This window comes from Ailuropoda melanoleuca, chromosome 3 (assembly GCF_002007445.2).
Source record: "Ailuropoda melanoleuca isolate Jingjing chromosome 3, ASM200744v2, whole genome shotgun sequence".
Taxonomy (NCBI): domain Eukaryota; kingdom Metazoa; phylum Chordata; class Mammalia; order Carnivora; family Ursidae; genus Ailuropoda; species Ailuropoda melanoleuca.
In genome coordinates, this window is record NC_048220.1 from 104,844,235 (window position 1) to 104,915,316 (window position 71,082).

The 71,082-nt window shown below is 47.5% G+C and overlaps 1 protein-coding gene across 1 annotated transcript; it reads left to right on the forward strand.

Annotated features, from left to right (window-relative positions):
• Positions 1–30,383: 30,383 nt before the first annotated feature.
• SPARC (secreted protein acidic and cysteine rich) lies at positions 30,384–53,292 on the forward strand. The gene is made up of 10 exons (XM_019801278.2): positions 30,384–30,528; positions 40,361–40,430; positions 41,708–41,770; positions 42,326–42,413; positions 44,111–44,232; positions 46,196–46,316; positions 48,177–48,310; positions 48,999–49,147; positions 51,475–51,623; positions 52,087–53,292. The coding sequence occupies exons 2-10, from the start codon at positions 40,374–40,376 to the stop codon at positions 52,113–52,115; spliced, it is 912 nt and encodes a 303-aa protein (XP_019656837.2). The 5' UTR covers positions 30,384–30,528; positions 40,361–40,373; the 3' UTR covers positions 52,116–53,292.
• The last annotated feature ends 17,790 nt before the right edge of the window (positions 53,293–71,082 follow it).

Sequence of the window (71,082 nt, forward strand, 5' to 3'; positions counted from 1 at the left end):
TAAGTGTAGGGTGATCAACTCATCTTTTCGCCTGGGATTTTTCTCAAAAATTTTTTTAAAAGATTTTATTTATTTATTTGACGGAGAGACAGCCAGTGAGAGAGAGAACACAGGGAGTGGGAGAGGAAGAAGCAAGCTCCCAGCGGAGGAGCCCGATGCAGGGCTCGATCTGAGGACCCTGGGATCCTGCCCTGAGCAGAAGGCAGACGCTTAACGATTAAGCCACCCAGGCGCCCCAAGGGATTTTTCTTAATTTTATAATTTAAAGTCCTGTGTCCTGGAAGCCCCTCTTCACTTTTGTCCTAAAATTTAATCATTAACCAAATATTATCCATCTAGAATATGGATTTTCCTAGACTTTTGCTAGTGTTGGGGGTTGCCTCATGCTTTTAGGTGGCTGCGTAGTATTCCAGGGTATGACTTTATCATAATTGTATTAAGCCTGCTTGCTACTAATGACATTTTGTTTCTTTCTAGAGTTTTGCTGGAACAAACAAGTCTTCCATAAATGTCCTTGCCTATTTTTTCTATAAACTGGTAAATTCCACATGATAATTTATTTTGAAAATAAGACTTTCCTACTAAACAAAACTCAAAAAGCCCCAAGATTAAAGACTCTTTCATCTTGGGCTCTCTGTGAGTCTCTTTTTCTTCAGGTGACTGACTGGGCTAAGGATGAGTTTAAAATGGGTTGACAGCCAAGGTCTGGGAAAAAAGCCCAGGCACAGGAGAGGCTTCCTGGGGTGCACGAGGGAGAAAAACAGCCCAGTGCTGTGCTTCCTAGCGTGGAGGGGGTGTTTATCAAGGCCAGTGGGAGAGGAGTTGGCCAGACTTCGAGGGGTCCAGTGTTGGCCAGGAGTAGGGCTGAGAGACTGGAGCCATTCAGCTGTGTTCCAAAAAGAGCAGGGATAAGAAGGAAAAACAAGCCCAGACACACACTGGGTGGCTGCCGGCTGGCCAGGGCTCTTGGTACAACAAGGCCAGTGCCAGGCGGTGAGGCCCAGCCAGCCGTCCCCCGGGATCCCACCCCAGACTGGGCAGGGTTAGGTCAGTTCCGCAATTGCTTCTTGGGGCTATAAGGAATGGAGTATTATGGAGTAGGGGATAATTCAGTACTTTTCCAGAGAGATGGGCTACCTGGGCCCGAAAGGTGATTTTCTAGTAAAGGGGTGTGTGTGATACATGAGTATCAATGCATCCTTTATCCTTCAAAGGGGCTGTAGCATCACTTGCCAAAATGTTCTATGCAGGATGCTATTAGCGAAACACCAGATCCAAAAGTCAAAAAAGTTCTGGAAATGGCAAGTCAGTCAAAATCAAGCAAAATTCTTCACTATGCAAATTCTCAGAACCTTCACTATGCTAACACTGTACTTCCTGACTCTTCAAAAGGAGATAAAGTATACATTGTTTCCTAAACGTTGAGTCCTTGGAACATCCCCTGCCCCCTCAGGGAACACATAACATCTTTACTAAATGGTGTTTGCTAACTCTAGTCCATAGGTAAAGGCAGGAGACAACAGGCCCACTTGTAAACCATCCAAGAATCCGGGACAGAGGGGGCCATGGAATCTGGCCAGTGAGAGCTATTGGGTTCTGCAGTGCCCTACAAAGAAGTGTGATGGGCATCTTTCACAGTGTAAAATAATCGACTTTCAGGAGCATGAGGGATCCCCTGGAATCCAGTTAGGAGCGGCCCCATGCTGGTGAGAACAGTTGAGTGGATATGGCAGAAGAGCCCAGGCTTGCTCCCGCCTGCATCTCTGCCCCTCACTTCTGGTCCCAGAGACTCAGCATCATTTCACCACAGTGATCTCTGGGGCTTCTGTGTGTCAAGCTCAGCACACACAGCGCCATGGGAGAGATGCCCCACTTCATCCAATTATCATCTCCACTGCATGGCCTCTGTCTGTGACTCCTCTGTGACCTCTGCTGGTGTATTTGTCTAGGTTAAAAGGCAAAGCCAACTGGAAAGAACCATTGCCAAGGTCCTTCATGGCCTCTCTGCCCTGAGATCTATGTGGAAAGAGCCGGTTTTGGTGTTGGAGAATGGAATGTCCTGTAGTAGAGGCTTTGCTGGCAATTCTTTCCCATCTTTGAGTCACTGGATAAGGCCAGTACCTTGTATCTAGGGTCCTTTGTCCTGGAAAGAACTAGAAAATGAAATGCTAAAGAGTTAGAGAGAACCTGAGTCCTAGTTCACTCTGCCACTAATTTGCTGATTGATACTAGAACGTTTTTCCTCTTCCCAAGCCTTACATTCTTCCTCTGTAAGATGAGGTGGTCAGACTATTTCAATCATTTTCTAACTTTCTGATCAGAGGAAGACTTCTGTCAAACAAAGTCTTAAGAGTCATCTAAAGCAGATAAAAGTGCTCTTTAACCGAAGTGTTTAAGGTAATACTACATCATCATATCATGAAAGTATTTACTATAAAAATCTGGATAGAGGTGCTTTTAGGAGCAAGTAGGTAGTTGTGATTGGGTCAAGGCACAAAGAGGGCATCTGAGTGGCTGCAAATTTCTTGACCTGAGTGGGAGTTACAAGTGGTGTTTTCCTTAGAATCTTTCAGTAAACTATAAAAATATGACTAAGACGTTATAAAGTCGATCACTGAGACCAGAACCGTGTCAATTAGGTTTAGCTGCAAAAGGCAAAAACTCCAAAGTAAAAGTGGCTTAACAAGATAGATGTTTATGTTTCCTTCACGTAAATGAAGTCTGGGGTGAGCCATCCAAGGCACTCAATGTGAAGAGGGAAGAGCTCAATGATCACCAAGGACTCTTTCTCTCTTTGTCCACCATATTCAACACAAAACTTCCAATCCAGAGTCCAAGATGGCTGACTGACCTTCACCATCATGTCCACATTAAATCCATCAAGAAGAGGGATGAGAAGAAGGGCATGCCTTCTCACTTTAACCCCCAGAAATAGCACTCACAACCTCTGCTTAACCCCATTGACCAAACCTTAATTACAAAGCCTTACCTAGCTGCAAGGGAGGCTGGGGAATGCAGTCTTTGGTCTGCATGGCCAGGAACCCACCCAACTGTAGTTTCCACAGCAAACGTAAAAAAAGAAAGAGTAGATTTAGGGGACAACCAGCAGAATCCGCCACAACATATTAATAATGGATTAGGGTTTCTGATGGGTTGAAATTAATGGGTTACTAATGTGGGTGTCTTTGCTGTTTCTCAGTCACACCTGTAAATATACCTTGAGGTATACAAAATGAGATGAATATTAGTAGTTTATGGCACTGAAGAAGCACTCACAGAACGCAGCTTCAAACCCCCTGAACTAGAAACTCCCTAAGAGCTTTTCCAGCTTTGACATTCTAGAGTTCTATGAAAGCCCTGCCCCCTTCCATAAGCTTATAAAGGGTTTTCTCTCTGGGGACTGGCAGGGGACTTCTCCGTTACCTTCAGGACTGAGAACTGCGCTCATTGTTTCTCCTGAGTCAGCACTCCCTGGCCAAGTATCTCAAAAAGCGCTCTGTCATTCAGCAGAGCTCCCCAGAGGGGGTGTAGTTTACCGAGGCATTGAAAACTCAGCATTTCAAAGCCTGGCCTGTGTCTTAGCTCTGAGTGGCTCAGACTTCCCCTCCAGATTTTCAGAGATCGTTACAGTAGAAGGGCCTAGCTTTGGTTCAACTCTCATTATTTTCAGAGGAAGAGGCACAGATCCACAGAGGTTGAGAAGATTATCTGAAGTCACCAGCAATTTAGAGCAGGGTGGGGCCGTGTACTGACTTGTCCCGATGCTTCCCATCACCACTAATTACAATAGCTTGAATTTCATGTACATGTCCTATGTGCCAGGCTGTGGGCTAAGCACGTCACAGGCAAGATCTCATTTAATCCTCATGAAAGCCCTGAGAGATGGGTACAATTTTTTCTCTTTTTTGGTCATTTTACAGACCAGGAAACTGCAACCTCGATTTGCCTGAGGCCTCACTGTTACTTGGTGTTGGATCAGAATTTGAACCTAGACCAGCGGAGCCTGCTCTTTGACCTTTATGCTAAGAATGACTGCCTTCCACTGATGCTCTTGGAGTGAGGAGGACAGATTACTATGGAACAGGAGCACTTCATCACCTGGATGAAGGCACTTGGGTATCACATCCATTCAGACCCCCTTTGCCCCAAATTTCTGCTCCATCATCAGCAGCCTGATGTCTAATTCAAGATGTCTCGGCACAGGGAATAACATGCCCTGAGGTGTGGATACCAAACTTTCCACCAGTCCAAGAGCCTGTCCCTCAGATTTATCACAAGCACCTGTCCTATCTGTCCTATGCTGTCTGTGGGAGGCCATCCTCCAACACTGCAAAGATGACCAAATAGAGCATCAGGACCTGCAAATGTCCTGACCCTAGATGTGGGGACACATCTCATGACCTCCCCCATCTCCAGACTGTCTCTGGACCTTGCCTGAGCACCTGCAGCTGGTCTACCTTTGTGACAGCTTTCTGTGTGTACACAGGGGCACCACAGCCCCAGGGCCTTCCTGCCTGCTATCACTCCCTTTTCCCCTGGGCAAAGGAGCTGCGGAATTGTCTGGCCTAATGGACAATAGGAAGCTCTCAGGATGAGGAGCGCCATGGAGCTGCTGCGGAGACCTGAGCTGTTTAGCTCACCCCGGCTCTTCAGGTTTCTCCTCGTCCTCCAGCACAGGAAACTTTAAATCCATTCCAGAGGCCAAGGAAGGATGATGGGATGAGGTAATGGGCCTGAGAGACTTTATCTTAGAGAAGGTTCAACAAAGGCCCAGGGGCCTAATGTATTGTTTTTGTTCTTATGCTGACCATCTTTCTGAGAGGAATGCTGGTGGGGGTTGGGCATGCTGGGCAGCCCGTTCAGAGGACAGCAGGGTTGTGACAGTGAAAGACTATCAGCATCACTGACCTGCCTCTGTCAAGAGCATAACCCTGGAAAATCCCAGAGCTTCACAAGGCCCAGTCTGTGCAGAGTCCCAATGGAAGAAAACAAAGTCCTACTGTCACAAGTCATTTAGAAGCTCTATAATCTTTACTTCTATATTTCTAAGAGCATTAAAAGGGATCTAATTAATAATCCATACAAAACTCCATTTCTGTTCCATGAAATTCCTTCATCTCCTCATTCCTATTGCCTAACTGCCAGGAAACTGCAAAACCCCATACCTAGGACTTGTGGATTTTTATCTCTTCCTTCCTTCCTATTAAGTAAAAAAAAACATCTCTTTAGAACTTCTTATTTTGAACTAGCCATAGATTCATAAGTAGTTGAAAAGACAGTAGTACTCAGAGGTCCCATGTATCCTTTCCCCAGTTTCCCACAATGGTTACATCTCACATAATTCTTTCCTATTAAATTTTAATAGCTCATCTAATCCTTGCAACAACACCATGAGATCACTATTCTCATGACCATTGTACATAAGAAGGAACTGAGTCCCAGAAAAATTAAATACATTGCTCAAGATCCCCAGAAATTTGGTGCAGAATTAGGACTTAGAGTCAGATTTCTTGACTCCAAAGTTTGTCCGTGCTTACATTAATTCTTTTGTTTTCTTCTCCTTCTTTTTTTTTTTTTTTAGAGAGAGAGAGCACGCACATCAGTGGAGGAAGAAGAGAGGGAGAGAGAGAGGAAGAGAGAGAGAGTCTTAAGCAGGCTCCACACTTAGCACAGAGTCCGGGGCTGGATCTCATGACCCTGAGATCATGACCTGAGCTGAAATCAAGAGCTGGACACTTAACCGACTGAGCCACCCTGGTGCCTCTACAATAATTCTTATTCTTCCCCCATCCTCTCCCTCCTGAGTCTCTGCAGGAAAGGAACAATTCTAGAGGCCCAGCCCCCGAAGGAATGCAGCTCTTCACATGCCTCAGAAGAGTAAGGGCCAGAGTTTGCTAAAAGTTGAAGGAGCCTCCCCCACATAGCTTGACTGTAGAGTCATCAGAATTATGCCTGTGACCCAGACAGCTGCACCAGACACTGCTTCAGCCCCTTTCCAAAGCTGTAACAAATTTTCTCCTCCCCTGAAGGCTGCTCTTTGCCTGGTGTCTTTCTTCCTCTCTCCCCTGCTTGCTTTGATGTTTCTCTGAAGCTGGAGGGTGAGTCTCCTCTGCCACGTAATGTCATGTCCTTTCTCTTAAAGGGCTGACTGTGGCTCACCATGGCTCATAGACATGAGAAATATGCCTGCTGAATAATGTGGGACCTCCTGAGAGCCAGAAATCTGGTTTCTTCTCTTGAAAGCGACAGAAAACCCAACCCAAAAGAGCAGAACCAAAAAGGGATTTGTTGGCTCCTGTTAGCAAGAAGTTGAGGAACGGGGCTGTCTACCACATAAGTATTGCCCTCAGCTGTGTGTCACAGAAACTTGATTCCAAAAGCTTTTATGTCACTTTGTGAAGCACTCTGGCCATCTTGGGATGCGCAGAGTAGGAGCAGTCCACGGCGCTGCTGCAGTTCCTTCTGTCAGCCGGTCCTGGTGGCTGGCATGCTTCCGTCGGCAACCCCAGGAGGAAGGGGACTGCGGACGAAGTTTCCCTCCGTCCACATGCTTTCCCAGAAGACTCAGGCACTGACTTCTGCTGCAAGTCATTGGCCAGAAGCAGGTCACAGCACTGCCACGGAGTCTAGGAAGCGGAGTATTTGGGGCTGGACATGGAGCTCCCTGAGCAAAACCGAAGGCCCATTGATGAGTCAAAGGAGCAGACAAGTAGCAGTGTCTGCCCCAGGCTGGTTTAGGGGCTCAGGCCACTGTCCCAGGGCAGTCTCTGTCTCTGTCTCTCTCCACTTTGTTCTCCTTCATGTGGGCTTCCCGCTCACGCAGGCCTCCGTGTGCTCTCAGGAAGGGTGCTACTACTTTGGGTCTGACATGCACTCCTAGTCCAGCCCAGAAGGCAAAGGCCAGATTCTGTGCTGCATTCCACCTCGTGTTCCTTCCTGAAACAGTTCCTGTGGCCGTGGAGAATGGGATGGCTTAGCCTCGTCTCATGCTCTTTTTCTAAGCTGGACTAAGAGTGCAGGAGAAGGTATTCCTCGAGAAGGAAATCAAGGTGTAGTTCCCAAAGAAGGAGAAATGGATGCTGTTGGCTCCAAATCAAACCCAACAAATCATATTGTCCTGAAAAACCTCAGGCGTCCTTATGTTCAGAGATTGTTAAATCATGAAGATGTGGGAGAACTTCCTAAACATTTGATTAAATTTTCATGTTTTAGATCAGTGGTTCTCAAGGTGTGTGGTCTGAGGTACCTGGGGGTCCCTTTGAAGGTCCAAACTATTTTCATAATAACTACTAAGATGTCTTTTGCCTTCTTCACTCCCATTCTCTCACAAGTGTCCAGAGGAGTTTTCCAGAGGTTACAGGACATGCAGCTCTGACACCTGATGTGTTTGTATATTCTTGTGTTTTAAAAAGATCTTTTAACTAATTTCTAGTACAGTAAATATTGATGTTTATAGCTCACTAAATGGAAGTTCTTTAAGGGCCACAATAATTTTTAAGAAAATAAAGTGGTCCTGAGACCAAAGGTTTGAGAACCATTGTGAAGGGTAGCAGAACACACCACCCCACGTCACTGTGGCCTGTTTTGAAGTAGCATATTTCTGCCACCCTTTAGCTGTTTTAGATCTAAAGTTCACTTGAAAATCTCAAATAAGACACTCTTAAATCTTAAGTAATGTTACATAACAAGTTTTCTTTTTCGTTTGGTTTTTTTTTTTTTTTTTTAAGATTTTATTTATTTATTCAACAGAGATAGAGACAGCCAGTGAGAGAGGGAACACAAGCAGGGGGAGTGGGAGAGGAAGAAGCAGGCTCCTAGCGGAGGAGCCTGATGTGGGGCTCGATCCCAGAATGCCGGGATCACGCCCTGAGCTGAAGGCAGACGCATAACTGCTGCGCCACCCAGGTGCCCCTGTTTGTTTGGTTTTTTTTTTTAAGTAATTTATTTATTTATAGGACAGAGAGAGCATAAGCACGGGGAGCGGCAGGCAGAGGGAGAAGCAGGCTCCCTGCTGAGCAAGAAGCCTGATGTGAGACTCGATCCCAGGATCCTGGGACCATGACCTGAGCCAAAGGCAGACGCCCAACCAACTGAACCACCCAGGCGCCCCTCCATAACAAGTTGTAGCACATTCTAGGCCCTCATCGATTTAACTTTTCCTATTAGGTTTAGCTGTGACAGAAAACCAAAAGTGGCAATGTCTTATGTAAAAATTGGTCTTGCTCTCATACGAACAAAATGTGGAAGCAAGCGATCAAGGGCTGGGACTGTGGCTGAGACCTAGATTTACTCTATTTTGTTGCTCTGCCACACTCAGCTTGGGGGTTAAACCTCATGTCTATATAGCTGCTGAAGCTCCCTCCACCCCAATTACATTCTGTCAGCAAGACATTTCCAGAAATTGCATATAGCACCACCACTTATACTCTTCTGGCTAGAACTTAGTCGTGCTGCCTACCTGCGGAAGAGTCTGAGAAATTTGGTTTTTTCAAATTCTGTTTGTCACTCACTCAGTTAAAATCGGAGTTTTTATTCCCAAGAAAGAAAAGTATATAAAATATCAGGGGTCAGCTATGAGGTTAACTTGTTTGTGCAGACCTTGGAATACAATTTCTCCTTTATTCTCTGCTTAATTGCAAAATATCCTCCATTTCCAAGCCAGCTGTTTAAAAACAGTGACCATATACAACTATATCTCTTTAAGTTGGTATTTTTCTCAATATCAGGCAATAAATTACTATTCAATGAATTGGTTGCTGAGGCTGATTCAAGTCTGCAATTATCATCCAAAACCTAGCTTCAGTTTGAAGTTTTTGTGATCATCAATGTCTATTCTTGCCTTTGGCTGGTTTTAAAACAAAAATAAAGCAATATGTTTAAAATCATAAAATAAACTTACTTTGAAAAAAACCCAACTACTTTTATTTATTTTTTTATAATGGGAACCTGTGTCTAATTTCATTTGGAATTGTGGCATATTATTAAAGAGTTTGATAACAACGATCTTCTGAAGATGCCAGGGCAGGAGATGTATTTTGCCTGGCTATCACTGTATTCTTAATCATTTTACACTTGATCTTAGCCAAAAGGCCAAGAAGTGATGTATTCTTCAACATTTTGAATTTGGATGGCTTGAGAAAGGCCAGGTACTCTCCGCTTCACCACAGGCTCCATCCCACCCCTCGTGAGTTAAACTTCCTACTTCACCAAAATCTTAACGTTTGCCTGATTTCAGAGGCAAATGAAATGCCTATCAGATTATAACACAGAAGGAGAGGACTTGCCTAAAGTTCAAAAAGGAGAGGCAACTGGCTGGCTCAGTGGGTAGAGCATGTGACTCTGGACCTCAGGGTCATGAGGTAGGCATGGAGCCTACTAAAAAAAAAAAAAAAAAGGAAAGAAAGGAATAAAAAAGAAATATTAAGAAAGAAAGAAAGAAAGAAAGTTAAAGTCCAGCAATGATTTGTTGAACTTGGGAGAGACCAAGAAGTGGGGAACCGTTCTTACAAAAAATAATCACGAAAGTATGAATCAGGCACAGGTCACATAAAAAGATAATGGTGGAGGTTGAAGTCAGGTGAGGTGTTGGAGAGTTTTAGAGAGAGCTGAGAATACTGGCCTTGACCACGTGGGTGATGGAAAACCACTGATGTTGAATTTTAAAGAGTTTAGAATTGTTAGGGAGGTTCTGGGGCGGGCCTTTTTAAATCCAAGGGTGAAATAATCTGTTCTGGGCATGAGAATAGAGCACTTTAAAACAGGGCAGATAGGACTAGCCTCGGGTTAGTACTAAAGGAGAGAAGAGCTGGGTGTGTCTGCCAAGGGACGAGGAAACTCTTCAAGAAAAACAATGGGGCAGATCTACCGGGATGGCCATTAGTATTTCAATGAACACACATAAACAAGAATTTGATTGGTTTCTTGAGAGTTCTAAGCAAAGCTGCTTGGGCATTCAACCCAGAGAATGACTCAGGAACCATAAATTGAATGAGCAAAGGCACTGTTGGGTTTGCTGGGTCTTCTAGGGAGGCTGGGAGCAGGGGTCACAGATAATCAACAAGAAGGTCACCCTCCAGGGCAAGCCGGGGAGTTGCTTTCTGGGTCCCTTGAGCTGGACTGGGCGGACAAGAGATACTGAAACAATTGACATTTATTGAACCTTTTTCATATACCAGGCATTGTGCTAAGCCTTTTACGTGAGTTATCTCCCTGAATCTTCTTAATTGCTATACGGGGGGGGGGGGGGGGGGGGGAAGCATTATCCCTTTCTACAGAGGAGAAAACAAATAGAGAGGCCAACACAGCGTTTTTGGACTGATTCCTATTAATGGGGTTAGTTAAAAAGCGTAACTGAAATTCTTTATGTTGTCTCTTCTCAGAGGAAATAGGAAAGTTCCATATGTTTATTCTAGTACTGGCAGTGAGATAGGCAAGGCAGCGGGGCTGCTGCATCTTGTCTTTCAGCATCCACTGACCGCTTCTCCAGTTACAGCACCCGAGAGTTTCCCCCTGCGGGACCCCTCCTCCCACTCCTAGCACCTGTGCGGGGTGGGAAGGCCCTCCGCCAGCTGCAGGATGCCCCTCAGGGTGGCCAATCAGAGCACTGCATGCCCTGGTTGCACAAGTGGAGGCAACAGCTTCTCCCTCAGCTGTTCTGAAGTGCGGGGCGGTCTGCGGAGGTCAGGACACTGAGAAAGCAGGAACCCTGGGAGAAACGGCCTCATATTCCTTCCAAAATGTACCGCTAGGCCAGTGTCTATTTTCCGAAGAGCTAACATGCTCTTGGAAATGGCGAATTACAGCTAGACCGTAAGCACGAAGCACAGCCCCCGTAGGTGTTTAGGAGATGACTGCTCATCGCTGGGATGAGCTGTTACTTACGTTGATCACTTACTGAATCACAGCTTGACCTGATGGGAGGGATCCCAGAGCTCTTGTAGACGGATGCTCTCATCTCGCGAAGAAGAAACCAAGGCAAGGGAATTCCCGGTGAGACCAGCACCGAGTGAGAATTGGGTCCAGGTCTGACTTTATAACACCAGAGCTTCTCAAGGTCGGGGTTTGCTGCATTTTGTTCCCAAAGAGTATTTTAGCATGAAATTGCACTAAATCCACAGATAAGTAAATTATCTCCTTTAAATATCTTTTCCAAGCCTTCCAATCACATCTAGGAGAAAGTCTTAGTTGGAGCTATTGAATTGCTACCGCCTCTCTAGCATCTGCTAATCTTAACAGCAAGGGAGACAAACGAGCTCAGAGCCTTCAGAAGTAACAGAATTAATTTAATTTAATTGTTATCTTAAAGTTTCATGAAAATGTTCAAGGATGCTTCAAAGCAAAGGAGAATAATCTCTAGCCTCCCACGTGCCCATCACCTGGCTTCAGTGACTCTCAACATTTTATCAGGCTTATTTTACGTACCAATCCCATCACACACTGTTTTTCAGGAGTATTTCAAAACAAATCTCGTACATGATATCTTACACCCATAAATAGTTCAGTATGTGTCAGTAGCAGATAAGGACTTTCTTTTCAAATTCGCTACAATTCCTCAGCTCACCAAACACTGTTGTTGAAAGTAACTTCTTAATATCACCCAATACCCAGCCTATGTTCAAATTTTCCAGATTATCTCAAAAATGTTTATTTATATTTGGTTGATGTGATCAAGGTACAAAGAAACCCACACACTTCACTTTATTCTTTTTTTTAGAAGATTTTATTTATTTTATTTAGAGAGAGAGCATGCAAGCGGGGGGGGGGGGGGGGGGGGGGGGGGGNGGGGGGGGGGGGGGGGGGGGGGAGGGGCAGAAGGACAGGGAGAGAGAGAATCCCAAGCAGATTCCCCACTGAGCACAGAGCCGGACTTGGGGCTCCATCCCACAACCCCAAGATCATGACCTGAGCCGAAATCAAAAGTTGGACCCTCAACCAACTGAGCCACCCAGGCGCCCCTACACTTCATTCTTATGTCTCATTTAATCTGTTGGAGTTCCTCCTGGCCACACATTGCCCCCCCCTTTCATGCCATTTATTTAATAAAGAAACTATGTTATTTATCCTGTAGAATTTCCCACATTCTTGATTTGCCTGGTCAGATACTAGTGGTGGTTGGATCTCGTGGTGATTTTATTTTATTATCTTTTTTTTTTTTTAAAGATTTTATTTATTTATTAGACAGAGATAGAGACAGCCAGTGAGAGAGGGAACACAAGCAGGGGGAGTGGGAGAGGAAGAAGCAGGCTCATAGCAGAGGAGCCTGATGTGGGGCTTGATCCCATAACGCCGGGATCACGCCCTGAGCCGAAGGCAGATGCTTAACTGCTGTGCCACCCAGGCGCCCCTATTTTATTATCTTTTTTTAAAGATTTTATTTGTAAATGATCTCCACACCCAACATGGGGCTTAAACTCACAATCCTGAGATTAAGGGTTGCAGGCTTTACTGACTGAGCCAGCAGGTGCCCCTTGTGGTGATTTTAAATATGTTCCTCTATCCCTTTCTATTTCCTGTACAGTCAGATTCAGATTGGTACTGAAAGTGGCTCCTGAGGAACAGAATCTTAGAGATGGGTTTTCTGAGTTGATTATCTGGTCAGCTAAGATTTAGAGGCACTCATTACCTTGTTTCCAGTGCTAAAGGGGACACCCGTGGTCCCTGGCATGTGGTGGCACAACAGTTACTCAAACTACTAGCTACAGATTCCTGTAATCAAGTACCTATAGAAGGCAAGGCTCTGAGTGACTGAACATTTGCTGTCTTAGAATGTCTTGGTGAGAATAAAGAGAGTAATGGAGTGGATTGGTTGCTCTAAGTGTGCTGGAGAAGGGAGGGAAAGAAAATCCTGAGCTCAGGGCTGCTAATTTCCCAGCTCAGATGACTGGAGCCTTTCATTTAGTTTTTTTTTTTTTTTTTAAAGTTTTTATTTATTTATTCAACAGAGATAGAGACAGCCAGTGAGAGAGGGAACACAAGCAGGGGGAGTGGGAGAGGAAGAAGCAGGCTCATAGCAGAGGAGCCTGATGTGGGGCTTGATCCCATAACGCCGGGATCACGCCCTGAGCCGAAGGCAGATGCTTAACTGCTGTGCCACCCAGGCGCCCCTATTTTATTATCTTTTTTTAAAGATTTTATTTGTAAATGATCTCCACACCCAACATGGGGCTTAAACTCACAATCCTGAGATTAAGGGTTGCAGGCTTTACTGACTGAGCCAGCAGGTGCCCCTTGTGGTGATTTTAAATATGTTCCTCTATCCCTTTCTATTTCCTGTACAGTCAGATTCAGATTGGTACTGAAAGTGGCTCCTGAGGAACAGAATCTTAGAGATGGGTTTTCTGAGTTGATTATCTGGTCAGCTAAGATTTAGAGGCACTCATTACCTTGTTTCCAGTGCTAAAGGGGACACCCGTGGTCCCTGGCATGTGGTGGCACAACAGTTACTCAAACTACTAGCTACAGATTCCTGTAATCAAGTACCTATAGAAGGCAAGGCTCTGAGTGACTGAACATTTGCTGTCTTAGAATGTCTTGGTGAGAATAAAGAGAGTAATGGAGTGGATTGGTTGCTCTAAGTGTGCTGGAGAAGGGAGGGAAAGAAAATCCTGAGCTCAGGGCTGCTAATTTCCCAGCTCAGATGACTGGAGCCTTTCATTTAGTTTTTTTTTTTTTTTTTAAAGTTTTTATTTATTTATTCAACAGAGATAGAGACAGCCAGTGAGAGAGGGAACACAAGCAGGGGGAGTGGGAGAGGAAGAAGCAGGCTCATAGCAGAGGAGCCTGATGTGGGGCTCGATCCCAGAATGCCGGGATCACGCCCTGAGCCGAAGGCAGACGCTTAACCACTGTGCCACCCAGGCGCCCCAGTTTTTTTATTTTAAAATCAATCTCTCAAGCTGTAAATGTTGGTTGCTAATGATACTAACATAATGCGTTTATCATATATAATTAGTTTATCCTATTAAGTTTCAAAATACTGAAGTTAATACTAAGAATAAGACTATTAAATATATAAATTCCTTAATATATATCTCACTAAGGATGAGTGGCTAAAACACAGTTTAAATTTACCTGAAATAATGATTCTCAGGATGGTTATGCTACCAACTTGGTATACAATTAGGCTCATTTGCTTCTATACTTTTTTTTAGAATTTTCTTTTGTCTGTGATATGCTTTAGTATTTTTTAATTATGTAAAACATTTGATAGTTCCAAAGTTAGAACTATATAATAAGATATATTCAGAAAACTAGCTTTTATCAACACCCTTTTTCTTCCCTCCCTGTCAGAGAACCATACTATTAATTTTTGTTTCTCTTTGAAAATAAAAGGAAATACATAGACGGTCAACCCTTGAACAACGTGGGGATTAAGGGCACCCACTCCCACAGAGTCGAAAATCCGAGTATAAGTTTTGACTTTCCCCTAGATTTCACTACAAATAGCCTGCCTTTGACAGGAAAACTTGCTAATAACATAGACAGTTGAGTAACATATTTTTCATGTTGTATGTATTGTATACTGTATTCTTCCAATAAAGTAAGCTAAAGAAAAGAAAATGTTTTTAAGAAAACTATAAGGAAGAGAAAGCACATTTACAGTGCTACACCGTATTTATCGAGAAAAATCCATGTATAAGTGGACACGCGCAGTTCAAACCTGTGCTGTTCAAGGATCAACTGCGCGTATTTTTCTTACTCCCTTGCATTCTAGACATTGTTCTGCAACTTGTTTTTTGTTGTTGCTGGTTTGTTTTCCACCTAAAATGTCCTGAAGATCATTTTATAACATTATGGAGAAATTCTTCTTCATTCCTTCTCATGCTGAATTAGAATTTGATAGCATACTTTTATTAGCACTGTGTCAACTGTGTTCTATTGATGAAGGGTGTATCAGTCAGGTGGCTGCCAGGAACAGATGGCACTTCAAAATGAGTAACCTGATAAGTGAATCAAGGGACTGTTCATACAGATGCGGGCCCCACGGAGGTAAAGCACAGCGATGGTGCCGTTTCTCAGGGCCAGCAAATGCAAGGGGCCTGAGGGGCAAGGGCAGAAGTGGTTTCTCGAACCAAAGAGGGGTCTTCTGACAGGAGCCGGGCCCTGGAGCTGAGGAGCACAGCCAGTCTTTGCTGATCCCAAGGGACGAGCTGGGGGAACAAATACTCCAACCACACTCTTCTTTCTTTCACTATCCAACCTCCCACTGATGCTCCCCGTTGACCAATCCCAAATGGCAGCAGAGACCATGGGAGACCACTGCTTCAGGTCCACCTCTCAGCCCCCGAGCAGACAGGAATGGGGGAGAGTGAATCTGAGGGACAAACAGGACATAGCCGGCCCAGCAAGTGATTATTTTTCCACTTAATAGTGATCAAAGCTTTCCTCTAAATTCAACATATTTAGGTTTAAAAAAAAATAAGTCAAATTAAAACAAATAATATAATAGGTGTTATGAGGCTGTGGCAGAAAAGGGAACATGGTGCCAGGTGACAGAAGTTTGGGAGCCTTCCTAAGGTCCACACTGCCCTCTTGTATTTTATTTTATTTTATTTTTTAAAGAATTTTTATTTATTTATTTATTTATTTGATGGAGAGAGAGACAGGCAGCGAGAGAGGGAACACAAGCAGGGGGAGTGGGAGAGGAAGAAGCAGGCTCCCAGCAAAGGAGCCTGATGTGGGGCTCGATCCCAGAACGCAGGGATCACGCCCTGAGCTGAAGGCAGACGCTTAACGACTAAGCCACCCAGGCGCCCCTGCTGTCTTGTATTTTAGGTAATGGCCTCCTCTCCCTCCTGGCCCCTCCCCGGCTGCCTTTCCTCTGGACCTTTGAGAGTTGCTGAGAAATGTTAGGGAAAGGATATTTTTAATTGGAAAGAGCAGGAGAGGCCCTGGGAGGTCACGGGGTGAAGGAGTTTGAGAGTCCCTGAAATGGACCCATGCTCCCCTGGGCATTCTTCCGACTGCTTCCCCCACCTTGCAACCCACACCCTTGGACACCTTCCCAGGGAGCACAGGCACCTCTTTCTTATTCCTTGGCCAGCTGAGACGCTGCCTGTCGTTGGGGCTGAACGTCTGGGTTGGAAACTGGAGAAGGACCTTACATGGAGGAAGAGTCCCTGCCTGTGTTCAGTCTCAGCCCTCCATGGCCCTGGCTCCCAGGCCAGTCAGGGCCTAAGGGCTTAGCAATGACCTCAGAGAAGCTTTGGTTTCTCTCCAAGAACCCAGGGAGGCAGAAAGCTGTGCCATTGGCGGGGTGGGAGGGATAAAAGAGACAGTTCTAAAGGGAGGCATTCCCCCTGCCTGTCCATGCCTCCACCTCTAGATACAATCACACTCACTCCCATGAGTGACTGAGCCCTTCTTCTTTGCTGGGTGCCATGCAAATGCTAGGGACACAATGGAGAAAAGGTCTGTTTCTCCCTCTGGAAACTCCCAGTACAGTGGGGAAGACAGGTGAGTAAACAGTTACAGAGCCCTTAGGGGAGGTGCCTGACCCAGCACTTGGGAGGCTGGAGAGGCCGGGTTATGCGGGGACTTGCAGCCACATGATGGAGCTTGTAGGGTAGCCTGCAGGGAATGAAATGTATAGGCAGGGGAGTGACATAATCAGATTTGTGTTCAAGAGACTCCTCATAGTACCCTGGAGGTAGCTCTCAGCTTGTCCCCACATTTCTATCCTTACTGTCATTCCCTGGACCTCGGCAATAGCAAGCTCTCCCTCCTGAATCCCCCAGCATGCTGTGCCTCTGCTCTAGGTGAATCTATCCTTCCCTTGTTTTTCTCGCCCCCTTTTCTTCCTTCCTCCCTCCTTCCTTCTTCCCTCCCTCCCTTCTTTCTCTCTTTCTCCCTCTTTCTCTTTCTTTCTTTCTTTCTTTCTTTCTTTCTTTTTTCTTTCTTTCTTGTTTTAGTGATATATAATTCACATATCATAGCTATAGGCTGAATTATGTCCCCCCAAATCCATATGTTGAAGTACTAACCTTTAGTACCTCAGAATATGATCTTACTTGGAGACAGAGTCTTTAAAGACATAATTAAGTTAAAATGAGGTCATTATGGTGGGCTCTAATTGCACACAACTGGTGTCTTTATAAGAGGAAATTTGGCAGGAAGACTGAGAGAAGACACAGGGAGAAGACGGCCATCTACAAGCCAAGGAGACAGCCCTCAGAAGAAACCAAGCCTGCCAACACCTTGATCTCAGACATCTAGCCTCCAGAATTAGCAGAAAATACATTTCTGTTGTTTAAGCCCCCCAGTCTGTGGTACTTTGTAGTGGCAGCCCCGGCAAAGTAATACATCATACAATTTACCCATTTAAAGTGTATAATTCAGTGCATATCACAGAGTTGTGGCACCATCACCACAGTCAGCTTTGGGATATTTTCCACCTCAAAAAGAAACCCCATAGCCTTTAGCAGCAATTCCCCATCCCCCCTAGGACCACGCCCCCCATCCCCTTCCCAGGCAACCACTAACCTTCCTTCTGTCTCTATAGATTTGCCTATTCTGGACATTTCATATAAATGGTACCATGCAATATATGGTCTTTTGTGACTGCCTCTTTCACTTAAGCATAGTGCTTTCACCGTTTGGTGGGACTACTTTCCTTAGCGTCTTTAAACTATACAAAGATCAGTCACCATGGGCACAATTCATGTCTGAGTCATGCCTTTACTGTCCATAGCACATGGCTTCTGTATAGTGAAATCATTTTCTGTGAAATCATTTTCAATGTTATTTCCTCCTTATTTAGGAGGGAAAAAGTTCATTAAAAAATTAATGTATTGTTCTTAGAAAAGATTACGTCGTGTGACCTTGCCAGTAGTTAAACATCAAAATAAAATTAACTCTAACACCTATTAGTGTAAATTTTCTGATACTAATTGTAGTATTAAGCCTTAAACTTTCTAACTTTTGCATCAACGAAGACCGATTTTGTTAAATGGTGATAAAACAAACATAACATAAAATTTATATGCTTAGTTCCTGGTAATGGAAAAATATCACTGTCAAACCAACGTATTGTGTGAAGCACAAGGACTATATCAGTGACCAAGACAGAAAAGGTCCCTTCTCATGGGCACTTAGATTCTGGGGAGTGTGAGCTAGAGAACAAGCCCATAAATAAACACACAAATTCATTTGATCTTCTGATTTGTGCTATAAAGAAAATACCCCAGGGTGGTATAGTAGAATGACTGGAGATTGTGGGTGGGTAATGAATTCCATTGAGATTAGGTGCCTAGTGAAGGTTTCTCTCAAGAATTAGTCAAGCTGAGATCAGATGGATGGGAGGGAGGGGGTTGTAGCTTGTCTGTGAAGATATGAGCTAGGAACATTCCAGGCAGGGGAACAGCAAGTGCCAAGTCCCTGAGGTAGGAAACAACCATCATGTTTGGCATAGAGAAGGTATGTAAAGAGTATGAAGCAAGGGAGAGAGCAGCTGGACGCTGGCACCATCTTACATAAGGCTTTGAGGGTCAAGAGAAAGTATCTGGGTTTTATTCTAATGGAATAGGAAGCACTAAGGGTAAATCAGTTAGAACTAAGTTTGGCTGCATGTAATAGAAAACCTCAAAATAAAAGTGACTTAAACAAGATAAAAATTATTTCTTTCTCAGGTAAAAATTCCAGGGTTGATATGGCAGCTCCTTGGTCATCAGGCACCAAGCTGTTGTTGTTGTTGTTGTTTTTTTCTGCTCTATCACCTTAGCTAATGGCTTCCATCCTTAAGGTCACTTTGTGATCCATAATAGCTGCTGGTGCTCCAGCCATTGCATCTGAATTCCAGACAGCAGGAAAAAGGAAGAAAGGGCAAAAGAGGTGGACTTCCACATGCTAATCAAAGTATTACTGAAATTAACAATAATTCTGTCGTTCGGCGTCCCTTTTCATCCACCAGAAGTGAGTTTCTGCCATCTTGGGAAGGAGTAGAGATGAAGAGGCTCAGCTTAGTTTGCTCTGCCTGCCAAGAATGAACATGAGGAATCCGAGGAGGAGAGTCCACAACACATGAGATATTTGGATTTAGCCAGAGGCAGAGCTGCCTTTAGGGTGTACACAGCCTTGGCCAAATTTTTTGGTGGGAGGAGTGGGGCCCCTATCTATATAAACAATTTGATTTATTTTATTTTATTACTTTTTTAAAGTTATTTTAATTTTTTTAAAAGATTTAATTTATTTATTTGTCATAGAGTGAGCACAAGCAGGGGGAGCTGCTAGCAGGCAGAGGGAGAAGCAGGCTCCCCTCTGAGCAAGGAGCCCAATGTGGGACTTGATCCCATGACCCTGGGATCATGACCTGAGCCTAAGGCAGACGCTTAAAAACTGAGCCACCCAGACATCTCAACAATTTGATTTAAAGGAAAAAAAGGAAAAAAAATAGATGGACTTCATAAGGGGTTCACATCCCTGAAAGGATCCCTCTCTAGCTCCACACATCTCACTGGCTAGAAAATGGATATTGCGGGGATAGGATTCTGCAAGGGTTCTAAGCGGGGCAGGGACATGAAGCGATTTGCATTTTAAAAGGATCATTCTAGCCGCAATGTGTAAAATGGACAGTAATAAGGCGAGAGTGGGAAGAATATCAAAGAGGGCCCCTGTCTGTCCCTCCACCTGCCCCTGGCCCTGTTTGTTCCAGCTCTGTCCGTGTCCGCCTCGCCTGCCTTCTCCATGTTTGCCCCTCTGCTTCCTCTGTCTTCCTCTCTGCCTCCGGCACTGTGCCAGCCTCCCACAGGAACCAGGCACGGTCCTTGCCCTCAGGAGGCTTCCATCAGAATCTGGCTTCCTCTGCTTCTCTGACTCTTGATGTTGTCTCTCTTTGGTGGTTTCTCCTCTCCCAGGCTCTTTGCCTTTCCCTCTGTGTCTGATTCTCTATTTTAATAGCATAAATACTCATAAGAAATGAATTTGAAGGTCCCCCCTCACCTCTGTTTTCCACTCCATCCCCTCCCCTCTCCAGAGGCTGCTGCTACTTCCGGTTGTGCACCTGTGCGTGGCCGCCCCGATCTTCTCTCTGACTCTGCGTGTGGGTTTGACTGGATCTCATGCCTGCCGCCCTTCTCTGTGTCTCTGTCTCTTTCTCCTGCTCTCTTTCAGTGTCTGTCGGTCTTCTCATTCTCCCGTCTCATTCTACTTCTGCCTCTCTTGCCAAAATATTGGTTTTTTTAAAAGTTAAAAACGCAACTCTTAGATGAAAAATGAGCACGTGTCAATGATTTCTTTACCCTGTTGAAGAGGGAGTAAGGATGGTAAACCTGGTTCAAAGTGAATTCATTTACAAAATGGGTTATGTCCTGAAAGGCACCAAAACTGTCAGCTCTGAGCTGCTTCCTTTAACTGGACAGAAACCTCTAGGTTAATATGTACCTGCAGAATCGGAGTCCTCATCAGTAGTAAGCAGCAAGCCAAGCAACAGTGCGTCTCTGAGAGGGGCAGGTGGTCCCTGGAAGGGCCTATCAGACCATGCTCCAGGCTGATGTGGAAAGGACAAGCAGTCACCTTTCTGTCTTACTGCTAAGTTGGGGATAAGTTTCCCCCACACCTGTGTCTGTGTCTGTCTCTTTCTGTGTCTACCTCCTTGCCTGTCTCCCTCCCGATCATGACAGACTGTCGGTGTCTCTTTCTCCCTTTGGCTCTACTTTTCTCTCTTGATCTCACCAACTCATTTTAGCCACTTAGACCCTGGAGTCAACTATGTGCCAGGAACTGCACCGGCAGCTATGGGGAGAGGACAGAGCTGAGTCCGACAAGCCCTTGCACTCTGTCTGCATTTCTTTTCAGAACTGGAAGGAAATCAAGTGGAAATTCTGAGCACTTGGAGGAGAGGAGCTGAGGGTGTGGGACGTGGCGGGGAAGGGAGGGCCCGCCAGCTGCCGTGGGCTGTGAGCGAGCTCCCGGTTTCAGCTGGCTGGGGCGGAGATGATTTCACACCACAAAAATGTCTGAATCAGGAGAATAACCCAACTTGGGATGCAGCTGGGAGGCAGGCAGTGGAGTGGGGGGAATGGGGGCTGGAGATCAGTGTTGGGACCAGGGGCCAAGATAGGTGGCTGGCTACAACTCATTGTGGCCCTTGGCTGTCCCTCATTGTTCTAGGATTTCAGGAAAGAAATGTTTTCTTCTTTTATGTTGCAAGTGAAATCACAGAGCCTGGCCTTGAGAGAGATAGCAGGTTAGACTCAGGGTTGCAACCCTGAAGGATCATAAGCTCTGCTAGCAAACTGTAGGATCTGAGCGAGGGATCCAGGGGCGGTGTGGGGGGAGAAGCAGGAGACAGAAGAGAAAGAGAAGAGGAAACACTGAATCTAAAGACCGGAAGGCCTTCAATTAAATGACCTAGGGAATTTCCAGTTGTAGTGGCTGCCGAACCCTTAGCTCACATGACGGACCCCTACTAAAATAGCCGAGCAACAGCTGCCTCTGGGACTTCTAGGGAAGAACCGGAGCCTCTTGGTCCTCTTGGTCCTCATCACTCACTGTGTGGAAATTATGACCTTATGAAACACCATCCTTTTACAAATGAGCAAACTCAGACCCAGAGAGGGGAGAAGACTCGCCCAAGGCATTTACAGAGTGGGTGAAGAGCCCAGGTCTCTTGACTCCTTGCCCAGTGCTCTTTTTGGAAGGATGGGAAGGATAGAAAGAGGAAGGGTCCAGACAAAAAAAGAAAGAGAGAAGAGATATGAGAAGATGAAAGAGAAGAGGAACAGATTAGGAAAGAGAAGGAAGCAAGAGACTTGGTCTCCTTCAAGTTTTCCAAACCAGGAGGTTAGATACTAGCTTTTCTCCCAGAAGAATACAGAAGAGGGATGGTTAATTCCCTTAAAGAAAGGTGAATCCAGCCCCCATAAGTGAAGGTACCAAACTGGTGGCCCAAGGGGATATTTCTCCAGCACACGAATTTTGCTTGAGGAGAAAAACTTTAAAAGGGGGAAGGAGGGATCTGAAAGCCTCTGGGTGGGGCTTATTCTCTCCAGGTGGCTCAGGCCCTATTGGTTTAGCCCTGGTGTACTTCTTAGAAGGGATGTTCACATCTGTCATGTGCTTGTCCCTGAAGACACTGAGCTTGCCTGCCTGGTAACCCCAGTTTGTCCTCCAGGGATGTACCCGGCTAGGGGATGGAGACCCTTTCTCCTGCTTCTGGGAGGAAGTAGGCACTACCAGCTGTCTGCCCAGGGTAAGCAGACTGCAACCTTCTGGGGAGTGGGTCTGACATCCTCCGGGGCTCACACATGGCTCTTGGAACCTGCCCCTTCCCATGGTGCCCAGTACAGTTTGTGTTTGTGATACTCTGTATTCTTGGGCAGATAACCCTCTCTCTCCATGTTCATTTTTTCTTCACTGGTAGAGCCGTTGGGCTGAAAATAAATTTGTGCATTTCAGGTTTTTTTTTCTTAGGTAGTGAAACCATTTAAAGAAGTGAAATCTTAGGCAAAAGTCCAATATGTCAGATGAAAAATAGCAGTTCTGGTGTAAGCAGGGATGGGCTAGGGGTCTGGAGATCTGCCCCCTTAAGGCTCCTGCTCAGAGCTCCTAGAGCTGCACAGAAGGCAGTCTGAACATCACCGACATGGAACATCACGAAGATTCCTAACTAGAAGTTCCTGTCTGGGGAAAGGTGTCAGATCCAGAAGTGGGGAGAGAGGACATCATGAGGCAGTGCTGGACCAGCTTCAGAAGAGGACAATGAGGCCTCCACCTTGGAAATGGTGGGAAAAAAGAGACCATCATTGGAGAAGAGGGGTAGGGGCTCAGTCGCTTAGTCCAGCTCTCCCTCCTCATCCCCCAAGCTGTCCCCTAGATTGGCTGAGTCACCGCTGCCACGTCGCTGGGCTGGCGGGCCCTTTGCACTCCTGGTTACACAGCTACTAAAAGTGAAGAGAGGTTTGGTTTGTGGGCCACGTCAGGCAACAGTTACGAGCTGCCACGTTGGAGGGTTGGGTTATTGGGCTTTCCCCCTCCTTCAGAAAAGACTTCCAGGCGTGTGGGGTTTCAGAAGAAAATTGGTGCCTGCGTGTGAGTGTTCCCTGGACCTGGACCAGCAGCTGCAACAGGACGGAGCCAGGGATGGGAGGAGACAGAACCAATCCACCGCGGAGCTCCTCCAACCCCGCCCAGGCCAGAGGGAGCCCCACACCGACAGTTAGGGAAACAGAACCCTGGAGAAAGGCTGAAGGACCTGCCAGTTCCACAGGATACTGTACAAATCTTTGACATTTGGGTAGTGTGCATACACATCAGTAGCAGAAGGCATTTTTCTCAGTGTGGTTTAATGGAAAGAGCAAGAGGCCAAAGAATTCATTAGGTTGGGTCGAGCCCCAGCTCTGCATTTACTGGCCAGGACAAGTCACTTCACCTTCAAGGACTTTAGTTTCTTTTTAAGACAAGGGTGTCGGAAGGAGTGCCTGGGTGGCTCAGTTGGTTGAGCATCTGCCTTCGGCTCAGGTCATGATCCTGGGGTCCTGGGATCAAGTCCTGCATCGGGCTCCCTGCTCAGCCAGGAGTCTGTTTCTCCCTCTCTCTCTGTCCCTCCTCCCTTCTCATGCTCTCTAAATAAATAAATAAATAAATAAATAAATAAATAAATAAATAAAATCTTAAAAAAAAAAGGCAAGGGCATTGGATCAAATAAGCACTTCCTAAGGAGTTCTTCATGGAGCACAAGCTCTGTGGGGCGCATTCACAAACTCAGGAAAAAGAGGGCTCTGGGATAGGTTCAACGGAGTTCAACCAGTTTCTCTTCTGCAGAACTTCTCAGAGGCCTTAATGTTCCGATGTGCCTCAGGAATATGCATGAGCAAGGAGACAAAGACCACATTTCCCGAACTTGCTGGAGCCAGGTCCCCCTTTTTCCAGAGGACGACTACTCTGTGGAAGACACTTCAGGAAGTGTTGAGTAATCTCGTGTTCTAATGATAAGAAAGTGAACATTTATGAGCAGCTCAGGATATGCCACAGTGAGCCAAATGTATGACATAGATGATCTCATGACTCCTCACAAGACCCTATTAAGTGGGGGCTTACCCTGTACCCTTGAGGAACTGCAGCTGGAGGTTAGATAGCGTGCCCCGAGTGTCCAGAGTTCAATGACTTGCCATAGAACCCAAGCCCAGAGATCTGACTCCAAAGCTGGGCCTCTTACCGGCTCTCTAAAACCCATGCCCACCTGAATGTTATGCCGACTTTGTACCCAGGAAGGTCAAGTGTAATCATGCTCATTTTACATTTAAGGAAAGCCAGGTGGAGAGGACAGATGAGCTGCTTCAGGACAGACTGTGGGCAGGGCCTGAGGGCGCTGGTCCTACTAAGGGCAGAATTCACCTGGGAACTTGGGTTAGCACTTCTCGGGTGGATTTGTGTCAACATGAGGAAGTGAAGCCATGTGTCACCTCAGTGAAGGATGGGTCTCTGTGAGGTATGCCTCAGCAAGCTCTCCCTGGGACCCTGGGTGGGGACAGCAGGTGCACTGGAAGGAGACTTGGGGCAGCTGTTAAGTTGGGACTTTTCATTTCAGCTCCACCATGGGCCAGCTTCGTGATCTTGGGCAAGTCCCGGAGCGACACCGTCTGCTCCAGCCTAACACATGCTTAGCACATCCTGACTTTTCTACCTTACAGCCTAACTGTGCCGCTCGATAAGACTGTGGGTAGAAAGTCCTCTGTGGGGCGCCTGGGTGGCTCAGTTGGTTAAGGGTCCGGCTCTTGATTTCACTCAGGTCATGATCTCAGGGTCATGAGATGGAGCCCAGCTCTGCACTCAGCAGGGAGTCTGCTGGAGATTCTCTCTCTCCTCTCCCTCTGCCCCTCCCATGCTCATGCTCTCTAAATGAATGAATGAATGAATGAATGAATAAAATCTTTGAAGAAAATTTGAAAGTCCTTTGTGAACTGTGAAGAGCTGAGGGAAAAAATCTGAAGACGCTCGGTGGGAGTATTATAAGTGGGGAGAGGGCTGAAGTGAAATTCCATCCCCTCTCTATTTAGCCTTGCCTGGGTCAGCAGCCACTCTGCTGAGGGGACCTTGGGCCAGATGACAATGGGGCTTTTGTGCCATTCAGCCAATGGAGGGCCTTCCTGGGGATAGATACAGTAACAAGACCACAGGCTGAGTCAGTCTTTATGCACCCAGGCCTTGCTAGCTCGGCAGCCTTGACCTTGAGCTGGACACACAAAGAGGGCATTTCAGAGTTTTGATACATAATCTTCAGCCCAAAGGGATCAGCAAGTCCAGTCCCTGCCTCTAGAGACTTGGAGCAGTCAGAGCTGGCCTCAGCCTGGGCCTGGAGTTGGGAGACCAGGGCTCCAGCCGGGCTGTCCACACTATGACCCTGGGCTCTATGATCCTCAAATTCCTCAGCCTTGTAGGGAAGGTGTAGGATTGAGTAGGGCTTCTAGGTTTATCAGCTCTAAGCTTTGAAGAATAGGAGAGATTCAGCCTTGAAGGATGGGTAGGTTTGGGGCAGATGGGGGAAGGGAGGCAGCCTCACCAAAAGTGTGGCGTGAGCAGAGGTGTGCGTACAGAAGCAATGGAGAGTAGGGGGTCTGGAGTTAAGCCCCAGCTGTGGGGCTCTGAGCAAGTGATTTAGTTCTCTGAACCTTTGTTTCCTCATCTTTGAATTTTGTTTTTTAATCAGAGAGAGAGAGAGAGAAAATGAGCACAAGCAGGGGGAGCGGCAGGCAGAGGGAGAAGCAGGCTCCCTGCTGAGCAGGAGCCCCGGGATCCATCCCAGGACCTTAGGATCATGACCTGAGCCGAAGGCAGATGCTTAACTGACTGAGCCACCCAGGCGTCCCTGTTTCCTCCTCTTTGAAATGGGAATAGTAATTGCACTTACTTCAGGTGGACCAAATAACAGCCCCCCAGAGGTGTCCGTGTCCCAATCCCCATAACTGCAAATATGCTATTTTACATAAGCAAGGGGACTTTGAGGATTAAGGGTTGTGAGATGGGAAGATTACCCTAGATGATCCGATGGGCCCAATGTAATCCCAAGTCTTTGTAAGAGGGAGGCAAGAGAGGCGAAGTCCAGAAACAGATGTGATAAGGAAGGGAGGTTGGAGTGTCATTGGACAGGTCACCAGCTAAGGAAAGCAAGTAGCCTCTAGAAGCTGAAAAAGGCAAAGAAGCAGTTCTTCCCTTATGCCTTCAACACCTCGATTTTAGGACCTCTGATCTCCAGAACTGTAAAAGTAATGAATGTGTGTTTTAAGTCACCAAATTTGTGGTCATTTATTACAGCAATAAGAGGAAACGAATACACTACCTAAGTGTCTATATTAAGTGAAGATTAAATGGGATAATGGATAGAAAATGTTTGGCCTAGTGTTTGCTCAGTCTTACTGGAATTATTATCTTTCTTCCTCGTTTAGTCATAATTGTTCCTTCAGGACCTGGTCCCCCAGGGGTCTTTGGGTTTCCACACACACAATTTGTCAATCTTCCTACCTGGAAGGCCATTCAGGATTTATGGCCTGGAGATCTGAAGCACTGAGATTCTGACCCTGTTTCTGATGTAAGGCCTTAGGGGATGTTTCTTGGCACAGTTTTTATTTACTTAACTTTCTGCTTGGTTGCTTTCCTTCTTACCAGAAGCCAAATCAACAGAGACACCCTGATCTATTTCCAAAGTTCAGACCTCTTGCTCCCTGTCCAGGTACTGCTGTTCATACGTGGGAATGCTGGTTGCTCACTTGGCCCTAGTCCAGCTCCAGAGATGGTCTCCCAGGTGGTGCAGGTGACAGAGACTTTGGAGCCCGGCAGAAAGACAAGCAAGTTCCTGGTGGGGTTGAGAATCTGCCTCTGAGTCAGGGGTCAGGAGACCTGGCTCTGAGCTCCAGCTCCCCTCAGTTTACCCATATCTACAGTATAAGTTGTAAGCCCTACCCTGACTCCCTCACCAGACTGCTCTGTCACTCACTGAGATATCACATGAAGAAATAAACTTAGAATGGCTGAAAGGGTATAAAAAAGGTAGGAATGAAGAGGAGAAAGAGGAAGGAGAAAAGGAAGAGGAACAGGAGGAGAAGGGGGATCTCCAATGATTGGCAGTTCTAGGCACACTTTCAGTTACTTGAAGAGGCCAAGCTCTCCCTGCCCCGGGGTCTTGGTGTTTATTCTCCCCTTGCTGGCAGTGTTCCTCCTGCAGCCCTTCTCACTGACTCATCATCAACTTTTCTCTCCAAGTTTGCTTCTTCCAAGAGGTCTACCCTAACTATGCTATCTGAAGTAGTCCCCCCATTACGTTTTCATTTTATCCTCTTTCTCTCCTTCATAGAATTGATCACAACCTGAAACAGGTTCATTACCTGCCTTAGCTGTTAGAATGTCTCTGTCCTACTTACTGCTGTTTCCCCAGTGCAGTGGAGTCAATAAACAGATGAGGAAGGGAGCTGATAAGCTGATGTTCTGGACACATAGAGAGCCTGGATGTCAGGCACCCTGTGGGTTTTCCCAAGGCAGTGGCTAGTAAAGCACCCTCGACTTCTTAGGCTGTAACTGGGTGCTAGGGTCAGGAAGGGCAGGGTCAAGGTGGAGTGGGTAATATCCAGAAAGCAAAGCTGGAGAATGGCTGGACGGGATGGGAGGGGAGGGAGCGAGGACCCCAAGGTACTGACTTCTCATTTTTCAAGCTGATGTTGAGTAAGCAGCATTCTCAACTAAGAAGAGGGGTACCAAATTGTGTGGTCTAGGGTCCACAGATGTCAGAGCTGGAGGGAATTTTAGGAGGAGGTAGTGTTGTGGTTAAGCACTTGGGGTCTGGTGTCCCTTAACCCTGGCTTTGAATCTCTGAACTGTCACGTGCTGCGTACCTGAGCTTGGGTATACTGTTGATCTGATTTGAACCTCATTTTCCACATCTATAAAATGGGGATGATAAACGTTCCTATTTCATAAAGGTTAGATCTGGAAAAATATACAAAGGACTTAGTTCAGTGTGTTTAATAAATTCTGGTTTGTAAACTACTGTTATGCTGTCCAATCTATTTACAAACAGAAAAGGTGTAGCTCAGGTGGGGGAGGAGATGAGCCCAAAGTCATTCACTGACTCAGTGGCAGAGCAGGGACTCACACCCAGGTTGGCCACACCTGGCCCAGTTGCACTTCCTTCCCTTCCTCTAAAGCCCTTGGTGGTGACAGGACGACCAGTCTCAGTCCTAGCAGTCTCCTTTCCTAGGTCAAAGTCATTCCTGCTTCAGAGACTCCTGCTTCCCCAAGGGTGCTCTTACCCTAGGCATAAAATCTACCTAGTTTTCCTCGGAGGGATCCTGGCTCAAGGTAACCCCATGGGTGCCTATGAGTGGCCCCTGAATGGGACCTCTGTTCCAGAGTGTTAGCCTAGCTCCAGCCAGCTTTCCAATTCCTGAAGCACAGGCCACATGGGAATGGTTCCATTGGCTCATTCTCATCAGAAACATTATCTTAGTTTATAAAGAAAAAACACAACACTTAAGTTAATTTTAGTCCCCACGATGCTTGGGAGCTATAGCAACCGATCGTTTAAAAATATGCAGCTGTCCAGATGGCGAAACATATCTGAGTCTGCCTGGCAGCCTGGATTGAGCAGCCAAGGCAGAGCATCAGCTCTTGGCCCCTGGGTCAGGGAGAGGCTTTGGGGAGCATGAGGAGCAGAGGTCCTTTCTTGGATTCCTGACTCGTGCCTTTGAGAATCTGAAGAAAGCCATGGGCCTTCTCTGCAGAAAAATGTGCAGACACCCAAACTTTCATGATCAATTTTTGTAGGTTTGAGGGTCTTTGGAAGACTAGTGTTGGGCACTATTCCAGGCTGGAATGCTATTAGAAGACAACCCCCCTCATTGAGTGAATGCCAGCTCTGTGTTGACCACTGTTCTAGACACTTTGAGCATTGCAGCAAATATGACATCTGATCCCCTGCTCTCGTGGATCATTTGTCTGGTGGGGGAGACAAACAGTTTCTGAGCATGACAAATGCCAGGAGGAAAGAAGGACCAGTGTAAGTTGGTGAAACTCTGCCTGTGAGAGAAGCAAGGAGGCTGATTCTGGTTGGGTGGTTGGGAAAAGGGTGTGCTCTTCTAGGAGATGACATAATAACAGAGACCTGAAGGATGAGGAGAGACCAGGCACAGGGCATTCAGATAAACTACTGAGGTAAGAGCAAGTGCAAAGAACCAGGGGTAGGAACCAGGTTGGGGTCATTGAAAAACTGAACCGAGGCCAGTGACCCGGAGTAGAGAGAGCAAGGAGGAGAGGATGGCAAAAGAGGCAGAGGCCATATCATGTAGAAATTTATGAGAGTGTTCTCTGTCTTCCCCTTTCCATGTTGTTCAAACCAAATCCATGCTTCCAGAGCCACCTATTCCAGCAAGCCTTCTCCACTGCCCCAATCCAGGCATCCCTCCACTCTGAACCCTGGGATAAACATCAGAGTCTGTACCATTTGTGTGAGTGGGTGTATGCATAAGGCGTGCCCTCTTGGCAAGATCCAAAGCTCCTGCAGGACAAGGAGCATATATGAATTCTCATGTCTCACAAAGTTCTAGGAATGCACTCACAAACATTCACACGTTCTTCAATATCCCCACAAAGTTTCAGCCAAGACCTGTTGCACCAAGAAGTTCATGCAGCATAAGAATGAACCAAATTGAATTGTGGTGGACTCAGCTTGCCTAGACCCTTTAAACCAGGTGATCTTGGGCAAGCGACTTAGCCTCACTGAGCGTGTTTCCTTATTAGTAAAATGGGCACAATAACGACATCTAAGTCAAGGGGTTGCTGGTGAAGAATATGAAGTCTCAGTAAGCCTTGGCTATTGTTACTTCTATGATTACTATCATTGGTCACCGTATCTGTTCTATACTGATGACACAGACTCCCCAGCTAGAAAGCAAATCACTTAAATGTCTATTCATGGTGCAACTAGAGTCAGAGTTGTTATTTTTAGATCACATCCCCCATCATCAGCGATGATGCCACCAGAGGCAGCTTCTATTGTCTGTACAGAGGCGAGTCTTGGCTTTGCCTCTGTCACAGTCCCCTCGACTTGGCAATGCCCTCCTCAACATTGCCTCATCTTGTAAAGATCACTGGTCATGAAGTCAGGACACTTGGGCCTGGCTCTGCCCCTGGGGGCCTTTGGGTAATCCCTTACCCCTTCCAAGCTTCGGTTCCCCTCTGAACAAGGAAGAGGTTGTTCCAGATGATTCCTGCGGACCCTTCCAGCCCTGGCGCTCCATGAGTCTGTGTTGGCAGCAGCCCCAGAACCCATGAGGCAGGCAGGGTTGGGGAGCCTGGTCAGGACAGCCCACCACAAGGAGAGGAGGAGAGAAATGGAAGACCTAGCCTGCTTTGGCGGTGGAGAGAAGGGGGAGGGGGAGAAGGAGGAGACAGGGGAGGAGGAGGAGGGACCGAGGGGTGGAGGGGAGTCAGACCCAGCCCAGCGCTCCGAGTGGTTTCCTGTTGCCGGGCTCTAAACCCTCCACATTCCTGCAGACCTTCACACTGCCCAGAGCGCACTCCGCCAGCCGCCCGCCTGCCACTGAGGTATGCACAAGCCCTGCCCGGCCTTTCCCTTCTCTGGTTGCTCCGCCCCGACCCCCTAGTTCACTCCTGCAGTTTGTGTACGGAAAGAGGAGCTGTGCTGGGAGGTCTCTGGGTCAGGGACGGGTGCGCATCTCCTTGGGCTCCATCACCACTCCCACTAAGGGCAGGAGCCACGGACCCACTGCCTGTTGCTTTTCAGGTGGTATGACTTGGTCTCCCTTTTAGGTTTGCAGAAAATCATCTCATTGTGTCTTTGGGAGAGTGTTTTCTCTCTCTCTGTCTCTCTCTGTGCCCACCTCTCTGGTTTCAGAGGCTGCCGGCTTAGCCTCTGGGCTCTCTTGCGCAAATGTGGCAGCCTGCTTTCCTAGGAATCTGATCTGGCCACAGCTGCACGGGGACGGCTGGTAGCCAGAGTCTGTCGAGCTCCGCATTCTAGGAGAAGACTCTTCCTAGACTTGGTTTTCGGTCAGGGGTTCTGTTTTCCAAAAGGAACTTCACATGAATGATAAATTGATCTCTGGAAGGCCAATGGGGGGGTTTCTACCTTGAATCAGCACCCCTGGGAAGGCTCCTGTTTCCCTGGAATTCTCCCCCACTGACCTCTCCCCCTCCAACACACGCCCTCTGAAATAGCACCGTCAGACAGTCACTCCTAGGTTAGGCATTGTTCCCAGCCGGGGCTGCCTGCGTGTAAGCACAGGAACTCACTGGCAGTAGCGCTTAGTGTACGTAGATCTGAAGACCCCAGACATCTGAAATCATTCAGCCAAGGCTCTGGGTCCTCTGGGATGCTGGGTGTGGTGGAGGATGTTCCAAGAAGGAGAGAAGGGGGAAGGCAGGCCAGAGAGAGTCCCAGGGCAACCTTCTCACACCTCCTTGTTTAGAAAGCCTAAACTCTACATGGAAATGGTGTCTAGCCTCTTAGGATATTAAGTCCTCTTTGGACACACTCTTTCCTGTCTTTACCTTCGTTGGCTCCATTGGCTGGTTGGCGAGTGGACTCCTGGAGTCTGAGGGACACCAAGGGAAAAGTGGGGACTGAGATGAAGTATGTCTTCAAGGAAGCCCAGTCTGCCCAAGAGAGAACAGAGAGGTACACATTTTCCTCCAGAAAGGACAGCATTCTACGCAGAACACAGGGAACATGTTCTTACTAGCAATTCTCTAGGGTTAAATTTCTCTTTTCCAAGTGCTGATGCGAGAGTGAGAAACAAATAAGAAGTAGGTTGGCAGACTTAAGGCACACATTCTATGTGCTGTCTTAGGTAATTAAGTCCTTTGAACTTAGTTTCCCTATCTGTAAAGTAAGAAGGTTGGACTTGATGGTCTTCGGGGAGCCTGACGTCATCTGAAACTTTCAAGGGAAAGTCTCTTAAACCAGAATCCAGACTGGCCTTTGAATGGGCTTTAAGACATCTGCAAGCCACTTAAAATTGTATATATAGTAGTAATAGTAGTGTGTGTGTGTGTGTGTGTGTATGAGAGAGAGAGAGGGAGGGAACGAGAACAAGAGGTATTCACAGCCTTTAGTCCTAAAATATACTCGAATGGATGTACTGCTTCCCAAAGAGCCAGAGGGCATGACGATGTGGGAGATGGAGTGTGGGACTGGAAGCATATGTGTATTTGCAGGAGGATAAACAAGTTTGAAAGGGAGTGGTTGGGGGAAGAGAGGGTTAACTCACAGGGCTCAGTTGCCACATCGACAAAGCCTGAAGCAAAGGGAGGGGGAAGGGGGGAAGGGGTGCCTGGAGAAGGAATCAACTTTTGAAACTTTCTCCAAGTCCCACCCACAGAAAGGCTCTTCTTTGCCATGACTCACTCTGGGAGGAATGTGAGTTGCCACGGTAACCTTTTTTTCAGGGTCTCTGCCTGCTGGCTGGGAGGGGACACGGAAACTCTCAGAACCTCAGGCTCAGTCTGAATGTCCCCCACCCCACTCAATCCCCAAATACCAGGACAGCAAACTCTAGGTCCTGCCCTGCTGATCTCCCAGGATCCCAGGGGCAGCCGTGGGGCTGTGATAAGCCTCCCTGACCCGGTGTTTGAAGACCTAAGTTTTAGTTGCACTGCTGTCTGGGAGGTGCCATTTGACCTTGAACTAACCTATTCTGTTTTCTGAGCCCCAGTTTATTCCTTGGTTAAAGAGCAATAACAACCGTCAGCTCGAAAGGGGTATGGTATGGAAGAAATGGGATGATACACAGGAAGCACTTGGCACATTGTGGCCCCCAATCCCCCATGCAGTGGGTTTTTAGAACTGACAAACTTAAGGCACCCAAAGACTTGGTGAAATCATTTCTAGCTTTTTCGTCTGGCAGTTCTATCATCTTGGGGTTTGTATATAACTTCTCTTTATTGAAAGTGCTAACAGGCACATTTAAACAAAGTAAATGTTGCTTAAATCCATTTTGACGCGGGCACCTTTGTATTTCCCAAGAGTGTTGTACCCTCCAGTGTGAAAAGAGCATTGGCAAAGGCGATGGTAGAGGCGAGTCATAACTCACAGTGAGTGACATTGGGTAAGACCCTTCCCCTTTCTGGGTCTCCGTTTCCTAATCTGTTAAATGGGGAATCTAGAAGTTCTCCAGGGGTCCTTCTAGGTCTGAAGTCCTGCAAACCGAAATCCCAGAGGTTGCTTGCATGAGAAGAAATAGCTGGCCTATGTTTTTAGCCCCTGCCCCCCTAGTTGGAAAGGAAACGAGAGAGGAGGGGCTGAGGGATCTTGGGTTGTGTAACAGTCCTGCTAAAATCTTTATCCATCTGTAGAGACTTGTCAACCAATAGCAAATAAGCTATAAATAGGAAAGGATGGTGGAGAAAAGGCAAGAGCTCAGGATGTGAGGTAAACAGGAGACTATTTGGTTTTCAAGGTTACTTAGATAGGTAGCCAAGTGTGCAGAGATCAACGGGGACGGACGCAAACCCACAAGGATGTAGACTGTAAACATTGATTTTACCAACAGGCACCCACTAGCATAGCTAAAAATAAATGCCTCCATACGAGCGTCAACGCAGAAGGTCACTCTCTCACACGCCTCCCCCTGAGCCATACGTTGACTCACAGACAAGTTCCAGGTATACGTCTTGATGCACATACAAACTCTGGGGCTAACCTACATGGGCCCAGAGAGACAGATGCTGAGCCAGGTGGTCACTCAAAGACAGATATGAGGCTTCATGCAGAGGTCCTCAAGGCCATAGGTCACTGTGATAGACACACTGCCAGGTGCGCAGACGTGACTGCCGTTTGTAGCCACACGCAGATGTGCAGAGCCAGACATAACTGCAGGTTACGACAAGGAGGTAGATGTATTGTACACATACAGGACCAAATCACTGGCTGTGCTTTACAGATAGAGAAACTGAGGATCAGAGAGGGAGGATAATCACTGAAGGTCACACAGCCAACTGATGTCTGAACCTAACTTCCAGATGTTCAGAAATGTCCACATGTTCACTTTTTTTTTTTTGATGATTTTCATCTGGTCACTTCGGTTGCACGCCTGTACACTTCTGTCTATAAGCGATGAGCCCTGTGGATGGTCAGTGACAGCAGCACTTTCTCTCTCTTTGCTGGCCACTGTGGCCTATCCCAGCCTGCAGGGCTTTGCCATGAGGGCAGCACGAGGCCGGCTCATAGGTGGCTGCTGGTATGCTTCCTCCTGCTCTTCCCCTCACCCGTCTTTAAAGGAGGAAAGAGAGGGCTAGAGGTGAGCTTTCAGCCTAACCTGGGGATTAATGAAGCTACTACCTTTTCTCTACAGCACAGAGCCTGGATCCTGACCCCAAGCCTGAACTCAGGGATGGCTGCGCTGGGCAGAGCCAGAGCCAGCAAGCAGTGACTTGGCAGAATTATTTAGAAAAGCAGCCTCCTCTTATCCCGGAGGAAGAGATGTCTTAGACAGGAAATTAGCTCTACCCTAACTCTTAAGACATAGAGCTTGGTGTCTATAGAAAAAATTATGGATGGAGATACCAACTCTATCCAGAACTGGGATCTTTCTTGATAGTAACCTATCTCATCTGGGGATCCCTCTGGGTCATCTTATATTAGTCATGGCATTAGGATCCCAGACTGATCAGAAGAGAAAAGAAACAGAGCAAAACAAGGTTAACATCTTGATGTTTCTGAACATCTGGAAGTTTAGCACTGATACCAGCCTGCTGTGAGACCCTTGAGTGAGTTATTTCCCACTCAGAGCCTTAATTCCTCTATCTCCAAAATCGGGAGCATGGCAAAGAGGTTTCACCTGGCTGGACAAGAGCAGTCCATTGGTAGTGGCTGCTAGAAGAACCATGTTCAGGATTCAGATGCCACCCTGCACTTTAGGGGAAAAGGTCGTGTGATCGATTAGTAATGTCTGCCACATGCACTGCAGGAGCAGGCGGAAAACTTTGCACCATGTAGTTGCTATCTTTGGTATGTGACAGCCTGGATTGTGATGTTTTTTCTCATCCCCTCCATTTGTGGTCACCCCGATGCAGCAGTGGCCCCTAGAGGGAGCCAAGGAGGAAAGCCTGAAGCTCCACCCTGGGCCTCTCCTAACCACTGTGAAATAGTGAAACGTGGCAGCTTAGATGCCTGTATGGAACCTCAGTTAGGCTGATCCTAGTCCCAAACTCCAGGGCTGCCTTGGAGTTGCCCCAGAACCTCTTCACTCCTAGGCTTGAGCACCCATACCACCCTAAAACTTTTCCTTAGCTTCTTCCCTTCTGGCAAGAAATACTAAAATTGGAAGCAGAGTCAAGGGACAGGTTGGGAGTGGTGATATTCTGAAAAGCTTCTGCCTGAGCCGACTTAGAAAGTCAGGGTTGCAAGAAACCTCAGGGACCACCTTGCCCCAGGGTCTTCAAACTGTGTTCATAGGAGAACCCAGAGATGCTCCAAGGCCTCTCAGGGGTGTCTGAGTATGGAGGACTTTCAGCCTCATCTCAACTCGCCTTGTACCTGCTTTTGTTTTTTTAAATTTCAAGCTGATTAGTTGAACAGATTATAATGAATTCATGTTTCAACAAATGCAGAAGGCTTTTAGCTGCTTCAAATATTGGACTTCGCAGAAGACCTCACTGAGAGGGCTTACATAATTTTGACCACCATTGATCTAAAACAACCTCCTAATTGTGCAGAGGAGCAGGGCCAGGTGTGGTCCCGGGAGGAGAGGAGCCTTTCCGAAGTTTGCACAGTGAGCTGGGAGCAGCGTTGCCAAGACTGCATCCCATGGACTCCCGACGTCCATGTCACGAGACCACCTCCGAGCAGGCTGTGCTTGCTCCCCGGCGAGTGCCAGTGTGGTCACACCAGCTGCGGTGGCGCCTCTCTGGCCTGGCTCGGACCTCCAAGTCCCAGCTCCCTGGTGAGCCTGGCTCACAGAGGGGGTTCCTTTATTAGCCTCCAGACTTGTTTTTTTCTCTTTGGGCTTGTTTACCAGGAACATGTGTTTTTGGAACCCTTGTTGCCAAGCCAAACAGTGGGAGAGGGATGCTTGGTTTGCACCAGCAGCCCAACGAAGAGGCCAGCCTGAGGCCCAGCCTTCGTTACTGTGTTCTCTGGAGGCTGGGAGGGTGTCCCCTTCTCCATGAGGAGCAATGTCTCCTTTGTTCCACCCCAACACCCTTTCTCCCCGGGCCACAGACAAAGAGCTGGGATTCTTGCCCTGGTTCCTTGAGGGGGATGGAGATTCTGGGATCTGCAGATTTTAAGATGCTCTTCCAAACAACATTGTTTACTTCTTGTACTTTCTCAAATAAATCACCCATGAGCCTTTCAAGGTAGGTGTTTTATTTCCATTTTACAGATGGAGAAATGAATTCAGGCCCAGAGAGGGAGAGTCACTTTCTAAAGATCACATGGTTGCTAATTGGCAGAGCAAGGATTTGAACCTGCACATTTTGTCTCCAGAGCCCATGTGCTTACCTTTATGCTACATTGCATAACCATTCTGCATAACCACTCTGATGTGGTAGCCATTACCCACATGTGGCTACTTAAATTTAAATTAATTAAAATGAAATCTAATTAAAAATTCAGTTCATTTACGCTAGCAATATTTCAAGTGTTGGGCAACAACATGTGGCCAGTAGCTACCATATATAGACGATGCAGATATTGAATAATTTCATCATCTCCAAAAGGTTCTATTAGACTGCACTGCTCCGTAAATCTCTTTCTACTCAAATTGGATTTGACGATTACAACTCAAGATTCTGTGCTTCACGTTCTTAAAAGCCTACGATTGCAAGACTTACAATACAAAATTCCATAATTCTGAGATTTCCCCCAGTTCTGACAAGGGACTTTTCCGTGTCCAGGGAGAGCCCGAAGGAGGCCCTTTATATTTTGAGGGAGATGAACTGGGGGGCTGGCTGTACTTTTCCATCCCCAGAGTCTTTCTAAAGACTGAGAAGTGACCTCGGCTTCGGGTCCTGCTGGCAGCCAAGGATGGGTTTTCAGCCGTCTCCAGAGCAAATAAAGGCAAAAGGAAAGGACTTGATGTACGGAACAGGGGGAGGAGGCGGTGGTGGGGTGGGGGTGAGCACTGTCTGCGTTTGATGACCACCAAGCCAAGGGAAACACACCTCGTGTTCCTCCCCTGGCCCGGGCTACTTTCCCTGCACCTCGGGCCAGTTCACAGCCCAACTGGGCTCCATTCAGGTGAGCACCTGGGAGGGAGCAGCTGCCAAGAGAAACCGTGTGAGACGAAGAGCTGGCCAGTGGTGCAACAGGGCTGCCCGGGACCTCATTCAGCCCTGCCTCTCACTCCCTGGGGCTCTCGGAAGATTTCCTCCCCTCTCTGGGCCTCAGTCTTCCCACCTGCTCTATGGAACAACAAGACACTCCTTGAGCCTCCAGTGGGATGCTCAATTGTCAAAACACTTTGGAAAGGCTAGACATAGGCATCATCACAAGCTAAAGGGACACAAAGGAGGGAGTTTTCATTTAATACTAGTCATTTCTACAAAGCTGTTGAAATTTTCACTGGGCATACCAGATCTATGTTTGATTGGCAATGTGTTCCAAATGCTGGGGTTTGACTCCATGTTCTGAGCTCTCAGGGGTTGTTGTTGCACTCCCTGAGCTGTGCCAGATGGGTGCCAGACCTGTTTCAGAGAGCCTCAGGAGGGATCCTACAGGTGTGTAGGAAGTATGTCTGTGCAAGAAGAACCATCCAGCTGTTCCCCTTGACTCTCATCCCATCATACGGAGGGAAAGGGTTCTGGGACTGGTAATGGAGCACTGGGCACTGGGCAGAAGCCCAGATTTGGAAAATAACTCTTTCTCTAAGACTTCGGGTCATTTTCTTAACACTGTCGCTTTCTGCCTTTCTCCTCCACTCCCACACGGGATGGAACATAATCCCTATTAGGCCCAACCCAACTCCATGAGAAGGGAGTTGCAAGAGGCCTGAATGTTGCACGATTTCCTGCTCTCAACCACAGTCTTATCGGGAAAGTGGGACTAAAGGCTCTCCCTTGCCTTGTCTGCCAGTGTGTCAGAGGTTCCATGAGGACAGCATGTATGTGAGGCCTTTAGACACGAAAAACACTACAAGATTTAGAATTATTTTTCGGTTCTGGCTGCAAAACCAGCAGTGGGAAGGGTGAGTGTGTCACTGGAAAAGAAGGGCAGGAAGCAGGGGGAGAAAGGACATACAAAAAAGCTGACCAGAGCTGGCCAGAGAGGGGGAGCATGGTCAGAGGGGGGAGCAAGTTTGCTCTGCTCAGATGAAGGACACAGACTCTGGTGATGTTGGTCTTCCTGGCTCTTCAACCGGAAGCTTATTACATTTCCAGTCCTAGCAGGGGACTAGTCAAGTCCATGACATGACTTCTGTCATTGAAGCCCAGACAACACCTTTTTGTGTATCTAGCTACCAGTCTCACTCTGCCCCTTTGACTTCAATCAGTCTCAGACAAGTCCTCCATTGATGCTTTCTCTCCTGTTCCATTCATAAAATCATAGGCCTGGGTTGTCTTGCTTATATCTTCCAAATGGGAAAGCAAGCAGGGAGATTTTTCCACCTCTAGGCTTGGGAGTGAACAAGCAGACAACTGTGTGGAACAGGAACATTCGAACAACTGCCTGGAAAGGGAAGACTGGACTCCTCTGGGAGTCGGAGCCAAGGTGAAGCAAGGACAGGCCCCCAGGCTGATTCCTCTCAATTTGTTAGTTTCATTTCATACACATGCCATGAAATAAGAGGTGAGGTTTTGTGTCTATTTTAATTCAATAAAGGGCCAGTATGAAGTCTACTCTTCCTCTGCCTGTTTCCACTGTTCAAATACTATAACCCAAGTGAAGAAGGGTTATGCCACAGGCGATGATACATGCCAACACCCGCATGTGCCTGCAACTTTTAAAGGCATTTTAAGAACCCAGCCTACAACCTCAAAGTTTACCTAGTCTAACCCTCACAATAGTGGAAGGGGGACAAGGTCTAGAGAGGACAAGTGATTTAACCAATACACCCAGACAGTTTTGAGGTGGGTCAGGGACCCCTGGCATTTAATTCCAAGCCAAGTGTTTTTTTCCATGATGCCAGGGTACCACTAAGGTGCTTGGTCAGTTGAATAGTCTTGAAAAGAACTAGGGATGATGAGCCCACTATAGAGGTTTGTGGGGGCAAAAGAGGGAAGATATGGCCACTGGTCACCTTGACAAAATGCTTCTCCGGGGCCAAAGGAGCACTCTTGTTTTGTGTAGCCACAGGAGGAGGAACAGAGTAGACCAGAAGTTTGAGGGAAGCAAATTTAGATCCATACAAGGGATAGCTTTCTAAAGTCATTTGGAAATAGAAGTCCATCTAGTGAGAACACAAAATAAAATGTCCTCACTACAGTTCTTCTATGAGAGATGGCAATTTGGCAGTGAACCATCAGAGAAGATTCTGTTCCCAAATCCCTTGCAGTCATGAGATTTTTGGAGCGAAGAGCTCAGCATCTGGAGAGTGAGGTCTCAACAGTGACCAGGGCAGAAGAATGTTCTAGATCTCAAACAACATCCTTTAGCTGTGAAGGGCAAAGAGGAGAAAACATGAACACATGCAAGTATTTGGATAGTTTGCCTAGAGGATCCAGATAAGTGCTGTCCCTTCTGAGTAGAGCACAGAAAAATGTGGCTACCCTCAAGTTTCCACTGGTCACACTCCAAGACTATTGTGCTTTGCTTTAGAAGGTAGATCTCATTGTCTCAAACTGGCAGGAGGTTTCTGCCTATTAACTTCCCCCCCTTTCAGGGGGGGTAGGAAGGAGGAGGAAAAGGAAGAGGAGGAGGGTTAGGGGGATGAGGGAAAAAAAAGAATCCTAGAACATTAGGGATTTAAGGGTCCTTGAAGATGATCTGGCTCAGAATCGCCCAAGCTTGACTAGTTAGCTAACCACCTTTGTTGAATCACTATTTAAAAACTTCAATAAATTTACTGACAAAAAAGACTTTATATCTTTACCATAAATGGAGAAATCTTAGTCTTATGTCATAAATGGAAGGAAACTACAAAAATAAACACAAAGAAGTCAAAACAACTTCATTGAATTCCAGCTGCATATAGTTTCCTGCGGGGGCTCTGAGCCAGAGGCCTGCTCTCTGTTACAAAGGAGATAGATGAGTGCTAGAAAGGCATTAAAGACATCTAGCACCAAACTGAGGCTTTCTGTTTGTACAGTTGGAATTGGAAGAGAATTGAGTAGAAGCAAATTTTTCTTGCATCTTTCACTATAACTTAACATGCACCATCTAAAATTACCTTGCACATGACAGGAATTCAGTGTCAGAAGGAGTTCTCCATCAAGAAGACCCCCATTCACTCAACTCTCAATCTCTCTCCCCCCACAGGGTTCCCAGCACCATGAGGGCCTGGATCTTCTTTCTCCTTTGCCTGGCCGGGAGGGCCTTGGCAGCCCCTGTAAGTACCTCAAGAGCATATCTGCTTGGTCTTCTCCCACCACCAGCTCTGGCACCGAATTTGCCGGCCTTGGCTGCCTGGAGGGGTCAGCGACTTCCTATCTCATTATTTCCCTTATTTTTATAAAAGATTTTTTCTTACACTAATAAGCACAGGAGAAAAATTGAGAAGAGGACACTGGATGGAGAGTATGGGGAAGAGAGATTTCCATGTAAGGAGAAAGTGAACAGAGAGGGCTGGTTAGTTTCCAAATCAGTGAGGAGTATTTGGTTGCAAGCAACAGGCTCCAATCTGGCCAAATTGGTGGGGGAAGGGAGACAGGGGCAAATTATAAAATCAAAGGTGTTGGGCAGGACTGGAAAAGGGCAGGTTCAAGATCTGGGAGGTAAGAACAAATAGTCTTGGAGATGTTGCCATCTGAGTGGATCTGCTCCAGCAGTTTCACCATCTTGCAAAAACGTGCCAAGAAGATCTAAACACAATTCAAGGAGAACTGATCAGGTTGAGCTTGGGTCCTGGCCCTGCTTCTTGGCCAGGGGAGTGTGGAGCACCCTGACGGACAGCCAGTCCCTCCAAGACTTGCCGACAGGGGGCCAGTAGTAGTCATCCAATCCTAAACCCTAAGCCATTACCGGAGGAGGGAGGAAGCTGCCTGCGGCAGTTTCTCTCAACCCTTGGTCAACCTCATCCTCTCTCCACTAGGAGGTGTGAGTGATGGTAGATTCTGGCAGGAAGAGTCTGCCAAAAGACTGGGCAGGGTTAGCCTTACTTTTAGAAGAAGCCCCAGGTACCCAGGCACCTCAAAGTTGTATGTTATCTTGCTTCTTCCTACTCCAAGTTGACATGGCAAGAAGGAATCACAAAATCATAATAATAATATCATACTTATGGGGAAGATAATGGCATCTATTAAAATGCATGATACTCCTGCCCCGTGGGTCTCTGTTTTCCCACTCTAAGCTGAAAGGGCTTGGTCTGCATCAGTGGTTTTCAGATTCATAGGAGTTGAAAGCAATGGAAATGCTTTTCCAAGCTAAATCTTTGATAGATGCCCCAGATATAAAATATACAAAGGGAGGGGGGTGCTCCTGACTTCTATAGGACCTCTGTGTTCGGCTTCTCTTTTGCCCTCATCACCCCACCCATGGTAGTCCCTGAGGCACAGCCTTGGGGATCCCCAGTGAGCTGCTCTCCTAACTCCCCCGGCTGGAGGCACTTCGGAGGCAAAGCTGGCCTTGGCCCTGACCTCTCTGAAACCCATTTTCTCTTCCCAACAGCAACAGGAAGCCCTGCCTGATGAGACAGAGGTGGTAGAGGAAACCGTGGCTGAGGGGGCAGAGGTAGGTGGGGGGGAGCACAGACCTCCACATTCGTTCCCTGGAGAAAACCGGATGGGTGCTGTGGGGTCTCGACCCAGGAACGGGGCATTTGCACACACAGGGCACACACAGCACAGATGTGAATCCCGTGTGTCCCCCAATCCTGACGCATTCCTGAATGCTTCCCAAACCTCCCATGGCACCCTAGAGTTGGGAACTATGATTTTGAAATTTTTTATTTTTAAGTTGTGAGACAGTTTTTCTTAGGTGATCACCCACAGTCTCCCCATACATTAAACATAAAGGGGGAGCTGCTGTGGTGCGGCTGGCGGGGGTGGCGGGCTTGGTACCCCTCCTAACCTAATACCCCTGGTGGCCTCTGAGGCATCTCAGTGGGCCTGTAAGAATCCATCTAAATTCTGGATCCTGGCATTTGTACTCCCTGTGCCCTGGGCCTGGCACACCTTTCCAGCTTGTCTCTCCTCTTGTGGGACCTAAAGCTCCAGGCAAGTCCCCTCCAGTGTTTACCCCCTGAGAGTGGGGGCCATTTGACTCACCCTTCTCCCTCCACCCCAGGGACCTGTGGGAGCCAACCCCGTGCAGGTGGAAGTAGGAGAATTTGATGAAGGTGCTGAGGAAACTGAAGAGGAGGTGGTGGCTGAAAGTAGGTCCCTTTCTCGTGTCTTGTCTTATCCAGGCTTTGCCCTCCGCTGCTTGAGCCTGGGGCATGGGGACAGTCTACGTGAGGTTCCTTCCCCAGGAAATTCAGGGTGGGCTTCTCCCTGCAGGGTGGGCTGTGGAGGACAAAGTGTTGACTGAAAGGTTGGGAATCTTCTCTGGAATCTGGGCATGATCTATGTATAGCCAGGCTGTCTATGCTCTGAGTCAGGAAGGGATGTTTCCAAGCTGGAAATGGCTTTCTCCCCTCACAGCTATTTGCCCTGATGCCAAAGTTGGATTTCATGTTCCCACTGAGGTCACAGGTCCCATGTGGTCACGGCGCTCCTCGAGGACCTCTGTCTTGGCCCATGTCCCAAGTGGGTGCAGACTAGAAGGAACTCCAGGAGTATTACACTCATTAGCGTATTTGATTTGCACACAGCTGTGAGGAAATAAGGCCTGGGAATCTGACAGAGCTCATATAATGCTATGCTGGGAGTTGGTGCCAGAAAGAAAGAAATGTCTTAGGGCCTCCACCTCCAGCCCCACCACTGTGCCGGCATCTCCATCCCACAGAGTAGAGAGGCATCATACCCAAGGGGGTGTTAACAGCATGGACTTGGGAGGCAAAGCAACCTATGTTTGCCTCTAAACTTGTTGACTCCTGCTGAGAGTGCCCTCCGACAGCCTGCTTAGTTCTCTGAGCCCCGCTTCCTCATCTCTAACTCAGGACTGATGAAGACGGTAGACCTTCACCCCATTGCTGTTGGAGGGTTATGAGTTGAGGCACAGTGCCTGGCAGGGCAGGCATCCAATAAAGAATGACTCAAATACCCCAAATCCTCAGGAGGAAACGGCCAGATTGAGCTGTCATCCTGAGGGCACAGAGTTTTTGTTGGAGCAGGGTCATCTACTGAGTCTGTTCCTTCCCTCCTCCAGGCCCACCCTCATCCGGTGTTTACCAGACACAGCCGGGCTCTATTGTTCAGTGTGGGCCTCAGGGCGCTTCTCCCTTTTCCCTCACCGACACTTAAGTCTGTTTTGTTTGGCCTCGCAGCTGGCTCCCTGACAACAGCCAATTTTCCAAGTCATTCTAGGAAGTTTATTTTATTTTATTTATTCTTGAAAGTTTATTTTATAATCCAAAAATGCCTCACTGTCACTGAGGAACAGAGAGCTGAGAACACAGTGGTTATTTCAACCCTCAAGGGAGTTATATGGTATCCAGTGCTCTTGGGTCCCAGATTAAGCCTGCAGCTCCCCAAAATGTGCCGGACTCTGACCTCACACTGAATCTCTAATTCCCAGACTGAGCCAATGTCTCCCTTAAGTGCCAGCTGCTGGGCTCAGCAGAAGAGAAAGGATGGGGCGCCTGGGTGGCACAGCGGTTAAGTGTCTGCCTTCGGCTCAGGGCGTGATCCCAGCGTTATGGGATCGAGCCCCGTGTCAGGCTCCTGCTATGAGCCTGCTTCTTCCTCTCCCACTGCCCCTGCTTGTGTTCTCTCTCTCGCTGGCTCTCTCTATCTCTGTCAAATAAATAAATAAAATCTTTAAAAAAAAAAAAAAAGAAGAGAAAGGAGGACTCGGGACTGCCTGGAGCCCAGAGTAGGGGGCACAGGGGAGGCGTTCTGCCCAACGATCCATCTGGGTGCGTTGGGGTGGACCGGGTGGTGCTAACTACATGTCCTTGTACTCTTCCAGACCCCTGCCAGAACCACCACTGCAAACATGGCAAAGTGTGTGAGCTGGATGAGAACAACACTCCCATGTGCGTGTGCCAGGACCCTACCAGCTGCCCTGCCCCCATTGGCGAGTTTGAGAAGGTAAGGGCCGGGGGCTGGGCGCTCGGGTCCTTGCAAACATGGAATGGCTGCCCAGAACACTGGTGGCTTGGTGGCTCTGTGGGGCAGCTCCAGTCTCAAAAGTCCCCTCTTTAGATAGTCACCGAAGGAAGGTGCAGGTAAGGCTTTGCCTGTCACTGGGTTTCTCCAGCAACCAGCAAGAATTTATTCAGCACCAGCAGGTTCCCAGCTCCACACCAGATCCAGAAAGGAATACATCAAGAACATCAGACACTGAGATAGGAGCTTTCTCTGCTTGGGAGCAGCCTAGCAAAGCATCAGGTCCAAAAACGTGGGTTCTGGGGTCAGACTGAAGGTTGACTTCAAACTCCATCTCCGCCCTTGTTAGCTGTGAGATCTTAGCCAAATGCAGAACATTTCCAAGTCTCAGCTTTCTCATCTCTAAAGTGGGGATAGAAATAGTCTTTATTTCTTGGGACTGGTGTGGGGATTTGTTAGGTAGTACTTAATACCCAATATATGCTATTTATTTATTTCTTTAAAAGATTTTATTTACTTGAGAGGGAGAGAGCATGAGTGGGGGGAGGACAGAGGGAGAAGCAGACTCCTCACTGAGAGGTGAGCTCGATGCGGGGCTCAATCCCAGCACCCTGGGATCATGACCTGAGCCGAAGGCAGACACTTAACCAACTCAGCCACCCAGGTGCCCCCCAGTATATGCTATTTAAAAAAATCTTTCAAACCCATCCATTCTGCCTCCAATAGGACTCATTCATCCAACCATCCATCCATCTACCCATCCGTGTAATTATTTATTGAGTGCGCACTCATGACAACCAATATACTAGTGATGACCTTTCTCAGAACAGCAAATCTGGTAACAGCATTGTTCCCACAACCTCCTGTCTGGGTTCTTCATCTTTAGTCTCTCTCTAATGCAACTTCTCCTCTGGGATCCAAATTTTAGCATCATTGTCAATTCTTCCCTCCTACTTACCCCTTTACGCCCATCCCACTGGTCACCTGTGCCCATCAACTCTCCCTCGGCAGTGATATATAAGCAACTCTAAGGAAGTAGGTACAGGAGGTGTGACACAAGGCTCCCTGCCTCCTAACACAGATACTTACTGCCACTGTATTGTTCAGCCCTTGGCCCCTCTGCTTGCCCCCCCCCCACCCCATGTACAGAGATTCATTAGGAGGACTCACATGACTCAATGTAGGGTTGTACTCACAGCAAAGACTTCTTACAGGGACATGTTAAAGATGCACAGCTAAATAATAATGGAACAAGACATAGGGAGAGTCTGGAGGAATCCATGTACAGCCTTGCTTACTTTCTCCACCTCCATGAGGGGTCTCACAAAACGCACTTTTTCCCCAGCTACGAAGATGCAGTCACATGGGAGTAACGTTTCTGCTCAGGGAAGCCCATTAGCGACTTAGCACTCCAAGTTTTCATTGAGTGCTGCCTAGCACGTACTCAAATTCCAGACTCCCAGAAGGAAAGCAGACGTTCAGCATAAACTGTGTTGTTTGTACAAGCGGTCTAGGCACAGTGAGGCATCCTTATCGTCTGTGGAAAGTTTTATGGCAGTGCAGGGCCAACAGCGCAAGCAGGCCTTTCGAAGCATAACAATCCCAGGCTTTCTGTGTTAACTTTTTCCTGTACACTCTGCCTTTTTGCCATTCCCATCTTTCATTCATCCTTTCCAGATCTGCCAGGTTTGTTTTCCCAATCTTAGCCTGATTCAGTCGTACCTCTGCTCAGAGACCCACAGTGGCTCTCAGCATGGGCTGGACGTTGGTCTGGGAGCCCCAAGAGTGGGTTCTGGTAGCTCCACCACTAACTGTCTGTATGATCCTGGGCTTATCACATTCCTTGCTTGGCCCTTTTTGTCCCCGTCCTTGAAATGGGCAAAGATGGTGGTACCAGTGAAGGGCTTTGGGAATGAAGGGGAGATGCTCTGTGCTTTCCCGACAGGTATGCAGCAATGACAACAAGACCTTTGACTCTTCCTGCCACTTCTTTGCCACCAAGTGCACCCTGGAGGGCACCAAGAAGGGCCACAAACTCCACCTGGACTACATCGGGCCTTGCAAATGTGAGTCTGTCCTTGGGTACTTCCAGCCTCCCAGCTCACGGAGAGAGCACTGAGCTGGCACTGATGCTGGCTCTGCCGCCCCCCCATGCTGTGTGACATTGGGCAAGTGTCTTCTCCTCTCTGAGCCTCAGGATTGCCATTTATAAAATGAGAGGGTTGTCTATGAGTAGCTTCCTCTCAACTCTGCGTTCAGGACAGCTTCCAGGAAGGACTGAGCAGTTGTGGAAGCACAAGATCAGGGAGGGTTTTTGGAGCCTTTCACTAGCATTCAAGACAACTCACTCTTTTTCTTTAATGAGGGGGATGTTCTTCTATACGGCTAACCCAAATCTTTACTGCTTCAACGCTGTAAAGCAAAAATGATGTTCTATCTGGACCTATAAAGTGGTTTTTGTTTTTAACTTTTATTTATTTAAGCAATCTCTACACCCAATGTGGGGCTCGAACTCATGACCCTGAGATCAAGAGTCACGTGCTCTTCTGACTGAGCCAGCCAGGCAGCCCTTGGACCTATAAAGTTTACTTTTAAAATATTTGAATTTGAATGCTTTAAAATATGGGGCATGCCTGTCAGTTCCCTTTAGGCCCTGTTACTCAGTGTTGCCATATCCTTGGCCTTTTCACTCCATCACATTCCTATCTGCCCACTTGAGACCAATGATTAACCACCCTCTTCTAGAAACCTAGGAGTCAGGGGTTTGGGGGAAGGGATGCCAGGATACTGTCTAGCTTTGTTGGTGATGCCAGGTGCAGATTCTACTGGCCCAGGTGCGTCCTTTAGTGCTGGCAGTCTCCTTATCATTTGAAACACCCAAGACCGCAGCCGGTCCTCCCCCAAGATAACACTCATGTTGTGTGTCTGGTACATTCTGGCACCAGATGGCACTGGGGAGAGCCACTCACCTGCCGCAGGTGTGCAGAGTGCAGAACAGTGGAGGAGAAAACCAGGTTCTCCTGTGGTCAGCCCCACTCTCCTGGTTATAGGGCCGAGGGTGTGAAATAAGGCACAGGAAGGAGGCTGGGGCAGGAATGGTGTAGTCTTTGGGCCGTGAGACTGCCAAGGGGCCTTTTACCAGGTGGCTCTTGCTATCCTCTGCGGCATATTGCTTCACTTGCACCAACTCCTAGTGTGCCCCCCACAGATGCTCCCTTCCACTCCCCAGCTGGTGGTGGAGAAGGTGGTCCTAACCACAGAGGGAAGTGTCCCTAGACTTAGGATGAGGGAAGGACAGGCCTCTAAGCCCTTGGACAACCACATGCCCTGGATGGTGGATGAGCTCTGATAATGTGGCCTTGAGCAAGCCTCTTCTCCCCAAGCTGATCCAACAAGAGGGTGGACTTGGTCTGACATTCTGGGATTCTAAATTCCAAAGATTAGGATGGAATCATTATCACAAAGAAGGTTCTGGTGGGTAAGCAGTCCTGACATCCCCACCCCAGCTGAGCTGGGCCTATGGATAGATCTTGTTCCTCAGCCTCACAGCTTCGAACTCCTCCCAATGGTTGGCATCACCAGCATGGGACCTGGGGGCCTCTGTTTTCAGGCCTCATCACGCAGAGAGATGCAGGAGTCTCTGGGGTGATCCATTTCCCTCAGCAGGCCAGATCAGGCCAAGGGAAGAGCAGACATGTCTTTGCGTCTGCATTTGCAGAGCATTCTTCCCTCCACGCAGTCTGCTGTGCTCACTGTGGTGTGAAGAAACTGGCCCAGAAAGGCCAAGTCACTCACTGTGGCAAGGCCTGATTGAAACAGCTGTAGGAGGAGGCCCCGGGGTGGGAAGCGTGGCCTAGCCAGTATGTTGGCCCTCAGGCATGGAGAGTCCGGGTCTGTGCTGACAACGCTCATGTTTTGGACCCTAGACATCCCTCCCTGCCTGGACTCTGAGCTGACTGAATTCCCCCTGCGCATGCGGGACTGGCTCAAGAATGTCCTGGTCACTCTGTACGAAAGGGATGAGGACAACAACCTTCTGAATGAGAAACAGAAGCTGCGAGTAAGTGCTCTCTTTCCAGCCTGTTCCAGGCTCCCTGCCTAGCACTGAACGAGATGGTTCCTGGCCCCGGGCTGGCTGAGATCCACAGTCCCATTCCTAGAACTAGGCCCCTGAGGGTAAGCCTACACCCCAGCTCTGACGAGTACCCTTATCCTGGGTGCTGGACACAGACTTCTCACTGCCTTTGGAGGCCGAGAGTACACATTCACTTCTTAAAGACTCTGAGAAGTCCTGTAATGAAGAGACCTGCTCACTTTGTTTAGCCCAGTGTCAATCAAAAGGGACACAAACAGCCCTATTCCTTTTCCTTATGAGTCTGTGGATCTTAAACTTTACTGAGTCTATCAAGCACTGGGAGAACTGATAAAGTGCAGATTCCTGAGCCCCACCTCGGGCCTACAGAATCAGCGTCCCCGTGAAACCAGGCCCAGGAAGCTGCATTTTAACGCACTCCCCAGCTGAGTTTGATGGGGCAGCTCAATGGAGATAGAACCCTTTGAGATCATCCCGGGCCTCCACTTCTGTGGATGAGATGCTGGTACCCATCTCCGCCACTTCCTTCCCTCACTTTGAACCTTGGTCTTGGCTGGTCTCTTCTTGCTCTGGCCTACTGTCCGAGGTGGAGGGGCCCCGACTGGCCTGGACCGTCTCCCCTGGACCCTTCGTCACACGGCGTCTGCTCTCACAGGTGAAGAAGATCCATGAGAACGAGAAGCGCCTGGAGGCTGGAGACCACCCTGTGGAGCTGCTGGCACGGGACTTCGAGAAGAACTATAACATGTACATCTTCCCTGTGCACTGGCAGTTCGGCCAGCTGGACCAGCACCCCATTGACGGGTAAGACCTCCGGCCCTCAGGATCACAGGGGGCTGCTCTGGCTTGTTGCTGGAGTAGACGGAGTCACAGGTCAGGGCCGGTAGGCACACCAGGTCTGGCCGGAAGACCTCTCAGCAGCCTCTGCTGCTCCCAGCCCTGGAGCCCGCAGTCTGTGTGGGGGCCAAGGCAGGAAGGGCCGGGCATAGGAGAAAAGATGCACACCCGAGGGGAGGAAAGCCACAATGCATTTTCACGCCAGAAGCAGCAGAAGTCAGCAGGAACTGAAAGTCCCCCCTTACCCCTGCGCATGCTGGCCTTGGGTATCCATGAGTTGAGGGACAGTGAGCTAGGAAGGAGGGCAGACTCCATGGGGCAGTGGGGCCGAGGTGGGGCAGCCAGTATGCTCGCGGTCCTTCAGCAAGACCGGAGACCCAGCCCCAACAGGGCAAACGGGCCGTGGGAGTTCTTAAAAAATCCACAGAGCCAATCGCATCCTCACTGCAAGTCCTTGGTTTAATTGTTCTTGCCTCTTGTCCAAATGGTTCTGAAGTGCGGCGCAACTCCACGGCGGAGAAGGCAGGCGCGGTCAGCGAACGAACACTTACTGAGCATCTATTATGTGCCCAGCGTTGTTCTAGGCGGGGGATTGAACAGTAATCAAAACTGACACGGTCCCTGCCCCCGGGACGCTCACACTGTGCGTGATGATCTGCTTCTCACAATTGAAGGAAAAAGCGAAAAGTCTCTCAGAAGGCACAGGGGGTGGCTTGCGGCAATGGGAGGCCGCGCGGTGGTTGTCACGACCCTCGCTGCAGCATTCTGGTCTCCTCTTGCTGTGCCTTCTTGGAGGAGCATAGAAAGGTGGGCCACCCTGTTTACATGCCTGGGGGAGCACATTCTGTACAGGGGTCCTCCTCTCTGGAGGCTCACCCCTTGGTCTTGGTCCAGGCTGTGGCCTGGAGCCCGCCCACCCTGTCGGCAATCCCTCGGGGCTGGGGTCTCCTGAGCTCTGGGAAACTCCCTGCTGCTGCTCTCCCAGGCTCTTTCCATGGCTGGGATCCAACTGAGTCACTCACTGGGGAGAGGGAAGGAAAAGTCAGGGGGACATCTGGAGCTTAGGCTGAGCAACTGGATCCCATCAAAGAAAGGACCAGGAGAGAGGCTTCCAGCTGGGGCTAGAGGGACTGTGCATCTGGGAAAGTGCTCCAGCCTAGGCCAGGGGATCCATTTGCCCCCTCTTCTTGTCCCACAGCTGCATGGAGACCTTGCCTGAGTCCCTGCCCCTCTTGGGACCTCAGTTTTTCCAATGATATACTATGTAAGGGGGGGGGGAGTATTCCTTCTAGTTCAAACATTGTGTGATTCCTTCCATAAGTTAGGTGGGGTGAGGGGGTCTGGCGGCTAGGAGAAAATTGGAGTCATAGCGTGGCCCTTGGGGAAGCGTGTTTTAAGGACAACTAGTTGAGGGCTCTGGGAAATAAGGAAAAAATTCATACACGTGCTCTGGAGTCAAAGCTGGCTGGAGGAACAGGAATGAAGGACAGTGGGAGAGAAATGAGAAGGCCTCCCTCTTGCACATGATGATATACAAAAATTAAAGCTCGCTGAAGGTTTCAGTTCTTTTGATCCTCCTGCCAATCCCAGTCCTTTCCCACTTCTCCCCAGAAGGCAGCACTGTTATCATTTTGAAGTATCTCTTTTCAGAGTTTTGTTTTGTTTTGTTTTGTTTTTTTGTTTTTTGTTTTTTTTTAAAGAGACCGTGGGGTGGGGAGAGGCAGAGGGGGAAGGAGAATCTTAAGCAGGTTCCACGCCCAGCACGGAGCCCGATGTGGGGTTGGATCTCACAGCCCTGAGATCATGACCTTAGCCAAAATCAAGAGTTAGATGCTTAACCGACTGAGCTACCCAGGCGCCATTAGACTTTTTTCTATGCATTTGTAGCTACATAAATGTGTGTCCACCAGAAGCACGCATTGTTGTTTCATAGCAGATTTTGATCTACCAATAGCAGAATATTTTCATTTTGTTTCTTCGCCCCGATTCTCAGCCAATTAGGAAACAGTTAAATGCACCAAGAGACCTTTCTTATGAATCCACGGGATCTCAGAACAGGAAGGGCTCTTAGAAATTATGGTCAACTCTCCACCATTTGATGGTGGGGAAACTGAGGCCCAGAGTGGGGCAGTGCCTGCTCTAAGCCCCATAGCAGGTCAGCAGTACAGCGAGGGGGTAGGCCAGGATCCTGGCTTCCTGTTCTGCTTTCGTGTCCTGTCCTGCCACCCCGTGGGGCAGGCTCACTCCCCCGTCTCTCGTGGAGTGTCCTTAGGCCCTCTCCCTCTTGCCTGCAGGTACCTGTCCCACACGGAGCTGGCCCCACTGCGTGCGCCCCTCATCCCCATGGAGCACTGCACCACCCGCTTCTTCGAGACCTGTGACCTGGACCATGACAAGTACATCGCCCTGGACGAGTGGGCCGGGTGCTTTGGCATCAAGGAGAGTGAGTGTCTGAGCAAAGGGGCCACCTTCCTCTCCCCACCTCCCCTCTATTCTCTGTCGTCTGTGTCTCCATCCTCTTGGCCCAGCTCTGTTCTCTGTGCCTAGTTAACTACTTTCTCTGCTCTCCCTGTCTAGGTGGGCCTCACTCTCTCTGGTGGCTTCTTGTTCATCTGCTTTCTCTTTCCCTTCCTCAAGCATAGCGCTCAGTCTGTGTCTAGCACTATTTTGGGAGCTGGCAGGCACCTAGAGGGGACGGGAAGTGTAACTTGGCAGCGTGTGCAAGTGACAGGAATAGGCCAGGGGCAGGGAGACTGAGGTCCTCAGTCTTCAGCTTCCTGGGTGACCTTGGGCTGGTCCCCTGACCCTCGGCCCAGGGATGGGTGGGACCCACTGACTGCTAGGGAAGCGTGTTTTCCCCCATGGAGGGCTCATTTCTGATTCTGTTTCCTTGTCTTGCTTTGCAGAGGATATCGACAAGGATCTGGTGATCTAAATCCTCGCCTCCTTCCGCAGTACCGGATCCTCCCTCTTTGATCTTCCCCTTCCTGTTTCCCCCAATGTTTAAAATGTTTGGATGGTTTGTTGTTCTGCCTGGGGACAAGGTGCTAATATAGATTTAAATGAATACATTAACGGTGCTAAAAATGGAAATTGTAACCCAAGTCATGACATTCTTAGCGGTAACACGGCTGTCGACGCCTCTTGCTCACCCACTAACGGTCTCATTTTTCTCTCGCCATTTGCTGTGCTGCCTCGTGTCTTAGTGGCGTATGGGTGGGAACTTTGATCTGCTCAAGTCTGCCTTCAACACATCCTGCATCCTCAGATTTTCTCTTCATTTCTCGGTTTGAAACTAATACTCACCAAGTTAGTCTTTGTGTTCATTTTATTTCAAGGTATTGGCTGCCAGGGGGTCATCCCCGCATGGCCTGAAGGTGGGCAAAGGGAAGTAACAGGCACATGATGCTGGCAAGGATGTTTCTGGGACTAGGGGACTAGTGGGAGAAAGCCCTGCGGAAGCCACCAGCCAGAACCGCAGATAACAAGGCTGTCACCCAGAGAAAAGACCTGAGTCTGTGTTAGGAAAACATATCAATTCTCACATAAGCCCAGTTCCTCACTATTCCCCACCCCCTCATTTTTCAGTGCCCTTTCTTTTCATGTTAGGCTGTTTGTCCAAACTTTTGGGAGCGGGGGGTGGATAATTAGCTCTCTGGAATCCGCCAGGCCCCTGGGAGGTGGATCACCACACCCCGCAGGACTTCTCCCCTCCTAGCTGTCTTTGGGAAATGCAGGACTGGGAGGCTGTTTCGACCAGTAAGGCCAACGTCAAGAGCGAGGTGTGGAAAATTGTAAAGTAGAAAAAGTGGAGCTGGTGAATTGGTTTTGTTTTGTTTTGTTTTGTTTTCACATTTGGATAGCTGTCATAAGAGGTCTTTCCCTCGGTTTCTAGCACGTTCCTCCTTTTCTCCCTCTCTCCACCTTTTTTTCTTCTATTAATCAAGAGAAACTTCAAAGTCAATGGGATGGTCGGATCTCACAGGCTGAGAACTCGTTCACCTCCAAGCATTTCATGAAAAAGCTGCTTCTTATTAATCGTACAAACTCTCACCATGACATGGGGAGTTTGACAAATCTTTCAAAATAAAAAGTAACGACTTAGAAACTGCCTTCCTGTGTGATTTTTTTTTTTTTTAAGATTTTATTTATTTATTTGAGAGAGAGAGAGAGAGCCAGCGAGAGAGGGAACACAAGCAGGGGGAGTGGGAGAGGAAGAAGCAGGCTTCCAGTGGAGCAGGGAGCCCAATGCAGGGCTCGATTCCAGGACCCTGGGATCACGCCCTGAGCCGAAGGCAGACGCTTAACAGCTAAGCCACCCAGGCGCCCCTTCCTGTGTGATTTTGCATGTGTCTCAGTCTTAGACACCTCATTACCCTGACAACACAGATACACGGACGGACACGTCTACATACAACTGCACAACTGCAAACCTTTGCAAACTCATTACTATGCTTTGGTGCAGACACAAGCGTCTTTATACACAAGGGACGTATTTGTACACAGGGAACGTATGGTTCCTACAAGCACAAGTTTAGCTTACTTTTAAGATTTTATTTATTTATTGAGAGGGAGAGAGAGAGCAGGGGGATGGGTGGAGGGAGAGGGAGCGAGAGACTCTCAAGCAGACTCCCCTAAGCATGGAGCTCGACACAGGGCTTGATTTCAAGACCCTGAGATCACGACCTGAGCCAAAACGAGGAGTTGGATGCTTAACTGACTGTGCTTCCCAGGTGCGCCAAGCTTACTTTTAATTTTATGAACTGTGTGCTGAACGTTTTTCATCACTGCATTTCATTATCAGAAGCACCGGGCTAAGCAACTATCTCCTTCCACCATCCATCTATCCTCTTTTTCGCCCCTCGTACCGATTTATTTATTTAAATTTTTATTTAAGTTTTAGTTAGCTAACATACAGTGTGCTATTGGTTTCAGGAGTAGAATTCAGTGATGCATTACTTATATACAGCACCCTGTGCCCCTCAGAACAAGTGCCCTCCTTAATACCCATCACCCACCTAGCCCATCTCCCACCCACCTCCCTCCATCAACTCTTTTTGTTCTATATCTTTAAGAGTCTCTTACAGTTTGTTCATCCATCCATCCATCCATCCATCCATCCAACCATTTAGTAAACAAATGTTTATGATATACCTACTATACACCAGGTCCCATGCCAGGTGATAGAGAGACAATTCCATTGTGGCAAAGCAAAGTATTTGTTCTAGAACTTCTAGTCTAGCGGGGAATAGATTGAACAATTTCACAACTAGGGGTGCCTGGTTGGCTTGGTTGGTAAGAGCATGCAACTCTTGACCTTGGGGTTGTGAGTTTTAGCCCCATGTCGGGTAAGGAGATTACTTAAAAATAAAATTAAAAAAAAAAACCTTAAAAAGAAAAGCAATTGCACAACTAAATATAAATGGTAAGAAGTGGGCAGTGCAATAAAGGAAGAGTAAGAGAAAGCGTGGGCACGTGCGAGGGGCGACGGAGCACTACTCTAGAGCACTGCCCGCATGGGAGCCACCACCGTGTGTGGCCATTTAGGTTCAAGTTTAAATTAATTAAAATTAAGACTTCAGTTCCTTTGTCACATTAGATACTGCAAGGGCTCATTAGCCATGTGTGAATAGTGGTTACTTATTGAACAGGGTAGATCGAGACGTTTTCATCATCGTGGAAAGTTCTATTGGACAGGCTGTTCCATGTCTTCCTTGAGAAAATCGGAGCTGAACCACAAAGGAAAAGAAGGGATTAAGTGTGTGGAGTAGGGAGAGAGCAGGGAAAGGGCAGGGAAAGAGCATTCCAGGCAGAGGGAACAGCATGGGCAAAGGCTTTGAGGTAAGTGGGGAGCAACGTGAGTCCCAAGCTGGTACGGCTGGTGCACAAAGTGAGGGGTAGTTCATATCGGATGGAACAGAAGAGGTGGGCAGAGGCCAGACCGTGCAGTCTCATAAGCCATGGTAAGGAGTTTGGATTTTATTTTTTGTGCACTGGCAAGTCATTGGAGGGTTTTAAACCAGAGAGAAAAACAGGAGTAGATTTGCTTTGAAAAGAGCACTCTGATTCGGGAAAGAGTTAATGACCTTGTAAATCCACAGAGCACTTTTCGAGGTTCACGCTGTTCATCGTGCTAGTGTGACGGCTCAGGCTAGTAATTTAAGGCTCCCGTTAGAGACGGAGAGATAGGCTCAAGAAGTATGCTCCGCTGCAATGGGCCACAGAGCTGAGTCTTCAGGCGCCAAGTTGTTTCCCCCCACCCCCACCTTTATTTGAAATGATTTTCAAACCACTAAAATAATACCAACTCATAAAAAAAATTGTATTCTGGTGTTCTCTTTTTTCAAGAGAGAGGAGTTGACTGGCTTGGTCTTGGCCATTTGAGGAATGCAAGCCCAGAACTAGTAGTCTCAATCTCTAGGGATCCAAGCAGAGACGGATTAAAGTCAATTCTGGCTTTGGGTCACTCATTCATTCATTCCATGGTATTTATCAGGTGTCTGCAGGGTGCAAAGCATGTCCTACATGCTCATGAGTAGGGCAGGTGCTGGTCCCTGCTGCCTTGAACTTTCCTTCCAGCTAGGCAGACAAGGCACACGTTAAGGAATAATACCATTGCAGGTAGAAACACCAGCTGTAAAGGAAATAGAGCAGGGAGCTGTGATGGAGCATGGCTTTACAGAGTGTTTGGGTAAGGAGGGAGATGTGACCTCTTACCTCAGGACCTCAGGATGAAATCCTTATGCCTTGATTAGCCCCAGGGCAGATTATCTGTGAGCTGCATGGCACGCGTGATTATAACCGCTCTGCCACCAACTTACAGACAAGCAAAGAGGTTCAGGGAAGTTGAGTGACTTGGTCATGTGATAAGACAATGAGAAAAGGAGGAAACTGGACCCCAGAGCTTTCTCCCCCATATTGAATTGCCTCTCTCTGGGAGCTTTTCAAGGGCAAGGCAGCATCAGAGGGGCATGAAGCATGAATCAGCCCAGGGCCCTGGGAGGGCAGGGCTGCACCCCTGCTGGCTGCAGAACCACTGATCAGCTCAGTTAACAGGGGCCCTCAGAATCTGGAATCCTTCAAGGCAGTGTTTCTATAGCCTCCTATTTGTGCTTTCCTACCTTTAAATCAAATCACTTAAAACAAGACAACTTAATATTTAAAGGAAATTATTTCATTACCTTAGGTAGAAAATCAACATGATTTACCATAACTAGAGATAAACCTTAGAGATAAATACAATAAAAATATAAATACAGTGAAAAAACAATGTTATGCAATTATGAATGTGGCCCATGCTTGAAGGGTGGTCTGTTTCTTATTAAAAGAAAAAAAATCTAAGAGCTTTTCTCTCTGATAAGCAGATGGCCCCAAAAGAATTGAATTATAATTAACTCAATGTTAAGCAATGCCAAATCTGTAACTCTCCTAAAATCATCTCCTGGGCCAGAGTTTGGGTGGGGGGTCTCCCTCCCTTTGGGCAAATCATTTCCACAATGAAAGCAGTGTGGATCCTTTGGAGACCATCTGAGTCCCTGGTAACAGAAGGCTCCTTCCTTCTGAATATCTGCTGTAGAACTGGGTTGAGCTCTTCTGTCCAATGACCTAACTTTGAGCTTGTTTCTTGTCTGACAATAGTGGTCTCTCATAGGTCATTGCGTCTGACACAGAGGAAGCAAATGATAATAAAAAGACTAATACTTCCTACTTAAATGTGAGGTGCCCACCCTTCCCCACGTCCCCCCCACCCCCGACTGATCCTTTGTCCCTGGTCCTCTCTCAGTCGTAAGGGCTCCTGTTTCAAGGCCACACTCCTTTTGTGAAGGGGCTCTGAGGGTTTCCTGTCCTTAGGCTGTGCTGGACTGCTTGGTGTCTGTAATGGTTTTTACAACAGGACTGCAAGGGTTAAACGCGTCCAGCAGGAAACAGAAAAATAAGGCCCCCTAAGGAGGTAAAGGGGCCCTGGTCAGGGAGACAGGAGTCTAGTTTCTGGACTGGTGGTTTGGGCTTGGACCAGCGCCTTCTCCAGTCTCTGCTTCTAAATAAGGGTAGAGGGGAGCTGGATGAGATAGTCCTTATCTTCAGAGTCTATGAGATTTCCCCTTCTTTCCTTGTGAACAGGCTGTCCTAGGGATGAGTAAGGCCCCAGGGCCATGGAGGCCTCACAGCCTGGTCTCCAGATGGCTCCCTAGAGCCAGCGGGACCCCTTTGTCTCCGGGAGGAGCCACAGGCCCGCCAGGCCGTTGAGGAGGGTAAGGGCGCCTCCTAGCGGTACTGGGGAGAAAGTCTCTTAGAGCTGTGGGATGGGTCTGAATTGACTGCAGGAGCATCCAAGCCATAAGGACCCATGGAAGTCATCTAGCCCAACCCCCCCATTTTCCAAATGGGGAAACTGAGGCTCACAGGAGTGAAAGATACTCCCTCGGGTAGAGTTGCCAGATAAAACACAGGATTCCCAGTTACATTTGCTTCCAGGTAAACGATTCTTCTTCTTCTTTTTTTTTGTTATAAGTACATCCCGTGCAACATTTAGGACACGCTCCGTCTTCTTTCTCTTTTTTTAAAAAAATATTTTATTCACTTATTTGACATAGAGAGAGAGCACAAGCAGGGGGAGTGGCAGAAGGAGAGGGAGAAGCAGGTTCCTTGCTGAGCAGAGAGCCCAACGCGGGACTTTGGGATCATGACCTGAGCCAAAAGCAGATGCTTAACTGACTGAGCCACCCAGGTGCCCCCTCTAGGACGTATTTCTATTAATAAATTATTTGTTAGGCACCTGAACTTCAAGTTTAAGCAGGTGTCTTATCTTTTCTTTTTTTTCTTTTTTGCTAAACCTGGCAACTTGACCTCCAAGTCCATCCACTGTGCTAACGACTGAGCTCGGATTTCAGCCCAGACATGGTTCAGGACTTCTTCACCATCATCCCTGACCAACATCTTCTGCTTGCCGCTCTGCCCAGCACTCAGCAGGGGCATGGAAAATGTTTGTTGACATTATTCTGGGAGAGAGCAAGTGAAAGGATATATGAATCCTGTCTTCAATGATCCTAGGAGTGTTTCAAACAGAAGAAGGGAGATGGGTCATTCCCAATTCCTGCTACCATCAAAAACCCACCTTCGATGTTCTGGTAACAGAAATGCCTGACATCCCTGTCCTGATCTGATTTACAAGGTTGGGAGGAACCTGGGTTAGGAAGAAATCTGCATTTCCAAAATTCCCCGGCTATGCTTATTGTGGTGAGCACTGAATAATGTGTAGAATTGTCGAATCAATATGTTCTACACCTGAAACTAATATGACATTATATATTAATTATACTTCAATTATAAATAAATAAATATTCCCTAGGTAATTCTGATACAAAGCAAAGATTGAGACACTCTGGGATGGCTATAAGGAAGAACAGGAAGCCGCTGAGATGGGGCAGATTTTAACTGGTAAGTATCAGTAATTGTTTATCTTCTCAATGCATAGGTAGATGAGGGAGGGTGGGTTGTTAAAAATGCACATTCCCAGCTGAACTTCCAGAGATTCTCACTGAGTAGATCTAGTCTGGGGCCCTGGAATCTTCCCTTTTTTTTTTTTTTAAAAGATTCTATCTATTTATTTGACAGAGGCAGAGACAGCCAGCGAAAGAGGGAACACAAGCAGGGAGAGTGGGAGAGGAAGAAGCAGGCTCATAGCAGAGGAGCCTGATGTGGGGCTCGATCCCACAACGCCAGGATCACGCTCCGAGCCAAAGGCAGACGCTTAACCGCTGTGCCACCCAGGCGCCCCTGGAATCTTCCCTTTTGACAAACACTTGGCTTCACCTGTATTTGTAATGTTCTTTCTTTCTTTCTTTTTTTTTTTTTGTCTTAAGATTTTATTTATTTATTTATTTGAGAGAGAGCGAGCGAGTGAGAGAGCACAAGCAGGGGGAGCGGCAGGCAGAGGGAGAAGCAGACTCCCCGCTGAGCAGGGAGCCTGATGTGGGGCTCAATTCCAGGACCCTGGGATCATGACCTGAGTTGAAGACAGACATTTAACCGACTGAGCCACCCAGGCGCCCCTGTATTTTATTTCTTAAGAAACAAAAACAGAACTGAAGCAAATATGGATGAACGATAAGGTTTTTAAAAGTAGATAGTGAGTATGGGAATACATACATTATTCTATTTGCTGTAACATAAATATTTCACTAAAAATACTTGTAAAACTTAGGAGCATTTTAGGGGACTCTGATGCAGGTGGTCTGAAGACCACTGTTTGAGAAACACTGGCTTAGGAGGCAAGAGAGTGGACAGAGCTGCCCACTTCCAAATACATATTGGTTGCCCTCCATGTCTAAGAGTTGGGAGAATCAGGGAAATTTCTGGGGTGAGCTGGACAGGGCCTGGTCTTGAAGGGTGGGAAAGATTCAGAGAAGCAGGGGTAAGTATCACAGTCAGAGAGTAAGTACTCTGAGCAAATGGGAGAGTAAGTGTCGGGAGACTAGGATTGTGTCTTGTTCACAGCTGGTGTCTAATAAATGACCTCTTCAGCCCCGTCTCCTATCACTACCCCTCAGTCACTATGCTTTAGCCACAGTGGCCTTCCTTGTGTTCCTGAAACATGACAAGTGCTGCCCTGCCTCAGGGCCTTTGCATTTGCTGTGCCCTCTGTTGGAACTACACTCTTTCCCCAGCTTTTCTTTAGTGCCTGCCTCTTCATCATTCTCAGGTCTCAGTTCAAATGTTGCCTCCTCAGAGAGACCTTTGCTTGTCTACCCTTCTTACTCCCATTTTCTCTCCTCATATCAATAATCACAACCTGTAATTATTATCTTGTTTATTCACCTTTGTTCCCTGGCCCCCCACCCCAATGCAAAATACAAGGTTTGTGAACACAGGCACCTGATCTCTTTTGCTCACGGTTGTGCCCCTAGCCCTGAGCACATGTCTTGGAACATAGTAAGTTCTCCCTGTCAATATTTGTTAAATGAATGAATGAATGAATGAATGCATGAGAGGTGGGGCAAGGCGTGAGTAGGGAAAGCCCTTGGAATGAGGGAAAAGGTAAGCAGACATCAGGGTCTGAGAAAATACAGAGAAAAAGCTCCTTGATATTGGTCTTGGTAAAGATTTTTTAGATTTGACCCCAAAAGTACAAGCAACAGAACCAAAAATAAATAAGTGGGACTTCATCAAACTAAAAAGCTTCGGCACAGCAAAGAAAACAATCAGCAAAATGAAAAGGGAACCTACAGAATAAGTGAAAATATCAGCTACGTGTCTATCTGATAAGGTATTAAAACCCGAAATAGATCAGAAACTCATACAACTCAATAGCAAAAGCCCCAACATCCTGACTTAAAAATGGGCAAAGTACTTGAACAGACAATTTTCCAAAGAAGATATTTAAGTGGCCAACAGGTATATGAAAAGGTGCTCCACATCACTCATCATCAGGGAAATGCAAATCAACAGCACAAAGATACCACCTCATGCCTGTTAGAATGGCTGTCCTCAGAAGGACAGGAGATAACAAGCATCAGCGCGAAGGTGAAGAACAGGAAACCCTTGTGCACTGGTAGTGGGAATGTAAGTTGGTGCAGCCACTATGGAAAACAGTGTGGGACTTCTTGAAAAATTAAGAGAACTACCACGTGATCCAGATGTTCCACTTCTGGGTATATATCTGAAGGAAATGGAAACACCACCCTGAGGAGGTATCTGCATCCCCATGTTCACTGCAGCATTATTCACAGTAGCCAAGACTGGAGACAACCCAAGTGTCCATCAATGAGTCAATCGATAAAGAAGATGTAGTTTGTATATACGATGGGATATTATTCAGCCACAGAAAGAAGGAAATCCTGCTCTTTGTGACAACATGGATGGACCTTGAGGGCATTATGTTAAGTGAAATAAATCTGACAAAGAAGGAGAAACATTGTAGGTGCTCGCTTATATCTGGGATCTAAAACGGCCAAACTCAAAGAAACTGAGAGTAGAATGGTGGTTGCCCAGGTCAGGGGAGTGGGGGAAATGGAGAGATGTTGGTCAAAAACTATAAATGCCAAGCTATATGATGAATAAGGTCTGGGGATCTAATGTACAGCACAGTGACTATAATTAACAGTACTGTGTGATATACTTGAAAGTTATTCAGAGAGAGATCTTAAATGTTACTGCCACACACAAAATAGAGGTAATTTTGTGAGGGGATGCATTTTGCAATGTATACGTGCATCAGATCATCCCTATTGTACACCTTAAACTTACCTATGTTATTTGTCTATCTCAGCAAAGCTGGAAAAAACAAAAGAAAACAAGACAAAATCTCTGCCCTTCCTAGATCTCTGCTAATTTAGTAATGCACAGTTCTCCATCTGTTAGAAGTCTCAGATCTCTTTGGTCGCGCGTTTGCCGAGGGAAGGGCTACAAAAGCCAGCGGTAGGAGTAGGTCAAGATGGTAACAACGCAAGGGCTGCTGATGACCGGAGTTTATGCGGCGGGGAAGGAGCCTGGTGAAGTGCCAGGCGGAGCAAAGTGCAAGCATCCATCAACCCCTAGGGTCGCTGCACTTAAGTATATCTTAAGGCAGAGCAAAACAAAACAAGGACAAAAACCCAAACAGCTTTGTTAATGTATGAAAAGAGAGCTAGATTCCGGGCTCAGATCATTAGAAACAGGATTCCTTCATTTGTTAATTCGAAAGCTATGCGGTTCATGAGACAATTCTTCATGGAGCGGGACTGTCGCGTGCCCTGCAGGACGCCTGGTCTCCCCCACTGCCCGCTAAATGCGGGCTGTGCTCCGAAACTGTGGCTGACCCCACAATTCCAAAAGGACCCCCCTGGGGGTGGGGGCGCACTACCCCAGCACTGAGAAGCGGTTTCTTGGAAGCTTGCTGAGTACACCTGACACCAGCAGGGGGAAGCCTGACTCAAGAAATGGAAGTCCCAGGTCTTGCCGCTGACTCCTCCCAGATCTGTCAGGAGCCGCCTGGCCTGTGCTTTCTCAGGACGCTGAGGGATCTTCCGCTCCACCACACGTCCCCGGGGCACACCATTCTACAGGTGAGGGAAACTGAGTCTCAGAGAGGAAGAGGGATTGGAGATTTCCTCCACATCTACTTCAGTGGCAGTCTGTGAAGGGATTCAAGAAGGAGAAGCCCAAAGCCCTATAATGCCATCATCCCTGTGCTCTGAGAAACATTATTATTATTTTTTAAAGATTTTATTTATTTATTTGAGAGAGAGAGAGAGCGCGTGAGAGAGCGAGACCACAAGCAGGGGGGAGGGGCAGAGGGAGAAGCAGACTCCCTGCTGAGCAAGGAGCCCGATGTGGGTCTTGATTCCAGGACCTTGTGCGATCATGACCTGAGCCAAAGGTATGTGCTTAACTGACTGAGCCACCCAGACATCCCTCCGGAGAAATACTGTAATATAATATGTAAAGATATTTGTGTGTGTGTGTGTGTGTGTGTATATATATATATATACATATATATATATATATTTTAAGTTTTATTTAAGTAATCTATTACTTAAATAGATTGTGGGGTCCCATGCTCTCCTGACTGAGCCGGCCAGGCACCCCTGTATATATACTTTTTGTTACACAGATTGGATTATATTATACATTTCATTATGTGCTTTGCTTGTAATTTAAAGTATCACTAGTAATCTTTCCACAGCAATAATGTGTATTTGCCTCCTTCCTTCCTTTCGTGCCTGTACCCCATTCCCTGATACAAATGTCCCACAGTTAAATGCCCCTTCTCTGCCGTCCTCCTCCAGCCCCAGGAGTGTGGCGATCACATGAGGGCGCCCCAGTTCCATGACCCGAGTCACCATGGGAACCTTGTCCTTCCCCGCCTGCCCATCCATTTTCCCACCTGGTTTAGCAACTTCTGCCTTCCCTCCCAGGGGCTCCTATGAGGGTCTCTTGAGATAACATCTTATGCAGGCCTTTGCCAAAAGCACACCTTTTTCTGCCCCTGGAAGGAATTATTTTCACTTGTTCTGAAGAAGGGTCTCTGCATGTACTTGTAACTCCTGCCAAGAAACCTGAGAGGCCCCGAATTCCTCAGCGCCTGGATCCCAGAATCGCTTAATCTGCTGGCTGCTCCCTTCCAAGGGGCGCTGAGACGAGGGGGTTACATGCTGCTTAAAGGCTTAGAGGGTGTCAGCTTGAAGGGAGGAGAGAGTGAGGGAGCGTCTGCTGACACTTGGCTCGACCTCTCACATGAAAGGGTTTGGGCGAAGCGAGTGTTTACAGGGATCAGGGCAGACACACTGGAGGGGCCAGAGTTCCCCTCTGCTTCTCAAAGATGACAGAGGATTGACACCATCAAAGCCCCCCGAGGAAGACTCAGACTCTTTCTGTCCCAGAGCCACTTAGCACGGGGGATTGTGAGTGCCTGAAGTTTCGTGGGGATTGGGGAGGACAAGCAGGGCTGCTTTATCTCGCACAACTCTTTTACATGGCTGGTGCTGTGAATGGTGCCCAGGAGGGATACAAAGCCGTGCTGATGCCCATTCTACAGCAGCCAGTATGATCTTTTTAAAATGTAAAAAACAAAACAAAAAACCCCCACAACAAACAACTAATTATTTCTTGTTATACCCAAAATAAAACCCATAGATCTCTCTGCATGATCCAGCCTCATTTTCCTCTCTAACTTTATGTCCTACCATCAGCCTGGCTTACTAAATTGCAAACACACTGACCTTGCTGATCCCCAGACAGGTCTAGTGGCCTTAGCTCCTGCCTCAGGGCCTTGGCACAGGCTGCCTTTAGACCTTCCCAAGGTTGGCTGCTTCTTGTTATTGAACATTCATCTTATTTTCAGGCATGGGCTCTTGCTGTTCACTCCCATCTTAACATTCGAAGTCCCATTTGCAAGGAGCAATGCTCCTTTTGAATATCTCTTCCATTTTCCAGAAGCTGGCAGATTAAGCTTATACCCATAGAGTCAGCACAATGCATGGGATCTTATAGACTGGTTTAGTTATTTGTTCAACAAATAGTGACTTGAGTCAGGGCAGGGATGACACCTTTGAAAGTGTAAAGTGTTGTCCTTGGATGAAAGCCATCCCAAGTAGCTGAGAGCAAACAGAGTCAGGGGAAACTTAGTGTCCCCTAGTTTCATAAGTTTTTAAAAAACAGAGAACTTTTCTTTGGGGTCAGTGTATCATTTTATCCCTCCCTGCCTGCACAGGCTTATAAATGGTGGGGCTGGTAGTAATGACCCAATCCAGCTCCTACCGTAATGATGGGGAAACTGAGACTTTCCCAAAGGGGAAGAAGACACAGACATTAGTAGTTGAGCTGAGACTAAGAATTGCTGGGTCAGTGTACCCTGGTGTCTGTTGTATAGACAAAGAACTGAGTGGGTAATGTACTTTGAGGGGCAGTCTGATCTGCCCTGAGAAACCCGTTACAACACCTGAAATTCCTAACCATTTTTCTTTCATCTGGGTCAGGGTAGTGTGTCCGTAGAAGACTGCTATGAAAACAGAAATACTTTATCCACATCTCATCCCTTAGAAGAGATTTGTTTCTTAGGTAAGCAGATGTGGAACAGTGAAGGATGGGACCCTGAGAGGTGAGAAAATTCCACGGGTGGTGGTGGGGGCATTTGTGGTAAAGGGGGAAGTTTGGGGGTCTAGGCTCAGGGGCAAGAGAGTGGAAGCGAGGTGTGGAACCCCTGCCAACCTCCGCCAATCTCATTTTGCCTCAGGCTGGCCTCAAATGGGAACCACAGAGAACTGTTCAGATGCCAACAAATGAATACAAGCAGCAAACAAAGGGCTGTTTTGTGCTGGGGAGAACCAGTCCCACGGGTGGTTTGGGTGTAGCGGAAAGCAAGGCTCAGGTTTTGGGACAGACAGCATTTAGAAAGCTGAGGAGGGAGAGGGCCATCCCCTGTTTCCCCAGGCCACCCTGGCTATCACCCCTGCACCTGGGGAACAGTCTGCATCACCCCGGGGGCTGCACCACCCCATCAGAGCTCCCATTCATTCATCCTGCCCTCCTGGAGCGTGAGGTGAGGGAGACCCCGGGGGTCTACCTAGAGTGCTTGGACAGCTGGAACAGGCAGAAAACAAGCAAGTTCAGCAAGACTGATATTCTAGCTTAAAGGCTCAGAACTGTCCACACCCTACTCCCTGCAGTCAACAACTAGAAACACCTCCGAGAAGCGCAATGGAACGGAATAATGTCACCAGTAGGCCTGGGCCTGAGCATCCCTTGGTTCTGTCGTTGAGGTTTGCTCCATTCAACCTTTGCTGCTCCAGGCAGGGAAATGAAGCCAGAAACTGCCTCCAGGGCTTAGTCGAGGTTGGCTGAATAGGCTTCCAAAGTGCATAGCGTTTTTCCTTCTCCTCTCCCTATTCAAAGCCTATCTGTTCCAAAAGGCTCAGCTAAAATCCATTCTGGTCCCCGGCAACTTCTTTCCTTTGAGCTGAAAGGGCTGTTTTCCTCCCTTGGCACTTTGTACAGGTGGCCCCACACCTCCGCTGCTTATTGGATCCCCAGATCCTCCTCAAGCCCCTTGAAGGCACAGTGCTGAGCACACAAGAGGACCCTGGATAAAAGCCTGGAGCCGGACAGCACCCACATCACCATGAGTGTCTATTTCCCTCGTGTTACAGAGCAGAAGAGTAACGTGGGACTTGCCAGAGGCTGGGAGAAGGGGGCAAAGGGGAGTTGCTGTCTAATGGGTACAGAGCTTCAGTCCTGCAAGATGGAAAAGTCATGGAGACTGGCTGCATAGCAGTGTAAATATACTCACTGCTCCTGAACTGGTTATACTCAAAAATGGTTAAAATGGTGAATTTTATAACAACTAAACACACTAAAAAAATTTTATCACAAACTAAAAAAAATTAAATAAGTCTTTAAAGCTATTAAGTGACTTAGTGAATTGTGGATGCTTCCCATGGGCAGGGATTTTTTTAAATCTGTTTTATGCACTGCTGTGTCCCTTGCCCCTAGAAGAGTGCCTGGCATGGAGCAGGTGCTCAGGACATGTTTAGGGAATGAGTGAACCCTAGCCACTTTGCACTGATGATTTATTCACAACCCCTTTATTTTTTTTTTAATTTTTAAAGTAAACTCTACCCCCAATGTGGGGCTCAAACTCACAACCCCAAGGTCAAGAGTTACATGCTGTACTGACTGAGCCGGCCAGGCACCCCTATACATGACCCCTTTAAGTGTGATGGTGACATTGCAACCCCTGCTTGAAGGTCAAGTCAAACTCCAGAGGTTCTATGGGACTTGCCTTTTCCCCTACTTCTTGCCACCAGCAGACCTGGCGCAATGGGGCCGGAACAAGGGAGCCAACTGTGCGTAGGCTGTGATAGCCCAGAACCTATCCAGTGTCAGACCTCACTAGCATTCTTAAGGAGACTTTAAATAAAGAGGCATGGCTCAAAACTCTCTCTGTTCATTTGCCCTATCAAACATGAAGATATCAAACCATATCTGAAACTGGACAAAAGGAAACAAATGGCTGTGTCCAAAGGGCACAACACTTCTCATTTCTGTTACAATGACTGTTTTGGCCATATTCCTTCTCTTTCCCAACATGCTTCACTCAAAGTGGGGAGCTGTGACTTGCCTTCATCCTTTCTTCTGCATTCTTACACAATTCACTTACATTTGCTTCATAACTACTCACACCCAGTTCCCCCTTTCTTATTGTTTATGTAAGCTTTTTATTGAAGCAAAATATACATACAGAAAAGTGCACAAATCATACATGTACAACTCAATGAATTTTCACAAATTGAACACATCCATGTGATCAGTACCAGTTCCAGAAACAGAACATTACCAGCTCTCCACAGGTCCTTTTGTGTCTCCTGGAAAGACTCTTACTGATTTCTGGTCCAATATTTTCATTTTGCAGAAGAGAAAACTAAGGCCCAACAGGGAAAATGACTGTCCCAAACAATAAAGTGCAATGCTCTGTTGCCACCTTGTAGAGTCGGAAGTGCAACGTCTCTTGCACGGAACACACCCCCTATGGTGCCACCACAAGCACCTACAGAGCGGAACAGTCCGGGCCCCTAATTCCCCTCTGCCTGGATGGTGCCGAAGTCAGGGCATGGGCTGTGCCTCCTCTTTGGGGGATTGTTGCTACACCCTGGCCATTCCCAGGATTCTGTCTGGCCTCTCCCCCTGACAACACACTAGAAGAAAGAAAGAAGGAAAGAAAGAAAGAAGAGAGAAAGAAAGGAAGAAAGAAAGAAAGAAAGAAAGAAAGNTTCTGTCTGGCCTCTCCCCCTGACAACACACTAGAAGAAAGAAAGAAGGAAAGAAAGAAAGAAGAGAGAAAGAAAGAAAGGAAGAAAGAAAGAAAGAAAAAGAAAGAAAGAAAGAAAGAGGAAGGAAGGGGAAAGAGGAAGGAGGGAGGGAGGAAGGAAGGAAGGAAAGAGAGAGAGAAAAAAGGAAGAAAGGAGGGAAGGAAGGAAGGAAAGAGGAAGAAAGAAAGGGAAGGAGGGAGGAAGGAAGGAAGGAAAGAGAGAGAGAAAAGGAAGAAAGGAAGGAGGGAAGGAAGGAAAGGAAGGAAGGACAGATGGAAGGAAGGAACAAAAGAAAAGAAAAGAAAGAAAGAAGGAAAAGAAAGAAACCCTACAAAACTTTATTCTTAAAATTCCCTACATTAGTGAGTTGTTACTGCAAAAAAAAAAATTCTAAAAATGGAGAAACATACTAAGCAAGCATAGAATATTCCCTTGTCTGGGGGCGCCTGGGTGGCACAGCGGTTAAGCGTCTGCCTTCAGCTCAGGGCGTGATCCCGGCATTCCGGGATCGAGCCCCATATCGGGCTCCTCTGCTAGGAGCCTGCTTCTTCCTCTCCCACTCCCCCTGCTTGTGTTCCCTCTCTCCCTGGCTGTCTCTATCTCTGTCAAATAAATAAATAAAATCTTTAAAAAAAAAAAAAGAATATTCCCTTGTCTGGATTGTGAATCAGTCAGGGGTACAGGTGGCTGCATGGTAGATGGGCTTTATATGTCTGTATATGTGTAATTTTTTTTAAACAGCTACCTCTTTCCCTTTCCTCTTCCTTGGCTTTCTCTCAAAGTCGTTGTTTTGCTGCCAAAAGCTGGAAGAGAAGGAGATGGGAAAGAGATAGAGCGATTGCCCTGGGCTATGTACCACAAAAGCCCAGCATTCTCCTTCATTTTTGGTGTGATGCCTTTGTGTGTGATAGAAACACAGAGCAACAAGGGTATTCTCACCACTAAGGTCTCTGTCAACAGGATCATGTACTAGAAAACAAAGAAGTTAGAATGGGACGCAGCTGTAAAGTTCAACCACGTAATCCTTCATATGGACAGCGTGGGGAAGAGCAGAGCAATAATGTTGCCCTGAGATCTCTCCCACCAGAATGCAGATACAACCCAAGTCTTTTGACTCCCAGTGCAGTGCTGTTTGTACTCCTCCACCTCGGTTCCCAGGGTAATTCTGTTCAATTTTTCTATTCTGTCCTCCTTCCTCCCCAAACATCTATGTGTACTTGTACTAGGGTGTCAATTTTGGATTTGTGAAGAAAGGTTATCATGACAATAACTCAGCAAGCTTGCCCTTGAAGAGCTGAATTGGCTAGGGAAATCTTGGTCAGTAGCATGCATAGCGTCAGAATAAATTAGGTTGCAAGTGACAGAAACTGAGATCAAATGCACTTAAGCAAAAAGGGAATTCATTGGCTCATGTAACCCACAAGTTGGGATTTCAGGCATGGCTGGATCAAGGGCTCTTTTCTCTCTGTCCCTTAGCTTTTCTCTCTTTGCCTGTTGGTGTTGACTTCTCTTTTTTGCTGCTGCTAAGCTTCCTCTGCATGGATGGGTGTGGTGGGCTGAATGACAGCCTCCTAAAGATGTCCATTCCTAATCCTCAACTTGTGAATGTGTTACCTTACATGGTAAAATTGATTTTATATATATCATTAAGTTAAGGATCTTGAGATGGGGAGATGATCATGGGTTATCCAGGTAAGTCCAATGTAATCATGAAAGTCTTATAAGAGGTGGGCAGGAGGGTCACAATAGAAGAAGAAAATGTGATGACAGGAGCAGAGGTCAGAGAAAGAGAGAGAATATTTTGAAGATGCCACTCTACTGGTCTTGAAGATAGAGGAATAAGCAAGCCATAAGCCAAAGAATGGAGATAGCCCCTAGAAGCTGGCAAAGTCAAGGAAATGAATCACTCCCTAAGGCTTCCAGAAGGAATGTGACCCAGCCAACATATTAATCTTAGGACTTCTGACCTCCAGAACTATAAGACAATAAATGCATGTTCTTTTAAGCCACCAAGTTTGTGGGAACTTGTTACCACAGCAATAGGAAATTAATACAATGGGCTTGTGTCTCCAGGTTTGTACCTTCTTATGTACTAATCCAAGTAGTCTATGGGGGCGGAGAAAGTTTCTTCCTCCCAAAGTCCCCAGGAGACTGCCAAAGACTCTCCTCAGCCGTCAGGTCATGGGACTGGTGTAGCAATCACTGGAGCCACAACAGGCAAGTGAGAAAGCCGGCTCAGCCTGAGCTGTGTGTGCTGGTGGTTTGGGCGGGCGCACTGTGACCCACAGGCCCCTTAGAATCACCCAACACGGAGAGACGGAGGCTAGCTGGAGGGGTAAAAACGGCACACCTACCCTACAGTAGGGGCTATTTGGAGTGATGTGAGGAGAACCCGAAGGCTGGATTAGGAGGCGCTGAGGGTAGGGAGAGGTGGGTGAGCCAGAGGAGAAGCAGGCAGAATTGTCTGAAAGGTTCTGGGCCCTTCTGAACCACATGAGGATTTTTGTGGCTGCATTGCAGAGTTGTCAGTATGGATACAGCTGGAGAAGGATTCTGTGTGTGTGTGTGTGCGTGTGCATGTGCACACGCTTGCATAGGAGGTAGCCAAGTACAGCGGTTAAGCTCTGAAAAGTCTGAGTTCTTGGCCCAGCTGTGCAAAGCAACCTTAGGTAAGGCTCTTCATCTCTCCTGAGACTCAGACTCCTCATCTGTAAAATGGAGACAAGAGTAAGCCCTCCCTCATGGGACTCTTGTGAGCAATAAATGAGATCAGACACATAACGTGCTTAGCAGGGTGTCCGGCACACAGCAAATGCCACATTCACAGTAGCTTTTGTTACTGTTATTTTAATTATGGAGAAACACCTACAACACCTGAGTGATTTTGAAGGGACAACTCACTTCGTGCAGTCCTGGAGAGCAGAGCCAGGGCCCAAAGCTGGGAAGCCATAGCTCAACATGAGAAAGAACTTTCTCTGGATCCTTTGAAGGAGAGCCAGGCTGTCTGGGGAGGTAGTCTAGGGAGTTACCCATCACTGAACTCAGATGGAGAGTGGGGGACTGCTTGGAGGGGCTGCTACGGAGGGCATAGGCACTCAGCTGGAGGTTGGAGTGGTTGCCTTTTAAGTTCTCCTCTTGCTCGGAAGCCAGGGGCTGTCACCCCTCAGTGGGGGCCAGCCCCAGGTGAGCTGGACACTGTGGTTGCAGAAACTCTCCAGGCTCCGGCAAGTCCACATGCATTTGGTTCTGACATGCCCGGCCCGGGATTTCTTCCAGGCTTTCCACTTGCAGCCCCAGAGCTCGACTCCATCCCTAACTTGTTCACTGGGAGCTCAGAGAGAGAGGAGGAGCTCTGTGCTCAGTAGCTGCCCCAGGAAGCCTGTGCAGAAGGCCTGGGAGAGTAGCTTCTGTTTGGGGGTAAGATGCCAGTGTCCCCCTGGAGAGCTGAAAACATCAGCAGTTGGGTCTTTGACCACTTCCTATGTGCCTGGCCCTGTGTGAACTCCTGTCAACCGAAATTCAGCTCCACTGCACAGCAAAAACGCCAAGTATCCATAGCTTACACATAGAAGGTTTGTTTTTCTTATTTATATGGAGGTTTGACACAATGGACTCCAT

Coding starts and splice junctions, on each gene's coding strand:
- SPARC (XM_019801278.2), top strand. CDS start 40,374: ATGAGGGCCTGGATCTTCTTTCTCCTTTGCCTGGCCGGGAGGGCCTTG. Junction 48,311..48,998: donor ATGAGAAACAGAAGCTGCGA/GTAAGTGCTCTC, acceptor CTGCTCTCACAG/GTGAAGAAGATCCATGAGAA. Junction 51,624..52,086: donor GTGCTTTGGCATCAAGGAGA/GTGAGTGTCTGA, acceptor CTTGCTTTGCAG/AGGATATCGACAAGGATCTG.